Below are 72089 nucleotides of genomic sequence, written 5' to 3' on the forward strand. Positions count from 1 at the left end.
CTCTGCCCGTAGGAATGCCTTTGAAGTACTCCTTATATGCAATGTATCTACTGTATGTCTTCAGTCTTTTCAAGCCCTGGCTTAGGCCACAAGTATCCAGTATCAATAAACTAGCTTCTTTGTATCTACATCGACTCGTTATTGAATCTGCAGACGACAGTGCTTTGCCTCAAACAAGCACTTGCCTAAGGGCTCCTGGTGAATTCATGGCAGAGAGAAGATTCAGAACTGGGATTATCCTGGGGAGTGGAGCTGGAGGGGGGAGGTTGGACCTCAGTGGTGCATAGTGCTATAGACTCCACCCTCCAAAGCAGTAATTTCCTCCAGTGAAACTGAAATCAGAGGAATATCTGTCATCTGGAGATAAAACTGTAATTCCAGGAGACCTCCAGGCCGCATCTGGAGGTTCCCAACCCTAACCACTGCCTTAGTTTTCTGGCACTCTTTAAAGGAAATTTACCAGTGTTCAGAGGTACATTGTCCTCGGTATCTTTTTTATTTTTTAAATAAAAAGAAACTGCACGTGCTCAGAGACACTCAGGTTGAATTGCCAGTCATTTCTGAAGACGAGAAAGGATAATTTCATGCCTGCTCATTATGTGATCACTTATTTTATTTTCACAATATTTATGTTTTGTTACCTAGCCAAGCTAGCAGCGGCACCCAAAAACGTTCATAGGACTGAACTAGAGAGCAGTGGTTGACTCCCGCCTAACACTGTGCAACGTCAGAAAAGCAGAGGGGAGCGATTGGCCGGCTTCTGAACCCCGGGTCCCACCGCGCAGGCGGGGCTGCCGTTCCACTCGCGCCAAAACAGTGGGCGAAAGAGCGTCGCAACTCCGCTCGGGAGGCAGGAAGGCGCGCAAGACGGATAGCGCATGCGTATCCCCTAGGCTTCTCCACCCCCTTTGCTTCCTCTTCTCTCAATGAGGAAAGGGGCAGCCTTTAACCCGGAAGTGGAGCCTCTGGTGGGGGGGGGGGAGAGAAGACGGAGGCGAGAGAGCTGAGGCGCGATGGCTGCTGCCTGCTTGCTGTGAGCCGGTCCTGATCTACCTCCCCTCTCCGCGGCCTTCCGCTCCGTCCCGCCATGGATCTCTCAGCCTTGGGGACCAGCCTCAGCTAAGGGATCCCCTCGTCCTTCCACGCCGACTGGCCTCTGCTCGCTTCTCGGCGGCGGCCTTTCCCTCGCTTCAAGCAGGAAAGGAAGGGCTTTTCCTGGTGCTCCGGGCCGTAGAAGCCCCGAGCTGCCTCCGAGGGCTTTTCTTTCTCTTTGGCCCAGGACGTGCGGGCTTGTGGGAGGCGGCGGCGGAGGAAGGACCTGTTTGTGCTTGGCAGGGAGGGAGGGAGGGGGCAAGCAAGGCTTTGACAGCGGGGGAGGTATAAGACCTTTAGGGCAACGCTGCGTAGTTTCTAGGAACTGGAGAACTAAAGCAGATTTGGGTGGGAAGGTTATGTCTGTTTAGGATTCCATCCAGGGGCAAGGTATGTCTGGAGAGTGACAGGTGCTTGGGGATAAAAGGTAGGGGGAGAGCGCTTATCTAAACCAAGCTGGTCCTGTATAGCTTACGCTAGGGGAAAGTTGCTTTTATTTTCTGCTAGGGTAGGTGATATTGTTCTAGGATGATGTGGGTTTTTTCCACATCCAGGTTAGGTGACAACTTTGAAACTGAAAGGAAGAAGGGCCTGGCAGCGTGAAGGAGGGACTTGAGCAGAAGCAGACAGCTGGGCAGAATTGGCCTTGTTTATGTGGCGGCAGGTCTTTTTTGAGGAAAAAAGTAACCAGGAGGCATCTTGGGCTTCTTTTAGATAACAGGCATCTTCAGTTTGTGTTGCCAGTTGAGGGGAAACAGGCTGCAACAGGTTGGTGTAGTTTCAGGTGAGTGACGGAGCTCATCTGAGATCAGCTGTGAAATCTTCTGGCTCTCCATCTCTCTTTGGTGCGGTTTCCCATCAAGCGTCTCTGATGCCCGAACAAGGTCCCAGAATGAACGGTTTCTCTCTGGGTGAGCTATGTTGGCTCTTTTGCTGTCCACCGTGCCCCAGCCGCATAGCTGCCAAGCTGGCTTTTCTGCCCCCAGAGCCCACGTACACTGTGATGCAACCAGAACAGCAGGAAGCTGGGACTGCTGCCGGGACACCAACAGGGAGTTGCAGCCTGCACTTGACTGAGCGGGCAGACTGGCAGTATTCCCAAAGGGAGCTGGATGCCGTGGAGGTCTTCTTCTCACGCACAGCCCGAGATAACAGACTGGGATGCATGTTTGTGCGTTGTGCTCCTTCCAGCCGGTATACACTGCTTTTCTCTCATGGCAACGCTGTGGATCTGGGCCAGATGTGTAGCTTCTACATTGGCCTAGGCTCTCGTATCAACTGCAATGTTTTCTCCTATGACTACTCTGGTTATGGAGTGAGCACTGGTAAACCATCTGAAAAGAACCTTTATGCAGACATCGATGCGGCTTGGCAGGCCCTCCGAACAAGGTAAAGGAAGGCTAAGTAATGGTGCCTGTGAAAATGAAGGAGGGTATTATTGCAGGTTTGGGGGCACTTTGATATCAGCGGTATTTGGCTTGGATGTTCTTAGTTTTTAAAAATTTGTGGTGATTTAGACACTCTGAGACCAAGATACAGGTGGAACTGTGCAGCTAGTTTATAGAATCATAGAGTTGGAAGGGACCTTCAGGATCATCTAGTCCAACCCCCTGCACAGTGCAGGAAATTCACACCATAAATTCACAGAATCTGCAGGAGAGCTCACCATCTCCTGGGGAAGCCTGTTCCACTGAGGTAACTGCTCTGTCAGGAAGTTCTTCCTAATTTTGAGCCGGAAACTCTTTCGATTTAATTTCAGTCTGTTGGTTCTGGTCCTGCCTTCTGGGGCCACAGAAAACAATTCTGTACCATCCTCTGTATGACAGCCCTTCAAGTACTTGAAGGTGGTAATCATATCACCTCTCAGCCACCTCCTCTCCAGGCTAAACATCCCCAGCTCCTTCAGCTTTTCCTCATAGGACTTGGTCTCCAGACCCCTCACCATCTTTGTTACCTTCCTCTGGACCTGTTCCAGCTTGTCTGTATCCTTCTTAAAATGTAGTGCCCAAAACTGAACACAATACTCCAGGTGAGATCTTACCAGAGTAAAGCGATACCATCACCTCACGTGATCTAGACACTATACTTCTTTTAATACAGCCCAATATTGCATTTGCCTTTTTAGCTACCACATCACACTGTTGACTCATGTTGAGCATATGGTCCCCTAAGACCCCTAGATCCTTTTCGCACATACTGTTGCCTAGACAAGTCTTCCCTATCCTATAACCATGCATTGTATTTTTCCTATCTAAATGCAGAACGTTACATTTATCCCTGTTAAAATTCATTTTATTGGGTTCAGTCCAGTTTTCCAGCCTGTCAAGATCATCTTGTATCCTGTTTTTGTCTTCTGCTTTATTTGCAACCTCTCCAAATTTAGTATCATCTGCAAATTTAATAAGCATTCCCTCGATTCCTTCATCCAAATCATTTATAAAGACGTTCTTTGCATCTAAGGGAATTTGCGTATTCTCTTCCTCCCTTCAGCTGCATGGCAAAATGGTTTGTGTTTTAATACTGTGGCTTTTAATTGTAAACCTTAAGCAGGACTCTGAAGAGATGGCATAGAAATATTCTAAATAAATAAATTTTAAAACTGAGGGATTTTTTTAAATAAATAAAACAGCTTGTGGTATTGCACTGGGGGTGGAGGTGCATTTCAAAGATGGGCATCACTGTCTTTCAGTATGTCCTAAAGTAGATCTTTGGATTCTGGTGGTCTGCTATTATGGTGAAGCAAAAATGGGAGATGAGGTAAAAATTGGGCGGGGACAATTCAAGGTGTGCTTAACCTGTTGTGTAGGAACAGGTAGTGAAACTTGTCGATATTTCCTCTAGTATAAATAGCCATGCATCATGGTTTCTGTGTATCCTTGGATAATGCATCCAAAGCATTCTTATATGGTTGTTTGCGCCTCAAGTGATTTTTCACTTGTCATTGCACAGTGGCAATGATTGGCAACTGGATTGTTCCATCCACACAGGAAAATCCAGCTGTAAATGACTGCTGTATCACAATGACTGCAAAAGATCTACGGAAGTGTGGATTCAGCTGCATGCTAAAACAGGTGGTATTGGCCAGGGTATGATGTGCCTACCAGGTTTGCCCTGTCTTCAGCTCTTCAACAGTGCAACACTGCTTTATGGTAATTTATATTGGTGTCGGAATTGATGCTTTAAACTTTTCAGAGTTTTTAATCTAATTGGTGGATGAAAAGGGAGGCGCCTTCATATAACATTCCTTAGTTACTGGTCTGTTTTTTACAGAGGTTCAAAGTTGAAATAAAATTTTATTGATGCATTTAAAGCAAGGAACTTTATGGCTTTTCAGTGCTTATGGGGCCTTGTATGGACTTTGGTTTCAGCCCTTGACCTATTGCAGTTTGGGTTTTGTGTGCCAAAGAAGTCATGACTGGGTGCAGCTTATGTGCCAGTGTCTGGTTCAGTAGATGATCTGTCCTTCACTAGCCACAAGTTGGTGCAGAGTGAACACCACTGAGCCGGCATCTTTCACATTTCTTTTTGGTTTCACAGTGTGTTGGCTATTCATTTGCAGCTAGAAATAATAGTGAAGGCTCGTTGATTTTATTCTGTCTTACACAGAAATATTAAACAGCTTCAGTTCATTTTGTTTGCTGCTCCAGTGATGCTGATTGTAATTTTTAACATCAAAATTCAAAGCATGAAGTCTCCTCTCCATCAAGCTGGGATGCTTTTAGACCCTTTGCTGCATATGGAAATGCAGAATGGTTCTTCACTTCTCTCATCCTTCCTCCACAACATAATTGTATGTGGACTCAGAATAGTCTGTATTTTTTCCCCTTTTGTCTGTGTGTGTCAGCACCTGGAAGTCATGTTGACCTCCATGACTGACCCTTAATATGGACCTAGAGGACATTCAGGAATATGGCTGAATAAGCCTGCCCCCACCTCGCAACTGCGTATTTCAAGGACAGTCTCCCATCCAAGTCCTAACAACAGTGGACCTTGCTTAGCTTCCAAGATCTGACAAGATTGGGCTTGCCTGAGCTATCCAGGTCAGGGTGGTATATGTTTCTAATGTTTCTGAGCCCACTTGTAGGGAGGGCAGGATAGAAATCCCGATAAATAAATGTTATATTAAGGGCACACTGAGTCAGTATATAGTGTTTCTTTAGAGTATCAGTTCTGATTGATTCTTGTGTGTTTAATGTTACATTGTATCCCTATTTCACATTAGAGAATCTTAAGAAAGAGCTGGGAAATTTCTGCTGATCCATGATCTGCTGGAATGCAACTGCATCAGCCTCAAATAAGTTTCCCCCCCATTGTCTGTGCTTGGTGAACACCAAGGAACATTAAACACCTGGTTTGTGCTCTTTTTACAATGCTCACTCTTTGGAACCTTTTCAGTGTTGTCTCCAACCTGGTGGAACTCCCTGCTGGATAACATCTGGCCCCTGTGGGACTTAATGCAGTTCCACAGCACCTGCAAGGTGAAAATAGTTTTAGAACAAATCACCAAACAGCATTTAGAAAGGATGGCTGTGACTACTAAGAGCCATCATGGGTTTCTCAAGAACAAGGCATGTCAGACTAACCTTATCTCTTTTTTGAGAAAGGTACTACCTTGCTGGATTGGGGAATGCTGTAAGCAGAATTTATCTTGATTTTATTAAGGCTTTTGATAAAGTTCCACATAATATGCTTGTTGACAAGTTGGTAAAATATAGTTTGGATCCTATTACTGTTAGGTGGATCTGTAACTATTTGACAGATCACACCCAAAGCGTGCTTGTGAATGATTCCTCATCCTCTTGAGGAGGAGGGACAAGTGGAGTGTCTCAAGGATCTCTCCTGGCATGTATATTGTTCTACATCTTTATCAGTGATTTGGATGAAGGAATAGAAGGAATGCTTATTGTATTTTGCAGATTATACTGAATAGGGAGGGTAGCAAATATGGTAGAAGACAATCAGGCTACAGGATAATCTTGACAAGCTGAAAAACTGGGCTAAAACAAATAAAATGAATTTTAACAGGGATGAATGTAAAGTCCTGCATTAAGGGATGAGGGAGACTTGTTTTAGCAGTAGTATGTGCGAAAAGGATCTAGGGATCTTAGTGGATCATATGCTGAACATGAGTCAACAGTGTGATGCGGTGGCTAAAAAGGCAAATTCAATTTTGGGCTGTATATGAAGTGATGGTATTGCTTTGTTCTGCTCTGGTTAGACCTCACCTGGAATATTGTGTTCAGTTTAGGGTACCACAGTTTAAGAAAGATATAGATAGTGGAGGGAAACAAAGACGGTGAGGGTTCTGGAGACAAAGTCCTATGAGGAAAGGCTAAAGGAGCTGGGTATGCTTGGCCTGGAGAGGAGACAACTCAGAGGTGATATGATCACCATCTTCAAGCACTTGAAGGCTGTCACATAGAGGATGTTGCGGAGTTATTTTCTGTTGCTCCAGGAGGTCGGATCAGAACCAGCAGGTTGAAATTAAATCAAAAGAATTTTTGGCTAAACATTAGGAAGAACGTCCTCACAGTGAGAGTGGTTCCTCGGGAGGTGGTGGGCTCTTCTTCAGAGGTTTTTTTAACAGAGGCTAGATGGCCATCTGACAGCAGTGCTGATTCTGTAAATTTAGGCAGATCATGAGAGGGATGGCAGGAAGGGTTGCATCAGTGCTTAGTTCTTACAGTCATTTCTTACATGCCTACTTAGAGCTGTTTGCCACATTGGGGTAAGGCAGCCATTTTTCTCCAGGCCAGTTTTTGCCAGGGATCCTGTAGGATTTTTTTTTTTTTGGTCATCTTCTGGGTGTGGAGCAGGTGCCACTGGGTGTGTGTGGAGGGTGCTCTTTTTGAATTTCCTGCATTGTGCAGGGGGTTGAAGACCCTGGAGGTCCCTTCCAACTCTGATTCTATAGGCTTATGGTTGATGACAGCAAGAGGGTCTACCCAGCCTGGTTTCATTCCTCTCTTTCCTTCTGTTAGGATTGGCTCCTGACAATGGGCCTGAATGCTATTGAAATGTTACTGATGCTTAAAGTGTGGTTGCATTTGTTTGATCAACTGAATATTCTCTGTCATATTTTCATTGCTTATGAATTTTGTTTCGGTTGTATTTTTCTTGCTTATGAGTCATTCACGTATTCATGTATTCATATACTGTTGTTTACCATCCTGAGCCCACAGTGTAGGAGAGGGCAGTTTAAAAATCAAATAAACCTACACACCCAGGGAACTCTTAATATATATTCATGTATCCACATACAATATTCATGTATTCATATATAGTAGTATAGACTGGTTTGTGTCATGAAATACAAGATATAAGACTTGTATTTCACCAACTGTTACATTCTATACTTAATTCTTCTGAGTAACTAACACAGACTGCCCCAAGTAAGGGGCCAAGAAGAGAGAAAGGTGACCCTGAGAGAGTTGCTGATTATCACATCTCCCTGGAAACAGAAGATGGAGACAAGGCAGAGTAGCTTTGGACTGGAATGTGCAACCTTGACTTACCCAAGTTTATGGACCTGAGAACTCTTTTAAATACATTTTGGCAGTGGAATTGCACACCCAGAATTCTGACTCGTAAGGTTGGGGCTGTTAGGTTATTTGTATGTATATTAGTTAAGTTTCATTTGACTTCAGTTTCACCAAGGAAAGGCTTCCTTGCCATAAGTGTTTGCTTTGCTGATTTATCTCAAATAAAGCTTCTGCTTTCATCCTGAGACGTTCCCTTGAATGATACTCAGAGCAAAACCTTACGCCTCCCCCTCGTGGGGGATAGGATTTAAAACTGATTTAGGACACCATCTAAAATAGAATTGAAATGGATATTTATTTAATCATTGCAATCTTATATTGTACCTTTGGTTTACTATTGTTCACCATCCTGAGCCCACAGTGTGGGAGAGGGCAGTTTAAAAATCAAATAAACTACACACCCAGGGAACTCTAAATTTTCCTCCCTTCTCAGGAAATGTGGGTGTCCTCTTTGGTGGTGAGGGAGCATTCTGTCATTACACTGTAGGTTTTGCTTTATGAAGTTCTTTTAAATTTGATGGAAGTTCATTGACGCAAACCACAAGAATGCAGAGTGGTTGAATTCTGAATAGAATTGGTGGACTTCAGTCATAAGAGACTACTAATTTCCATTCGAGTTTCAGAACACACAGTAATGAGGCAGCATAATCCATGCTAAACAACACTTGGTCCTAACCACAAATTAATGTTCAAGAGATTTTTTTAAAAAATGGGAGGACTTCATGGCCTGGTCTTTACTTTATATGTAGTGAGCGATGCACAGAGCAAAACAAAAACAAAAACTTTTTTCAGTGATCTGAGGATTCCCTCTGTTAGTATTTTGTCTTGCTGAAAGGATTAATATGCTGCATTGGCCACTTTCTTTGGTCACCTATGTTGACTGTATTGCCTGTAAGCAACCCAGCAGAGTAGTTTCTGCATATCAAAAAAGGAATGGATGGTGGTTCTTCTGTAGATCATTCCCAAGTAACACCAAGCAGGTGAATTAGTAAATTTCTGTGAATGTTTTTGGGGCTGCTTCCAGTGAATTGAATTCCAGTGTGCTATCATGCTTGTGTCAGGCCAGGACCAGGAGGACCCTGTTCTGCCATGAAAGCTTGCTGGGGCATTCTGTCTCAGCCTAAACTATCTCATAGGGCTCAGATGATGGGCAGAGCAATCCTGAGCCATGCCAGCACTGAGGTGGCCAGCTGCCACTCAGCTGTTGCCTCTCTAAGGGGATAGTTACATGACAGTGGAATGGGGGGAGGGAAGTGCCCCAGAATTGTTGTCAGTGGGATGCACTGCCATTTTTGCCAGGAGAATTTTGTGCCTGTTCTGGGGGGGCGTTCCCATGCTGAAGATGAATTTGGAGTTGACTGGCTGGCACCATGCCCCCTGACACACCCACATTTCTACTGACACTGGGCTGTCACTCTGCTGGTGTGCAACTACCTGGGTGCAAGTGCACTGCACAGTGCTGCTTGGGCTCTCCACTGGTGTAAATGCCTCTTATGCCAGCATTGGGGTCAGCTGGCTCCCTGTTATGATTTGTACCCCCTTAGGATTGCTCTGTTAAAATAGTAAGAAAAAAGACAATTTTAATCATTGATTGAAAGCTGGAAACTGTACTTTGGTGCCAATGAGAGCTGTGATGCCCCCTGACTCTGTTTTCTTTTTGTATTGTGCTGATGGCTTTTATGAAACACAAAACAGTAACCCAGAGAAGTTTGGTTGCGTCAGCACTCAGAACTTGTGCGAGCCAGGCACATGACAGGTTTGGGCCTTCAGATTACCCATAGGTACAGGCTTTCTTGATTGATAACCTCTTCCTGTGGCTACACAAGGAACAAGACCTCCCTTTTCTTTGGAAACTGAAACCCAGTTGCCTGTTCTCCAAAACAAAGAGTCTCCTTGGAGCAGAAATTGTTTCAGAAGAACATAAGTGGCATCATTTTTGTTTCCATCTAAAGTTTGCTACGTCCATCCCAGCAGGATGCTTGTCTGGGAACCTCCCAGTATTCTGTAGTTGGTCCTGTTCCTGTGACAGCCATTTTGTATTAACATACTACGCATTCTCAACCCTTCAAAAGTATCCACAGGTTAAACAATATCGGGGGATCCTGTTTTAAAACTATTTTTCCAACTTATATCTTGAGGAAATATGCATATTGCTACCTGGCTACTGTAAGGATTTTAAAAATCTGAATTTGCATCTAAGTAGTCTTAATACAACCTAGGACTATAATCCAGAACCTTTGACCAACATGAGTGCTGCAGAACTATGTGTTTAGAGACAAATTATAGGCCTGAATGACTTGGGTCTTAAGATAATTTAACTAGGGTTGAGGTAGAAATCTTGAGCAAAATAGATTTGGAAATAAATCTCATTGAACATTGGGGTTGGGCTGTAAATGTCCAAACCTCTCTAGAAGGAAGGGCTGATAGTTACTTGACAAAATAGTTTCTCTGTGCAGGGGAAGGTAAACCTCTACCATCTTTGGTTAATATAGTCAAACTGGGGTAGATCCAACCCTGTCCCATGATCCTCAGCAAAGGTTTTTTTGATGGTCAAAGGGAACCTCTCCTTTCTTTTTTCTCCTGCAGAAAAGCTGGTTTCATCCAACCCAAGATAATGTGGGATCTAATTACATTGCAGAGAAAGTAGCTGGCATAAAATAGAAAATTACCCAAATGGCCTCAATGGTTACGTTGTGATGTTGTTTCCCTGGACGCCAGCAGATGTGATGATTGAATCCCCACACCCAATGGAAGCCTCACAGTGAGAAATGCAGCCTATGGCTTCCTGTTGTTTATAGAGACATAAAACATTCTGCAAATTTAGAAACTATGGGGGGAATTCTGGGGAGGAAATTGAAAAATCTTTTTAACCTTAACATATTTTGCTGTTTTAACAATGTAAAGCAATGCATAATTTATGACAGTATATAAAATTTTGGCACATTGTGTAATATCTATATACTATTGAGCACATCTGTATAATATCTATATATTATCAGCTATGTGTGGTTGTGACCTGTGGGTGGCTAAATCTGTGGATCAGGGCCATACAGGCTAAACATCTTTCTGCACACTTGGGAGACTCCCCAACTGTACAGAAAAATCTGAAATCTAAACCTGATTTTTTTTAAAAAAAAATGTTTTTTTTTTAAATCTCCCCGAAACCAAAGGAGCAGGAGCACAGAGAACACTCTTCTTACCTTAGTGTGGTGGAACCTGGGAGCTGTGGAGGTGGCAAAGGAGCAGGAGCACAGAGAACACTCTTCTTACTTTAGTGTGGTGGAGCCTGGGAGCTGTGGAGGTGGCAAAGGAGCAAGAGCACAGAGAACACTCTTCTTACCTTAGTGTGCTGGAGCCTGGGAGCTGTGGAGGTGGCAAAGGAGCAAGAGCACAGAGAACACTCTTCTTACCTTAGTGTGCTGGAGCCTGGGAGCTGTGGAGGTGGCAAAGGAGCAAGAGCACAGAGAACACTCTTCTTACCTTAGTGTGCTGAAGCCTGGGAGCTGTGGAGGAGGCAAAGGAGCAAGAGCACAGAGAACACTCTTCTTACCTTAGTGTGGTGGAGCCTGGGAGCTGTGGAGGTGGCAAAGGAGCAAGAGCACAGAGAACACTCTTCTTACCTTAGTGTGGTGGAACCTGGGAGCTGTGGAGATGGCAAAGCAGCCCAGGCGCCATGCCAGGGAGTGACTACTGAAAAGCTCTGGAGCTGCAGTAGCGATGACATATAACACTGTAAACATTGAACTCTTTAGTAGTATATTATCATACACATAGCAAATTGAAGACATTTGTTATATTTAATCAAGAAATATACCCTTAAATACCATAAAAACAGTATATAGTATACAATGAAATAATTATTTAATGCTGGAGATACTTGCATAGTCATCATACTATGCACATACATTATTTGAGGGAGTCCTTGTCTTTTTAAGAAAAGCATTTTGTTCATTCTAAGAAAGAAAATATTTCACCGTAGTCCACGGTGGGGAAGGGAGTGTTGTCTTGGTTGCCTCAACAGCTATAGTCATTAACTTAATTCATAACTTAGAAATCAAATATTTGTGCCCATCACTCCTCATATATATAAAAAAGCAGCCTTTAACTTTGTTTTCTGGATGGTGATTTGGTTTTACAAAAGTAATGTAAACAAAACCATATCTTAAGGACCGTCCCCCCCATGTTCCCCCTGGAGAGCCTTGTGCTCTGCTGATCAACATCTACTGGTTGTCCCTGACCCAAAGGACATCCACTTAGCCTCAACCAGGGCCAGGGCTTTCTCTATCCTGGTCCCTGCTTGGTAGAACTGGCTCCCATCTGAGATTAGGGCCTTGTGGAATTTATTGCAGTTCTGCAGGGCCTGCAAAATGGAGCTGTTCTGCCAGGCTTTTGTTTGAGGTGCTGGACATCCAACTATTTGACCTCCCTGCCTAGAAGCAGCCTTGACCATCTGCACATATGAAGTCTTGATGTGATATAAGATGGAATAATTCCTGTTATCATCTGTAAAATTCATGGGATTTGAAATTAAGACTATTTCATCATCTGCTTCACTAAGACTATCTACTTCACCATCTTACATTGTTACTTTTTTGTTTGTTTTATCTGTTTTAATAACTATGTTGACCCAAAGGTGGCCAAATTGTGGCTCTTTCACACACATGTACACAGCACCAGTGGTCTGACCTAGCCTCAGATCGCAAAGCATGGAGGCACGCCATCCACCAGGCTGTCTCTTCTTTTGAGAACGCACGCATAGCTGGTCTTGAGGACAAAAGGAGATTGAGGAAGAATCGCACTGCTACAGCACCAACCCTAAATCAGACTTTTCCCTGCAGCCACTGTGGCCGGACCTGCCTGTCCCGCATTGGTCTTGTCAGCCACCAGCGAGCCTGCAGCAGACGTGGACTATTGCACCCCTCTTAAATCTTCGTTCGCGAAGCCAAGCCGAGAGAGAGAGACACAGCTCCTGGAGGTCAAGGAGGAACTTTATGCAGGCTTACTCACAAACTTGCTTAGCATTGGGACCTCAGTCAGCCTCTGAGCACTGACCCATAGGTAGGCGAATATTTATGCCATGTGTGAAGTGGGGAAGAAGGGGAAAAGAGGCAGGTTTGCAAGCTCTTCTCTACCGCAGAGATTGCCCAGAGACCTAGAGTGGAGAAAGAGAGCACAAAAGCTGAGGGAGCTACTGGAAGGTGAGAAGGAATTAAAGAGGGCAGTGCAGGGTTCCCCCCTTAGTTTCATAGGTCTTGTAGGTGCTGTATTTACTAATCTTAGTGTCAAGGCAGAGAGAGATTCATAATGATGCAACCAGTGGTCAGTGATTTATGTGGTACATGTGTGTTTCCTTCTCACACTGGTGCCAAAAAATAATTCCCTAACCATTCCCTATGCTGGGTTTATGGGGACTGTTATTCCCAGCTTCTGTTTTTTAAAATGTTCATGTTGTGAAGTGCATATATGTGTATATGTGTATTTTATCTTTCTGTTCAAAGAAAGTATTAAGAGTTTTAAGAAAGACATCTGACATTTATTCTGTGGGGCTCTTATGTTAAGCAAGTTCAGCTACCCTGTCTTGACCAGTTTTTATTATCACGTATTTTGATGTTACCCGGCCTAAGTCTATTTGGGAAGGGTGGGATGTAAATATGATAAATACATACATAATGTAGTTTTTAGCATGTTTATTTTACATTCACGTTTCATTTCTGATCAATTTTCTTTTTTGAAAAAAGGGCCCTTACAATCAAAAAAGAATGTTTAAAAAAATCATTGATTTTTATCCATACTGATGACAAGGTGTTCTTCCTACTTAAAGATTAATCAGTCTCAAGACAGTACTTTGAGAGAAGCTTGTGAACAAAATGAATCTGATAAATATTGCAGATGGTATGCCTGTGCGTATGCTTGTACTCATTTGTTTGTTTCAGACCAGAGCTGTCCAGGTGAGGCTGATAAGAGCATTTGTCAGCTTGTACAGGAGAAACTTCAGATTATTTACAAGGAAATGCCCTTTGTTGTCTGTTCTGTTCTGTAGCCAGCTCTCCCTGGGCTACTTTAATATATGGGTTATTTTACTTTTTCAGACTGGAGGGGCATTGTCTCCAAAGGAACTAGACTGCTATTCCTGGCTATGTGCTCTTTGTATCTGAGCTCCAAGATTACCTCCCTAATGCCTTGGTATTTAGCAACTCTGAGCTCTGTCATACTACTGTCTGTCTTGATCAGAAGATGCCAGTGTCCTGTTTAGGGCCTGGTGCAAACATAATGCCTGTGACCATGGTTGGGAGACTGGGAGCATGCTGTGGACTTGCTTTCCCACTTGGAACCCACATGTGGGGCAGAAAATTTCCCGTAGCAAAATACAGCATCAGAACACACACACACCCCAATACTGACTAGGGGTAGCTTTGACGTACAGTTAGGAAAATGTTGCCTGAAAAAAAATGATGTCTCAGGTTTTAGTCAGAGTCTGAGGGGATTAATTGTAACAGTGCCATGGACACTATATTGTTCAGGGTGGTGAGAACCAGAGAGGATTGTGAGGCACTCCAAAGGGATCTGTTGAGGCTGGGTGAGTGGGCGTCAACGTGGCAGATGAGGTTCAGTGTGGCCAAGTGCAAAGTAATGCACATTGGGGCAAAGAATCCCAGCTACAAATACAAGTTGATGGGTTGTGAACTGGCAGAGACTGACCAAGAGAGAGATCTTGGGGTCATGGTAGATAACTCACTGAAAATGTCAAGACAGTGTGCGATTGTAATAAAAAAGGCCAACGCCATGCTGGGAATTATTAGGAAGGGAACTGAAAACAAATCAGCCAGTATCATAATGCTTCTGTATAAATCGATGGTGCGGTCTCATTTGGATACTGTGTACAATTTTGGTCACTGCACCTCAAAAAGGATATTATGTCAAGCATGCGGGTTCAATGATGAGTCGAAGTTGATACAAACTTGATAGACCGATACTTTAGCTGAAGCCATTTCTTGAGAGTAATGAAACTGATACAATACTTTTAAGGCATATTTCAAAAGGATTCCAAGGGAGGGGGCTGCGGGGAAGCGTTCACACCTAAACTAGCAGACTGTCTACTTTCCCAGGATGTTTATCAGGACTTTGTCCTTGCTTTCACCAGATGTCTCATCCTCCCTCCAGAGGATATATGGGAAGGTGCTGATTACTTTGTTCCCTTCACACTACTCTTAATTAACAGCCATAAAGCGGGACAAGGAAAGGGGAAAGAATAACAAACAAATAGACTTGGATCCCCCATGACAATTCACAGATCAGATTTAGGTAGGACCCTAAAACAATCAATTGACAATAATATTCAACCATGCTTGACATATTATAGCATTGGAAAAAGTGCAGAAAAGGGCAACTAGAATGATTAAAGGTTTGGAACACTTTCCCTGTGAAGAAAAGTTAAAATGCTTGGGCCTCTTTAGCTTGGAGAAATGTTGACTGCGGGGTGACATGATAGAGGTTTACAAGATTATGCATGGGATGGAGGAAGTGGAGAAGTCCTTTTCTCCCTTTCTCACAATACAAGAACTCGTGGGCATTCAATGAAATTGCTGAGCAGACAGGTTAAAACGGATAGAAGGAAGTACTTCTTCACCCAAAGGGTGATTAACGTGTGGAATTCACTGCCACAGGAGCATAGCCAGCTTCAAGCATAGCCAGATTCAAGAGGGGGTTAGATAAAAATATGGAGCAGAGGTCCATCAGTGGCTATTAACCACAGTGTGTGTGTGTGTGTATTTTGGCCACTATGTGACACAGAGTGTTGGACTGGATGGGCCATTGGCCTGATCCAACATAGCTTCTCTTATGTTCTTATGATCTGCTGTGAACCAAGGCAGGAAAAAAATACAGTCAGAAATATTCATGTTATGCTGTGTATCTTGCACCAGAACTGGGGTTCAGAGGGGACTACCCAGTCAACTTGGCCAACTGTCAGCCCAATTTTATAGTATGACAGTCAAGCCACATTCCTGTTCACATGGTGGTGGAGGGTGGTGAATTTTTCAAGCCATATGACATCCTTGTATGGTTTGAGCTGGATCAGATTTATTACCATACTGGCTAGGTGGCGTAGGCATTGCCCATTTTTCATAATAAGAATCACACCTGGTGCTGGTAGGTGTTGCAGACAAGAATGTGACCATGCCGGTCTGCTCCTTCCCTAGGAGTGGTTTACTGAAATGAATATAAAATATAATGTGTGAGGCTTTGTAAATTGGTGTTTTTAAAAACCCTGAATGGCTGTTCTTTGACAAATCAGGTATTTTCCTTCTAGAACCAGCTTTGCAGATTCTTTTCCTTGTCATGGAACAGATTGGTTCTGCTTTCCCTTTGCATTAAATGGGCTTGGAGAAGTTGCTAAAACAACAGGCTTTAGCCCTGCCAAGGAACTGGTTCCAACAGGGTGAACTTTAATTTCCTCTCCTACAGGTAGAAGCTCTTTGCAGCTCATCTGTGATTACTTTTTTCTTTGAATAGAGCTAGAGATATTGTTCAGTCTGTGGGCAGTTTTGGAATTTTGGGAATGAGTAGTATGCCAAGCGAACACAAAACAGCTGTCTCACAGGGGCAGGACCAATCACAAAATATTGGGAGGTTGCAAGCCAAGCATCCTGCTATGATGGAAGTGGCACTCTTTAGGTCATCGGTGGGGAACCTTCATCCGAGGGCCGTATGCGGCCGTCGAGGTCACTTGGTGTGACCCTCGGGGATTGCTGGGCTGAACCAAGCCATGTGGCAGCCTCTCTGGGGCCTGGCTGGCCAGCCAGAATTGCTGCAGGGCCTGGAAAAGTTACTGTCACAGTTCCGTTTGCACTTGATTATCCCAGATGGTGTGGCCTAATATGCTAATGAGTGTGTGACCTAATATGCTAATATCAGGGGATGTGGTCTAATATGCTACTGAGTTCCTGCTGGGCTTTTTGTACAAAAAAGCCCTGGACCTAGGCATTTGCCTAGGGAGGCGGGCCAGGTGTATGTGTGTATGCCAGATTCGACTCTCCCCACATGACTTCAAATAGAAAAACAATTATTTGCATTAATTTTGCTGGCCTGAATCATTCTCCCTTGGCAGAGCACTGTTTTTTATGTTGATAATTTTTTATGGCCCGCGAATCATGTTATAAATATCTATATGGCCCTTGGCAGAAAAAAGGTTCCCCACCCCTGCTTTAGGTAGAAACAAAAATTATGCCCCCTGTGCTGTTCTGAAACACCTCCTGCTCCAAGGAGACTCTTTCTTCTGGAGAATAGTTTCAGTGCTTTGCACTGCAGAATTTGTGGTATATAACAGGTTTGTGGTACAGCCCTATGCTTTGACATTTCAGTTATGGTTCTCAAAAGAACAGCACTTCATATACTGTATTCAGCTAGAAATATGTAGCTTTATCATGAGTACAGTTCTTTAAGCTGCAAGAGATCCACATGCTTGTTGACTCTTGTTCCTCAGATATTGGGAAGCTCATACCTAGGCAACCTGAAGTCTGGCAGTTTGCTGGAATGGATGACTTGGTGATCTCTGCATCCGGTTTCAAATGCCTAAATGCCCCTAGGATTGTAATTCCAGATCACAGCCAAGTCAACTTGACAGTGTTGTGTTTTTTGAGGACAGCTTTAAACAGAGCTCTATGTAGCTCACTAGGAAGCAGTAGGAAATGCTGTAAATAACTGTGCTTGTCACAGATAGCTATCAGTCACTTTAAAAATGAACAGGTGGTCTTGGAATTGGGCATGACAGCAACTTCAGAAATTGCTATGACCAAGGGCAGTTTGTGAGTATAAAGGCTTACAGTGATTGTCAGGAAAGAAAATGTAAAAATTTATTCCTAATCATATGCCGCAGCTTGCCACTTAACAATTCAGAGACATTAACTTGCTACTTCCACCCCAGTATTTGGGAGTAAACTGAATCTGGCCAAACTCCCTTGTTTTGGTGCTCCTGAGAACTGCAAAAATAGGTGGAATGTTAAGTGTTCCTGAGCATCTGCAATCATGTGAACTACATTGGGCTTGGTGGCTTCCAAGTTGTTCAGGTCTTTGGTAATCTGTTTGTGATACCCTGATAATTTAGCCAGGTTCTGTATAAATTATCAACTTAGATTTCCATATTATGGAATAATTTGGTAGGGATGCAAAAGTTACTACCTCTAAGCCATAGGAACAATTAGGCTCTAAGTCCACATAGATAGCAGTGGCCAGCAGGGAGTTGGTGTTGAGCATTTGCAACAGAGCATTGCAGGTGACAGCACCTGCACAACACAGGGGCATTTTGTCTGTGAGTTAAAATTCTGCTATACGAAAGCTGTGCCGTGTACCGGTGAGAGCATCAGGCTAAGATTGGACCTCCATTCAGGCTTCATGGCTCAGATTACTGGAATGCGTTATTATTATTAGCACCAAACTGTTTTTAAAATGTTTTAATTATTTTATTATAAGATTTTAATTTGTTAATGTTTAACCTGTAAATGTTTTTGCTGCTGTGAGCTGCCCTGAGCCTGCTTCGGCGAGGAGGGCGGGATATAAATCCAATAAAATAAATAAATAATTTGTGAGCTAATCATTCTATCCTCTGAACCTTATAGGGGTTGTTATGAGAATAAAACAGAGGCAAAGAGTTTGCTGGGTTGAGCTCCTTGGAGGAAGAGTAGAGCCATGGAGGGAAATGAGAGAGCACAGCAGTCACAATCAGCTACAGTAAATGTGACCTACTTCCTCATATTAAAGGGAATTTATCTATGACCATTATATCTGGTTATCAGCACTGGTGAATCAGCAGTAATGATCTTATTGTGTGTGCTGTGTGTTTCTTGGAAGCATATTGCATAGTCCAAAAAGACTGTGCACTTACATGCACAGTGATGTGCATTTTAAAAAATGTATTGCATGTTTGTTATGTTTTTATTGTAATATGCTTAACTGTGGACATCACCACTGGCCCCCAATCTAACTTTTGTCACAGGCTTGTGCAGATAAACAGGGCTTCTTTAGAGACAGGTAGGACAAAATTGGCAAAACTGTTGATATGGCCCTTTTGAGAAGTCAGTAAAGTCTCAGAAAATTGCAAATTCCTTGGAGCAAAACCCTGTCCCTCCCTTGTCAGTATTGGTTTTAAAGCCCTGGAATGGATAGCCAAGGCTAGCCTGATCTTGTCAGATCTCAGAGGCTAAGCAGGGTCAGCTTGGCTAGTATTTGGCAACCTCCGAGGAATACCAGGGCTGTGATACAGAGGCAGGGAATAGCAAACCACATGTGAAACGTCTCTTACCTTAAAAACGAGTCTAGCTCACTACTTTGTGCACAATGCTAAAAGCTAGAATTTCTGGCTGCCAGACAATCTTAGGATCTCCTGGCTATACTACACACAATGCCATATGATAATAAGAATAAGCAATGGGAATAAGGAACACAACTAGGCAAACAAAGGAGAACCCCACAATGCAAATATACAGGCTTACAAATTTTGACTAGCTTGTCTGTATGTACCATTGTGTCATTTTACTACATGAGCAATCTGAAGGAAGAAGAAAAAAAAGTTTCTTGCAGTTTACAAAAATGACCTACCAAAAATTGATTGTGAGGTTGTTCTCTGTGGGGGACTTCTTGTTTACAATTCTGAATAAGCATAACAAAGCATAGCCCTGATGGGCAAAATGGACACATTGATGCCAACAGTATATGTTTTGAGAAACATCTTTCTATATTTTAAAATGTGGTAGATACTGTTCCCTGGAGGATAGGGAAGAGGCTTTTTCTGTGGTTGATATCTGTTGGGGGCGTATTCCCCAGAGATTTGCTTCTTTATATGGATGTTGTCCACTGGTCCAGAAAAAAAGTATATAATGGTATGCAGTTCAGCTCCAGTGAATTAATAATGTGTCGGTTTGTAAAGGGAGTCCTCAGTGGCCTGCAAACACTGCTTCGATCTCTTAACATGCCTTGCAGCAGAGCGGCTTAATTCAATGCAGCTAACTCAGTGCAAGTAACTTTACTGCATGCTTTGTGGTTTCCTAAATGAAGCCAACAGTATAAGCAAATGGTGTTTATTTCCTCACTGTGCTTCTATAAGTGAAGCTGTTGCATTATAGAAGTAGCATGGTGTGACTTGGTGGTTAAAATGTGCACACTGTAAAACCTTGAGCTCAGTTTAGGAGAACAGTTACTCTGATGACCCTCAATATACTGTTATTTTGGTGGAAGGAGGGGAAATGTCATTTATGTCAGAAAGTAGCCAAAACAGGAACATGGCCTGCTCTTAGAATAGTATAACTAAGAATGAGTTTCTATATTTAATGTTCTTCCTAATTGTTTAAAGTGCTTCTCAAGTATCAGTAATCCTGACAAGACTCCTATAAGTGGACTGCTGTTCCCTATATCATGCAGGAGCTCTGCGACAGAGTAGCCACTCTGTGATATCTTCTGCCTGAGGTTTGCTACTTGCAACAACGTGTTGGAATTGCTGCCTGTTTCTGCTTTGGTGATATTTACTTATCTGTGGTTTCATCATTCCCCCATGGCATTGCTGTGTGGCATTTCTGCTGCTCACCTAGCTAGTCTTAAAGGGTACTCTGTGTGTTCTGCACAGGGCTCTGCAAGAGTCAAGTGGAAGAAGGTATGAACACATCCTGTTCATCCTATACTTCTTTGAAACTGAACCAGTGAAGAAGAAACTCCTTTGTCAGCAATCGTTGTGCCAGGGTTTCCTTGGGTAGCAGAATAAACAGGTTTCTGATGCCTTGGCAGGGTGGGGGGTGGTTTCTCATCTCAGCGGGTTGCTAGTGGCACTAAGGTGGATGTGTTTTTTTTCCCTTTTCTAACATACAAGTAATTCTTTAGCTGCTCAAACCATATCCCTTGTTCCTTAATGCTTTGAAAAGGTGTGGTTGTACCCAGCTATTCAGCTCCGTGTTAACTTCCTAAATAAGCAAGCTAGTGTAAACATGTATGTTATGCTAACTCTCATTAAGCAAATAAGTAGGGATCAGAAACAGTGTGCCAAGTTCCATTTAAAAGTACTGATGCAGAAACAGTCAGATTCCTCACTTCTGGTTCTTTACTGGCTTTGCAGCATGGAATCTGCAGATTTATGCTGTGCTTTCATTGCAAGAGAAGCGGCCTGCTTAGTCATACCAATTTTTGCTCCTGGCTGATCCGCCACAGTAGGTTTTTTCAGTTTTTGTTCCAGGTCTGATTGTGATTGCCCTCTGTCTCAGAACACTTCCAGGTTTCTGCTGAGCATACACCATGTGCCACTGTTAATCCCTCTGCCTCTGCTTCATCAGATGTGAAGTTTGTATGTCCACTCTGCCTCTTCATTTTCTCATGGTTTCCAGGTCAGCAGCAGTAGGACTCCAAATCAGTACAGTTGTGGGTTTGGATTTTCAGGTATAAAGGGTTTGCAGCTTGCCCAACCCCATGGAAAAGCTTACTGTTGGAGCGCAAGCTGCTGAAAAGTTCTGACCTGTATGCTTGATTCAGTTTTATAGATGTATATATGGATGAGAGTTGTCATAAGGCTTTATGGGTTTCATTTCCCTTTTTGGTAAAGCAAGAAGCATTTGAATCATTATTTTCCTTGTGATATACAGATTTGACTGACCAGCTATAGTTTTGTGTCCACTTTCTCCTTGGATTCATGAGGAACTCTGAAAAACATAGACACTTAGTTGCAGTTGTCCTGCATGGTTCCTAATGATATGTAGAGTGAAGTCAAAGCATCTGATGCCTCATGATGAAAGGGAGATGTGTTCTGGCAATGGAGGTGCTCTGGTTGTCTAATGACCTCTGTGTTTGTTCCATCTCTGGAACCAGGAGAGTCTAGTAAAAAAGTTCCAGCAACCTTCTGCCATGTTATTTCTATTAGCTCAAGTGACACAGCAGCTTGAAAGCATACAGTTGGGATTCAGATAAGGGGTTAGGTTTCCCAAAAAAATTGAATAAATTTGATTGCATTATATTGGAATCTGACAGAAAAATGATCTCTAGATGTTATACTTGGCTATTAGAAATGAAGATGCAAGAGGAAAATGTAAAGGAGAGCTGGATTAAATGGTTACAAGAATTTGGCTACACTATTGAATTAGATAATTGGGAGAAAATATGGAAAGAAAATAATAAATTGTCTAAATCCTCTTTATTAAAAGAAAATTTGTACAAAATGGTTTACCGCTGGTACTATACCCCCGAAAGACTCTCTAAAGCATTTCCAAATAGCTCGGATAAGTGCTGGAAGTGCACAAAAGTAAAGGGTTCGTTATATCACTTGTGGTGGAAATGTGATTATGCGAAAAAATATTGGGTACAAATATCCATCTGGTGCCAAAAGATGTTAAAAATAAGTATTCCTCATGTACCAGAACTATATTTATTAAATATTTGTCCAATCACATCACCCAAGAAAATAAAAAGGCTGTTACTGCATATTATAACTATAGCTAGGATATTGTATGCTAAGTACTGGAAAAAGCCGCAAACGCCAAACAAGAATGAATTTCTGTCCAAATTAATGGAAGCAGCTGAAATGGATATGTTAACTTGCAGATTGAAAGGAGGAAATGTGGAAGAATGTAAAGAGACTTGGAACCCGATGTATTTGTGGGCTAAAACATTAGGATTTGAAACGATATGAAATTTTGAAAGTCATAGTCTTTTATTGACTCAATCGCTCCATTAGGTGTTGTATGTTAGTAGGTTGATGTTGATGTTGATATGCAAATGTATTTATTTTGGTATGTAAGGTGTATTATTATGTTAAGTGTTTAAATGTTCAATAATAAAAAGTAACTTGTTAACAAGGGGGGAAAAAAAGCATACAGTTGGGATTGACAACCCAGAAACCCTGGGAACACATGAAACAGCCTTATACAGAAACAAAAAAAAGTCAGTATTTTCTACTTGGGCTGACAGCAGCTCCAGGATCTCAGGCTGCGGTTTTTCCTATTACCTACTATCTGATTCTTAACTGGACATGCCAGGGATTGAACCTGGGACTTTCTGCATGCCAAGGAGATGCTCTACCACTGAACTATGGCCCCTCCTGTTGGTGTGAGGAAGGGCCTTGGTCCATCAGTCCCCTCTTCAGTCTGGCTGTCTAGTAAAAACCGGTTGTTGATTAGGGTATAGATGCACAAGTGTTGTTTTCCAAGAGGAGGATGTGACTAAAGGCTCATTTAGAAGTACCGTAGTTGGTGTTTCATAAGTCTATTGGATGTGGACCAGCAACGAGTCTTGAAGGTCTATGACCTCATGGTCACATTGATCTCCTTGACAAAGAGCATTGGCTGAAGCACATCTAAAGGAGGTTCCTGATACTTCTGCAGGCACTTCAGATGATGTGCGGAAAAACACATTGTTTATGACTGGAACATTCACACAAAGAAATCATCCTGTTGAATGTAATGCTGTTTATTTTTAGAGCTGGACTTTTCAGCATGGTTGTATGTATACTTGTGGATGTTGGCATATGTACGTTTTTCCCCTCCATGTTTGAGTATGCTGAACGACATCAGCCAATTGTGAAAGCAGCTTGATCCAAAAAGTGTGACTATTCTGCCCAAGGTGTTAAGCCTGTGATTAAAATTTATATATTAAAATATTATATTACCCCTCCCCCCATTTTGTTGTGGTTCAGGGCATTTCCAGTTCCAAATACTAAAAATATACGGGGTTCTGGGACAAATGGTAGACATTATATCAGTCAGATTAGGGAGACAAATTCTGTATAAGCCACAGATTTTGCCATAAAATTGTGTAGCTGACACGCCTAAAAATCTTTGACCAGTAGTTTTACCTCAGCCAGTTTTGTCTTTGCTTAAAGCAAACAAAAAAAAAGCGCCCAAATTATTGACTAGCTGATAAAAGTATGAGACCTACCAATCAAATAGAGATATTTCCAAATTAGATTTGTTATAGTTGCAGGTTGTGCAGAAAAAAGGAACTTCTAGCAAAATGTAAGAGTACTTAATTTCACAGGTTTTTGTGGTTTACTCACCTTGTGCCTAGTGGCCCTGTGGCATAGAGTGGTAAAGCTGCAGTACTGCAGTCTGAACTCTCTGCTTACGACCTGAGTTTGATTCCGGTGGAAGCTGGATTCAGGTAGCTGGCCCAAGGTTGACTCAGCCTTCCATCCTTCCAAGGTTGGTAAAATGAGTACCCAGATTGCTGGTGGGAAAGTGTAGATGACTGGGGAAGGCAATGGCAAACCACTCCGTAAAAAGTCTGCTGTGAAAACGTCATGATGCTATGTCACCCCAGAGTCCGAAACGACTGGTGCTTGCACAGGGAACTTTTCCTTTTCCATCTTGTGCCTATTATGTATCCTTTTAAATGTAACAAATACATGCTTAATAAACTTAGAAAAACTACAGAATTCAGTAGTAAAATCCAGCACCCCCCACTCCGCAAGAAAATGCCAGCAGCTGAAACTGTTAAAAGCCCTTGCAGCTAAAATGCTCTTAGAGCACCTCCTTAAAAACAACTAAAGAAGGCGTGCCTCCTTCCCCTTTCTATGTGAGAGAGTCACTACAGGAAATGAATGGGCTCTGGTAGATGTCAAGTGGATGAACAGCCAGGAGGTAGCAACCAAAAGATCATGCTTGGTAAAAGGGGAGATGTCTGGGCCTTCAGAGATGTGGCTTCTAGGAAATGTGTTGTGTTTACAGGTAGAAAGGAAGTACAGCAGATAGCTTGCTAGTGGAAGCCATGCCCTGTTTTGTTTCATACTTCTTGTTTGGAGGGTAATAGGGACTCAGAATTTCCTCCTCTCTGGCCAGTCTGTTTAAATGCATTATTTTAGTGAAGAAAAAAGCACGTTCCCTTTTATCAACATGTATATTAGGTTGCTCCAGCTTACACTTCAAGCTCTGAATCTTTCTGCTGTGTTTTTTCCTCTCCTTCCAGTTTGTGCTCCATCCTGTTTTTTTTGGGACTCTCTTAAAGGGATGTTCTTTGCAGGAGCAACTTGGTTGTGTACCCATAAACTTAAACCTGGATGTTCCATTTAGTCACATGGCTATCCTTGGAGACAAAAACTCTTTTCATTCATGGGAGGATATTTTGGGAGCTGCTTTTCAACTTGCCTTGAAACTGCAGCATGCTTTCTAAGGCAGACCACCAGGAAGCTGGCAGGGACAGAAATGATCTACTTGAAGATGATATTGTGGTCCACATATTTCTGTTTGAAAAGTATTTTTTAAGGTTTCCTTTTCAGTGCTATAAAACATTTGGGATGTCAATTACTGCCCCCCCAACCCAGTATTATTGATAAACTATTAATTTGTCCAGTCGGCACTGAGCATGACAGACATGGATAGCCCTGACTTGGATGACCTAGGCTGGCTTGATCTTGTCATACCTCAGAAGCTAAGCAGGATCAGCCCTGGTTAGTACTTAATTGAAAGACCACCAAAGAAGTCCAGGGTTGCTACGCAGAGGCAGGAAGGGCAAACCACCTTTTTTCATCTCTTGCCTTAAAAACCCTACAAGGTCTCTATGAGTCAGCTGCAGTTTGACAGCACTTTCCACTACTGTATGTATATGGTGAAATGCAGTGTGTCACAAACAGTATCATGACTGTAACCTTATAAAATGAATGGTTATTCTAATTTTACAAGGAGGAAATCTGTAGCAAGCATAGTTGCTTGCCCAAAACTATCTAATGTAGTAGCATTCCTGATTCCTGGTACTTGTATGCCAGAAAAACTTTTCAAAAATACAGAATTCATTAAAAAAAATACAGAATTAATTTCTTAATGCAAATCATCAGGTAGTACTGGCTCTGCATACACATCTGTTTACTGCAGTTTGTTCCAAAAATCTGACATCACTTTGTACTCATGTGGTTCACTCTCAACCTCTTCTATCTTCTCTCAAGCTTTCTTGGCCTTCCCTCTTTTGCCTACCCCTGTTAATGTACTCTTCATTAGCCTTATATCCTGCTTCATCCCATGGGTTGAGGGTGGCATGCTTTCTTCAAATGTGTTGCTGTCCTCAAGTGGGCAGCCATGTTGGTCTGAAGCAACAGAACAAAGGCGGGTGGGAGCTTTCAGAATTTCCCTCACCAGCCATGCTGCTGAAATCCATTTCAAAATTAGTTCTGTTTATCTTGACTTCTCTGTAAATTCCACTGCCAACTGCCTGTTGAAGCTACTTGTTAAGAACTACTCACCCTCCTACAGAACTTCCAGGCTAGACCCCCCCCCCCCCCCGGCCAAGAGTCCTTTAGCTCTTGCCCTTTGACTTGCGCCAAAGGCTCAAATCTCTGGCGAGGAGGAGCCTTGCAATTTAAAGGCTCAAGCTGCTGCTGGGTGACTTTGGGTCATATTTCTCTCAAGAGGAGTTCTCTCAGAGCTCTCTCAGCCTAACCTACCCCACTGTTGTGGGGAGAGGAAGGGAAGGAGATTGTAAGCTGCTCTGAGACACCAAGTGACTTTTGGTGATGCAGTCAGGTATTCAAGGCAGGGAGACATCCAGAGGTGGTTTGCCATTATGTGCCTCCAAGTCACAACCATGGTAGTCATTCCTTGGAAGTTTCCCATCCAAATACTTGCCAGGGTTGACCCTGCTTAGTTTCTGAGATCTGATGAGATTGGGCTAGCCTGGGCTATCCAGGTCAGGTCTCTTATGCCTACCTTTAAATGCATTTCTAGGAATGTGGTTATATGTTAAACTTGTTGATGCAATGACGTAGCCCACAGTTCATAGTCCTAATGTGGATACAAGAGTCGCAATGACAGGCCATGTTGGAAGGCAAACACTAGAGTCTTCCACCCCTATTTAAGCAGGCTGGGAAGTTTTACAGGTTCTTATGCAGAGCCGTGGCAAGCTAGCTGGAGTACAGAGCATTTAGAAGATCAGTGAAATTGACAGCTTTTACTTGCAAAACTGTGAACATCCAAAGTCATGTTTAGAAAATAATTTTTTTGTCCATTTCTTGCCAAAGCATGATTTTCTTTTTAAAGTAACAACCACTTTTTTCTCCCTAAAGTAACAACTGCTGTTTTCTTCCTTTGCATCACTTTGCAGATATGGTGTCAGTCCTGAGAACATAATTCTGTATGGACAGAGTATTGGGACAGTTCCTACTGTGGACCTGGCATCCCGCTACGAGTGTGCAGCTGTGATCCTTCATTCACCGTTGATGTCTGGCTTACGGGTAGCTTTTCCAGACACTAGGAAAACATACTGCTTTGATGCTTTCCCCAGGTATGTGCAGAATTTGCTCAAAGGGAATTATGGCACACTTATAATGCTTAGATTTGTATGTCTTTTTTAAAAAAACAAAGCAAATTGTGAGTATGCTTATTTAACCAAGCCTAGCTAGTGGTTTTGTGTGTATATATACATCGAACTAGATAAACCAAACAGTGATACTTTCTATCATTCTCTCTGCTTAGGTATCTTCCTCCTTTAAATGCAATCCCAAAGTATGGTGGTCTCTTTTAAAGGAGAGGGTCCATAGCCAAGTGGTATGCTTTGTACACAGAAAGTCCCAAGTCTCTGCTGCCTCTAATAAAAGGGAATTCAGGTAGCAGAGCTTGGAAAAAACTTTCTGTATCTGAGTGAGACCTTGGAAAACCACTTCTAATCAGAGTAGATGGATCAGCTATGATGCAGTGTTGGTGTTCCATACGCTGTTTAGCTTGAACTCATATCTAATTGTGTCTGGATATGATGGTGAGCTCTGTAAAATCAAAGAGCTTCAGTGTTCCCTATGTAGCATGCTTTTTTTTTTAAAGAGATCACTTTTTAAAATACTGCAGAACATCTGGCTACAGCCAATAAACAGTAAGAAAAATACTATCGTAAAAGTAATGAAATAATTGGATAACATCCAATGCTACAAAATATTTTTTAAAAACCCCAAAAACTCACCAAAATGGAACTTTGTTTCTTCACCTATGGCTGAAAACCTTTGACTAAAAACTCAAGAGTTGCAAGCTATATGGATTTGATTATTTAAATAGAAAATACACAACAACTATTGCCACTGTTTTGAAGCTCCTATTCTTCCTCTCTCAGTCTATTTAAATAGTCTATTTAATCTATATTTGCTCACAACTTTGGAAGCATGGTGATAATTGACCTGCTGTATGAATGGAGCCAATGAAGAAGAAGATGATTTTGGATTTATATCCCGCCCTATACTCTGAATCTCAGAGTCTCTGAGCGGTCACAATCTCCTCTACCTTCCCCCCCCCCACAACAAACACCCTGTGAGGTAGGTGGGACTAAGAGTGCTTTCATAGCAGCTGCCCGTTCAAGGACAGCTTCCATGAAAGCTATGGCTGACCCAAGGCAAGTGGAGGAGAGGAGACTCAAACCCGGTTCTCCCAGATAAGAGTCCGCGCACTTATCCACTACACCAAACTGGCTCTGAATAAGCCTTCTCTCGCCTCCTGACTGGGTATTTCAAGGACAGCCTCCCATCCAAGTACTAACCACAGTTGACTCTGCTTAGCTTCCGAGATCTGACGAGATTGGGCTTGCCTGAGCTATCCAGGTCAGGACAAAAGCAGGGATTCTTAAAGTGTTAGTTTCTGGATAAGTGTTAGTTTCTGCTCTCTGCGTAAAATGAAAATTTGGGCAGCACAGGTAATCAGATGTTACCCTTCTTGATGCTGGAAGATCAAATTCTAAGATGGGGAACCAGACAGAGGTGAAATTGGCAGGGAGATAATGTCTATCAAAGTGTGTAAGATTATCCATGGGCTTGGCCATGATATATAAATCTCGCAGCTGCTTATGCCAATGTGGAAGAATGAAGAGTGTGAATGTTGATACAGTAGGGTAGAGTAGACTGGGAAAAATCTCTTGACAGGCTTGACAGGCTTTGTTTACCACAAAAGCCACTTGTGGTATGCATCTGATAAGAAGATTATTTTGCTGGAATGCCTTTAACAAAGAATTTGATTGCATGTTTTTAAAAATTATTTGTTAATAGTAGCATTGTTTAATACTTAAAAACAGATACAACATAATGAGATTGCTGGCCAGGGTGCTCAGCTGTTTTCCTTTTCTCGTTGCTTGAGGGAGTGCTGATAAAGTAGAGTTGGAGAATGGCAATTGGGTGAACTCTGGGTAGGGGGCAGCAAGATGGTTACAAACTTCTGCTTAAAATTTTTTGACTCTTGGAACACTAATGTTAGCACAATCAACTTGGGATTGTTGTCCATGTGGCACATCCCTTATGAGAGGTGATGGGTTTAAAAATGTCTGTTCTTTCTTCTATTCTCTGTTAGCAGTTTATTGAAGTTTTGTAAACAATACAGTAAACCACAACAAAATTATATGGTACTAGTAGTAGAGCTGTAAAAGGCAAAAGGAGTACATACAAGATCCACATATTGGTATAAAACAACACATTTGTAAATAGGTTGAGGCAAATGACATAATAGACAGTACATAATTTTTACCACAAACATAGATTGTCGATAACTCTAGCAATTTCATGCTGGAAGATCAAATATTCTAAGATGGGGAACCAGACAGAGGTGAAATTGGCAGGGAGAGAAGGTCTGTCAAAGTGTGTAAGATTATCCATGAGCTTGGCCAATATATATAAATCCTGCAGCTGCTTATGCCAGTGTGGAAGAATGGGTATCATTGTCAGTTTCCAATTAGCGGCAATGACAGTCTTAAGCAGCAAAAAATAAGAAAGAGACCCTTTCTTTGTTAGAAAAACAACAATTCCTCGAAGCCCATCCATTTGAAGATAGGTTTCCCAGTGTAATAGGAATGTCAATATATGTAATAGATTTATCTGTTTTAGTACTGAGTCCTAAAAGGAAATAATTTTGGGCCAATAGATTGAGCAGTGTAGGTAGTCCCCATTAATAATAATAATAATAATAATAATAAATTTTATTTATATCCCACCCTCCCCACCTCGGCAGGCTCAGGGCGGCTAGCAACATTAAATGCCTGTTCTTTCTCACAAAATAACTCTGTTAACAGAGAACTCATTTGCTTATATTTTAATATTAGAGAATATAGAATATTTTCCAATATCACAAAAGTTAGGAAGTACCCTAACATAATTGCAAAAGATTTCTTGGCCCCGGCATTTGTAAAATACCCGCTGAAATGAGCACCCATGTTTTTTAGTTACTGGAATTGTAGTTAAAAATTCTAAATCATTCTTAAAGGGGGTTTCTGGTGGGAAGCAGAATAGGAGCTAGTGAAGTGCTGCTGTCAAACTCAGTAATTTCCCCATCCCCTTCCATCTGAAAAAAATTACCAGTGCTTTGAGCAACGTTGTTGCATATTCAGTCCCTGCTCCCTCCCTCCATTTATTCACCAGTTGCTAGCACAGATGAATGAAACGGACAAACTATGGATGAAAGCTACCAGGGCAGGGACCAGTGGAACAGAGGCCGTGTAATGTCCCTCTTTGCTGTCTGCTTTCTCCAGAGCTGCTGCTTCTTGCTGATCACACAAATATGCTTTGTATGCTAAGCAGGAAAATGCAGCCCTTTTTGATATTTGCACAAATTTCTCTCCTTGTGGTTCACTGCAGGTGACATGGCGATCTTTTGTGCTTGCTGATGCTGGGATTCCATCAGCATGTAGCCACTGTAGGTTTTTCTAGCTGCAGAGCAGCATGGCCAGGAATACCAAGTAAGGCTCATGTGCTCTTCAAGCGCTGTCTCCTCACAAGGCAAAGTGGCTGAGCTGGCGGTGGAATGCCTTCCAAAATATTTTTGCAAGCTACAAATACTGAAATGCCTGACTTGGGAACAAATGGCACTTAGTATGCAAGAGGTTCATTGGAGAGGCTTCCCCACTGCTCCCTGCCAGCACAGACTGACAGCCCAGGCTTTATATAAAAGACCTATAAATAGATAACTTAGTGTGAGTGTTGTGCTGATTGGGAATAAGGCACATTTAGCAAGATGTGGACAGCAGCCATTAGGATGTATTTGCCTTAAATAATCCAGTGACAGTAGGGAGCACCATATTCCACTTTTAATACTTATATCCTGCTTTTCAACATTCGTGTTCAAAGGGACTTACAAATAAAAGTCTTTAACCAGTCTAGCAGCAGTTAGGTGCACAGTCTGGTAGAGCAAAACCAAGCTTTTAGGTAAAATTTTGAACCAAGGCCATGAGAAAATTATTTTCTCATGCTTTTGGTCTGAATTTCACCTGAATGGAGTCTCAGTAACAATATGAACACCAAGTGAGCATGGCTGTGGAAGGGGTGTTCCCATGCCAGGAACTTGTTTAATGTAAGAGCCATATAGAATACATGTCAGATGTTTGAGAGAGGAAGGAAGGAAGGAAAATAGATGGGGAGGGAGAGGTTAAAAAAACAACTTTAAATACCTTTGCCAGTCTGCTGGCTCATTTGGCAAAATAATTTAAAGAGAGAAATGCCTTCTCCAAGGCAGTTGACAAGGCAGTGGGGACTTGCTGGCTGGGGCTGATGGGAGTTGTACACAAAAAACATCTGGAGAGCCACTTTTCCCCACCCCTGTTTTGGAGGCTTGCATTCCACAAGACATGGCTCTTCTTATGTGGTTTTCGCCTTGACTGATTTTCCTCATTCCATTGGAAGGATAAAAAATGAGAAGGGCATGCTGTAATGAGAAGGGCACTGAGCACTTGGGGAAAGATGGTGAATAAAACCTCTTCCAGGAGAGGTTGCTCAGTCTTTATCCTGCTGGATCCCAGCACTGACTAGCACAAGAGCCTGAGAGTACTAGGGGTTAACAGCTGAGGGGCTGAGTTTTGTCCCAATCTCTGTGCTGTCCTCACTTTGGCACATCACAGGGCACAGGGGGGTGCCAGCCATGGGGTGCCACCTCATCTTTCCATTTTGCCCGAATGGCATCATAGAATGCAGTGATTCCTGTTCTGTGGCTGTATGTTGTCAGTGATAGTTGGATAACATCCTGTTTAGGAACCTTGTCCATTATTGCAGATAATCTCAAGAGCATATGCCAGAATCCCCCTCCCAGTACTTTGAAGATCCACAAGTGTATCTTATGACTGAACTAACATGGTTGCTTCTCTTCTGTCTTTGTTTTTTGTTCACATCCTCAGCATTGACAAGATTTCTAAGGTGTCCTCTCCTGTGTTGGTGATTCATGGTACTGAAGATGAAGTAATAGATTTCTCACATGGCCTGGCAATGTACGAGCGATGTCCTCGGGCGGTGGAACCCCTCTGGGTGGAAGGAGCAGGCCACAATGACATAGAGCTTTACGCACAGTATCTAGAACGGCTAAAACAGTTCATATCTCATGAACTTCCCAACTCTTGAGGAATCCCACTTAGTCTTTCTTTTTTTCTTTTCCTTTTCTTTCTCTCTTTTTGTTTTACCTCAGTTAACTGTGAATGGAAGAACTTAACCTGTTTTTTGCACATACATTAACTGGATTAGCTGTAGAAGCTTTATACTATGAAGAAATGCCCTATCATGAGGGTGAATGAGGTGCAAGTCTGAATTTTTTATAACAGAAAACAATTCTAACAGTCACTACTGTAATCTTCATATTTTTAAAACCTTCATTACCCTGGAAGAGTTGGATTGGTGAAGGAGAAGCTAATGGAATAGGAAGATACTAAATCTAGTGCAGTTCACATACTTACTCCCTCCTCCCTCCTTCCAACTTCAAGTCACTTAATTCCTGTAACTTTTTTCTTTAAAACCTTCCCACTCTTTTGAAAGTGAACAGTCTGGGGCTACAGTCTAAGAACATTCTACATGTAAAGTTTTTGGCTGTGCTATTGTAACTGGAAAGGGGGGGGGGGGGTTGGTGGTGTTTTCTCGTGATTTTTTTTTTAATCTTACTGACCTTCCTGAGTAAGTTATAATTAACTGACTTCCTAGGGAACATGCCTCCTTTCTAAATGGGTTTGGTTCTGAAACAAGCCTCACATCAATTTTGTGGATATTTGCAAGCTGAAATATTCTTTTAAAAATAAGTAAAATGGCTAAATACTTTAATTCTTTATACCTAAAAAAAATAAATGTGTAAATTTACTAAATCTGTTATTCAGATAATATTTGCAGCCTGAATAACTGCAATCTTAGGCATTTCCTTATGTAAAGCATTCCTTGTAGAGGTTTTTAAAAATATTGTACATAAGTGAATTTACATTATGCATAAAACTCTTGATTGATAGTTTAAATTTCAGTCTAGTTACCAATAAATTCTGGTTTGTATATGATTGAATACATTTTGTTACAATGAGTTTTTATTCCCTGCATTATTTTGCTATCAAAAATTTTATAAGGTTTCCAGGACAATTTTTTTTAAAATTACACATTTGTTTTTGATGAATTTATGTAAAACTGTCATTGAAACTGATCCTGTTGGGGTTTTTTTGGGGGGGAGGGGGAGGGGTGGAAATTTTATTCTGACACTGAAATTGCACAGAATATGCAAGATACTAAAAATCATTACACTAAGGGCCGCAAGATTCCCCCCCTCCCAGATCTGACAGTCTTAAATGTACTGTATGCCTCTGATGTAAAAAGATGGATCGCGATTGATTATGGTTTGTGTATCTGTTGGCAGAATGCAACAGTGATTGTAATGGAATAAAGGTTGCATGGAACAGAGAACATTGTCTCTTGTTTGGTCTTGTTCCAAGGATGAAAAGGTACCTGTATGCAGTAAAGCCCTATTGTTGTCCTGAAAAGGATGGAGTGAAGAACCAGCCTTTCATTTGGGCAGTATTATGCTACCACATTGGACATAGGCAGAGTGCTTGGGTATATGCTGGATTTGGGCCTACGGCTTATGTCCAAATCCCCACTTGGCATTGCTCATTGGTAGATCTTTTGGTCTCCACACAGAATGTCAGAGGAATGGGCCCTGGCATCTCCAAATTTGGGTAGCAGGGCTGCCAAAGCAGACATTTCTGGTTTAAGGAGGACTGATGGACTGACTGACTATAAGCCACAAATTTTACTGACTAGCTTTGGGTAAGCTCTCACCACAGTGGCCTCTCTACTTTATTTATTGTAGAACTCTTTCACATCAGCTGGTTCACCAGGGAATCCTGACTGGTTGCAAGCCTATTAATTCTCAATGCTGCTGTGTGAAAGCTAGAAAACACCCATTATTCCTTGGTCTGTGCACCTTGCAGGAGTAATTGGTAATGGTGAGCTAACGATCTTACAGGACGCTTCTCCATTATTACTGTCTGCCAAACTCAGGATTCTGTGGAACCTACATGGAACATCACCTTCCAAACTTATCTATGATCATTTTATGTGGGTTAGTCAGATGAACCCCACCTCAGTGTCAAGGGGTGGGGACTGTATATCCAGATGTTAACCTACAGTGGTGGTGGAAAGCGGTGTCAAGTTGCAGATGACTTATGGTGACTCTGTAGGAGTTTCAAGGCAATACCTATAGTAGTATAGTACTAAAACAGAAGCCTTTATCTTTTGAAGTGTGTGATGCAATTGTTTGGTTTTGCTGACTGGTGACTCAACCTGGGACTTGTTTTTTGATGATGGGAATGTGATTAACTCTCATTGGTGCCAGTATGCCTATCCCCTCTGATTTCTTAGAAGAGCAAATTCAAAATAATTACCATTATGTTCAAGTTTCATTTCAGTGCCTGGAACACGAGGTGAAAAGGGTGTTTTATCAATTCTGTGGATCAAATGAGCAGACCAGATGTGGAGATGGAGAAGGTTAGCAAGAAGAATAATTGCAGATTTATACCCCGCCCTTCTCTGAATCCGACTCAGAGCAGCTTACAATCTCCTTTATCTTCTCCCCCCACAACAGACACCCTGTGAGGTGGATGGGGCTGAGAGGCAGCTGCCCTTTCAAGGACAACCTCTGCAATAGCTATGGCTAACCCAAGGCCATTCCAGCAGGTGTAAGTGGAGGAGTGGGAAATCAAACCCAGTTCTCCCAGATAAGAGTCTGCACATTTAACCACTACACCAGACTGGCTCTCAAGATCATTTATACAATTATGTAGGGGAGAGTGGATGGAGACTCTCTCCCTCTCCCAAAATACTAGAACTCAGGGACACCTGCTAAAGTTGGTGGGCAATAGATTTGGGATGAACAAAAGGACGTATTTCTTTATTGAGTGATTAAAATGTGGAATTCACTGCCAGAGGATGTAGTGTTGCATAGACCGCTTTAAAAGATTAGACAGATTCACATAAGATAGGTGGCTAACCGGCCACAGTGACTAAAGGGAACTTCAACATTCAGAGACAGAAAGCCTAAATACTCAGTGGTAGGAGTTAACATTGGCCTCTATGACCTGTCATTGATCCTTCATAGTAATCAGTTGGCCACTGGGTGAGACAGAATATTGGATCGGATGAACCATTCTTCTTCCATACAGGTAAAGGTAGTCCCCAGTAATTGAATCATTACTGACCCATGGGGTGACATCACATCACCTTATTTCAGAGTAACTGGATGTAATAAATGGTTACATTATGGAAGGAAATGACTAATTGGCAAGTCAAAATGGGTGTAACAAACATACCAGAGTAGTAAGGAAAAGTATTTAATGAATTGAGAGCCAGCCAGTTAGGGGGGTAGGGGGGCTTTAAATGTAGTGCAACTCTGTCTTCAGTCCAAGTCTATTAAAATATGGTTGGGGGGGGGGGCGAGCATCGCAAGCTAATGGCAGACGCGGAATAAGCGAGCTCTGTATACCTCCTTCCCCTTTCAATGAATAAATCGACTCTATAAACTCCAATGACAACTAAAGCAAAAGGAAAACCGGTGCGACAAAAAAGAAACAGATCTTGGTAAGAAAAGCTGCGGTTTCAGACTACTTTCCGCCAGAAAACCTAAACAAGGTTAGTGGCCCGATCTCCTGTTCTCCGATCACGTGCAAAATGGCGCTCAGCCCTGTCCCCTCTCACCTCAATCAGCCAACTTCCCCAGCGACTCCCGGGTATGCAGAAGATGGCCCAATCAGTCATAGAGACCTGGACCTTTTACGCCTTGACATACACAAGTACTTCAAAGAAACTATAGCTGAGCATATCGGTCCTCTAAAAGCACAGGTGCAAGAATTAACTGAGGATCTTGCAACTACCGCCAAAATAGCGGAACAATCAGCGGAGTTGGGGATGTCCATCAAAAAAGACTTGGTCAATATCAAAAGCAATGAAAACAAGCCTCAGGATAGAATCTTAATTTTGGAGAATAAATGGAGAGCTTTAAACCTGAAGCTACGTGGGATTGATGAAGGGGCTGAGGATAAAAGTGATTTGCTATTGTTTATTGCGGGCTGGCTGCAAGAAAAGTTTTCGTTCCAAGGCAACATGGCGAATAAGAGTGCAGAGGTTGGGGTCTAGAAAATCGCTGCGAAGCAACTTTACTAGAGACATTTTAGTGCAATTTTCCAATCCTAGAATTAAGGAAATGATTTTGCAAAAGGCAAGACAGAGTGATGCTTTAATGTATAATGGGAAAAGGGTATTATTTCTTCTGGACTTATCTCCTGAAGCACTAGAGAAAAGACGCAATTTGAGGATCATTACGAATAAACTGCATACAAACAACTTGAGAGTCCGTTGGAGCCCAACGTCCGAGATTTTGCTCTATAAAAATGGCGTCTTACATAGAGTTTATGATGCGTAGTCAGGGATCCAATTAATGGCCGCCTTATCACTCAAGCTCACTCCGGAAGAGAAGGACGACTTGCGGAAGATGTTTCCGGCGTCGGGAGACCAAGCACCCGATGAAGACGGAGCTGTTTAGTCGTTGTCTTCCTCATCTTACTTTCGTTCCATGTTACTGTTCCCGGGCTTTGTTTGACTGTCGGGAGCCTGGTAAAGAGCTTCTTCGAGTTTAAAATTAGGCAGTAAATCAATGTGCAGGGGGGTCGGAAGGGGCTTTGACGGTAGAGCACTGACTTTAGTTTTGACATTGGCAAGCCCCCCCTTCTTTTTCTTTTCTTTCCTAGCTTGCTGTTTATGCCCCGCCTATACTGTTATTGTTAATAGTTAGTGCATAGTATTTAAACAACGTTACCCAATATAATGAACTGTTGTGGGGATTTTTTTTGCTTGTTTTTTTGTCTTTTTCTCTCTTTAGGTGACTACTCTTTTTGAATGGAAGCTTATTTCTAGCTTATTCAGTAAGAGGCTCTTGGCTGGTATATGAACTAAAAAATCTTTATTTGAGATTGATCTTTATTTCTTTCAAGGAAAAATGAAATTTTTAGCATGTCATTAAATGCAGACTTAATCAATTTTTTGCTTTTATAATATTTAAGTAACTAGTTAGAGAGTGAATGTGTGTGTGTGTATGTATATGTGTGTGTATGAGTGTATGTGTATATATATATATTTATTTATTATTTGTTTGTTTGTTTTGTTTTATTTTATTTTTTCAAAAAGAGAAGGAAAATCCCCAAACAGATGTAAGCCTGTATTGTTATAATGTCTCAATTGAAGCAAGAGGATAATTCACTATTATTTGTTGAAAATGACTCATAGTTCTTTAAGCTTAAAATCAAAATTTTACTATTTTTAGAGGTTTGTCTTTTTGTCTTAGGTCTCACATCCCAAAACTTAGTAATGAATTGATATCGTGTAGAGTGAATTGTTAAGACTATTTATTTATTTATTTTTACATATATATGTGGGGGGGGGGGGGAAAGAGAGAGAGAGGGAGGGAGGGGGAAGGGTGGGGGGACAAGGATGGGGAAGAGGGGGTTTAAGTGCTTAATTAAATTCTACGTAGTTTAACATGGGCTAGAGATTTGATCCATGATGCAGCTTCAATCCTCGAGCCCATACAAATTTTTTCAAAGGTTCTTTGGATTTAAAGCAACCAATTTGGTTAAGTATGAGTTGTTTTTTTTAAATTATAAAAAAAATGAACAAAAATGGATAAAAATAAACAAAAAATGAGAGAGAGAAAGGGAAAGGAGATATAAGGAAACTGGAGAATTGTTATAGTATTTTGGATGTTAGAGGCAGCATAATACCTGCAATTTGAGGTAAACAATGACTCTGTATTTGTTTATGTTGCATACACTTACTTATCACTGCCTTTAAGAAGCCTTTATGTTACAAGGGTGAGAGTACTGATAGCTACTATTGTTGTTGTCAATGTTTGATGGAGTTTGTTACTTAATGATTATATTGGGGAGGGAGGGGGAGTTTGGATTTTAATTAACTCCTTGAAGGTTATTTGCGCCCTCCTGGGAGAAGTGTAGAAGTTTCAAAATAGGGAAACCTAAGAGTGTTTTCCCTGACGTCTTTGTTTAAAAGAGGTTTCGAAATGTTACCTGAATTAGGATTTTCAATAAATTAGTTTAGTCACAGTTTACCTTTCTATAAGCTATTTTGGAAAGGTAAAGTTCGTTTTGTCTTTTTATTTTCCTTTTCCTTTGTGGTGCTTGTTTTGGTTTTTACTTTAAAAAAAACTATATATAAATATATCGTTTTGTAATTTCTCCATTTTGATTTAATCCTTTGTCAATTTAATTTGTGTTAGTTTTTGAGGGACATTACAGTAGGTCGCTCCGAGGTACCACAGTCAAATCTTAGGTAGTTGGTGCATCTTAATCTTTTATCAGCCTAACCATGTCTAGGGATATTAAAGTTCTTACCTGGAACTGCAGAGGTTTTAAAAACCCTATAAAAAGGGCTCGCATTTCTAATTTTCTGGCCGAAGAGAGACCTCAAATAGTTTGTCTTCAGGAAACCCATGCAAAAAAGCAAACTTCTTCCTTATTACGTTCCAGATGGTTTAACCAAATTTTCCAAGCCACAGGGACTTCAAAAGCGCGGGGAGTGGCAATCCTAATTTCTAAAACTGTGTCCTTCAGTGAGCAAGATACGAAAGCTGACCCCAAAGGCAGATTTGTATTTGTCAAAGGTATTCTAAATGGCAATCCATTAACAATCGCATCTATTGCGGACGATGCAATTTTCTATTTAACTAAACCCTTTCAGTCAATTAGCTCATTACTCCATCAAATCAAAAAGTTCAGTGTGGTATCCGGATTTACTATAAATTATACAAAATCTGAATTGTACCCTATAGTTCTGTTGCCAACCTCCAGACAGAAATTAACAAACGCTTTTCCTTTTAAATGGGTACAAAAGTCTTTTAGACACTTGGGAATTCAGATACCATTGAATTTACAAGACCTTTATTCTGTAAATTATAAGCCTCTTGATAGCTCTATAAAATCAAACATGGAACAATGGGGTAAAATTAATCTAACCTTGCTGGAAAAAATAGATATGATTAAAACCTTTGTACTTCCTAGATATTTATTCCTATTCTATAACTTACCATGTTATATCCCTTCTAAAGAATTCAAGGATAAACAAAACCTTATTTCTAAATTTTTATGGTCACATAAAAAACCTAGATTTCAATTTAAGTTAATGACTAGACCAACAAAACAGGGTGGGTTAGGCTTGCCTAATTTAGAGGCTTACTATTTGGCCGCTAACTTAAAAAATATATTATGGTATGCAATGAAGGACTGTGATAAAGCTTGGGTGAATATTGAAGCATCCTATTTATTAGGGGACCAACTGTGGGAAGCCATCTGGAATACTCCAAATGATAGGCACTTCATTTCCAAGGACAATCCTTATTTAACCCTAACATTAAAGATATGGGACAAATACAAAAAAACTCTAATACCATCTATTTCACCGATGGCAAGCTTCCTAGGACAATCCTGGTTTAAACCAGGTCGGGGTACATATGATTTTAAAATCTGGAGGGAGGCTGGTATACATCAGTTTCAAGACATTATTAAAAACAAACGAATGTTGACTAAAACGCAACTAGAAACCCAATATAACATAAATATACCATGGTTTCAATACCAGCAACTTCATTATGTCCTACACAATCCTAGGATCATAGATATAATAGATAGACCGTTAACACCATATGAAAACCTGTTAAAAAGAAGTCCCAAACAGGCTAGAACTTTTTCAACTATTTATAATCTTCTTAATTTTAAAAGTTGGTCCGAAATTACTAGTCAACAAAAGGCTTGGGAAAAGGATTGTGGTATACCATTTACTTTAGAACAATGGCAGACTATATGGGAACCCCCTCTCTATAATACTTTTTAAAATTAAAACTTCAGAATTATAAACTCTTCTCAAGGTGGTATCTGACGCCTAAGAAGCTATTTCTGTCACATATAAAACCCAACCCTGAATGCTGGAAACACTGTAGGCAGGAAGGGTCCTTTTTACATTGCTGGTGGCTGTGCCCGGAAATTAATAATTTTTGGAAGGAGATTAAAAAAACAGTAGACAATATTGTTGAGGGTAATATTCCTTTTACCCCAGAGTCAATCCTTCTGAACTACTGGCCAAATTTAAAACTTTCTTCAGTAAAGAAGGAGTTGGCAGCTTTATTACTCATGGCGGCCAAGCTTTTGATAGCGCAACATTGGAAGAGTGATGTGTCTCCTAATAAACAACAATGGATGTCCAAAGTATGGGAAATAGCAGCATTAGATAAACTAGCTATCTAGTGAATGATTTACCACAGAAAGACAACAATTTTATTGAAAAATGGTTCCCATTTTTAAATTATATTAGCTTGGATGATGAATTTGAAAAATGCATTCCAAAAAAATACATAACCTTCTCATACTACTAAATTTCTTCTTAATTTGGAAAAAAAGATAGGATACATTGTGAAATAATATACTTGAAACATGGATGGTAAATGCTTAGATATGTATTAACAGAAGACTGTAAGAGTACTCTTTATGTTGTTTTAGTATTTATCTGTGTTATTGTTTATTATGTTTAATGTCTAGGAATATTTTGTTTAGAAAAATTAATAAAAATTTAAGTGTGAAAAAAAAAAAACAATCGCATCTATTTATTCACCAAACAGTGGCCAACTGGAATTCCTGGAGGAAACCTTTTCTGATCTGATAGATTTCAAGCAAGGAGAACTTATCATCGGAGGTGACCTTAATTACATTGTTGATTCAGCTCTGGACAAGTCGGGTCGTACAGGGACTAAGCGCAGTTCTCCCAAGAAGTCAGGTTTACATGGTCTTTTACTTTCCTTTAACTTGGTAGACATCTGGAGGACACTAAACCAAGGAGCAAGAGACTATACCTTTTTTTCTCACGTCCATAATTCCTATTCCAGAATTGATTATATTTTAATTTCCCCTAATATTTTAAAATTTGTTCACAGTGCAAACATAGGCTCTAGAACTATCTCCGACCATTCTTGGGTGTCTGGGGTGTTGACTTTTGTAGATTCTGATAACAAAGGTCCAACTTGGTCTTTAAACAAACTCCTTCTGTCTAAGGAAAGTGTTTGTGAGAAAGTTAGAAAATCAATTCAGGACTACTTTTTATATAATGGAAACTGCGGAGTTTTGCAACATCTGATTTGGGATGCATTTAAAGCTGTGCTCAGAGGGAATATAATTTCCATTGCTGCGGCATGCCACAAGAACAGATGTAAAGCTATTTTGGAGCAACAACTTAAGATTGCCGAATTGGAAAAGAAACACATGAAATACGGGGGGGGGGGGGGGAATATTTAAAAAAACTTTCACTTGAAAGAAACAAATTAGAACTGATTGAAACCTCAGACATACAAAAAAAATTGTTGTATCTGAAACAGAAATTTGTTACTAAAACTTCGAAATCTCTCAGATTTTTAAAGTTTAGGTTACACCAACAGTGCGCAACTACAATAATTCATTCTATACGTTCATCCCAAGGAGAGGTTTACGTCACTCCTAAGGATATCACTGGTGCGTTTCAGGAATACTACTCCTCCCTCTACTCGTCCTCTGTTGATAGTATAGTAGATTTTAAAACATTTTTAAAAACACTAATTTTGACAGAAAATTAACTAAAGAGCATGCTGACTTTGTAGACAGACCGATTTCGGAATCGGAAGTTCTGGAGGCATTATCCTCTATAAAAAACAATAAGGCAACGGGGAAAGACGGGTTCCCAGTGGAATTTTATAAAAAGTTCAGTTCTGATGTGTTACAACCTCTTCTAAAAACTTGCAACCTCGCTATGAAAACTGGTGTCCTTCCGGATTCATGGAAGGATTCCAAAATGATAGTGATACACAAAGAAGGCAAGGATAAACAAAACCCCAAATCCTACAGACCGATTTCAATTCTGAATCATGATTTCAAAATTTTTTCAACTATTCTGGCCCGTAGATTAAATAAAATTATTTGCTCCTACGTACACTCTGATCAGGCAGGATTCATTCCTGGACGTTCTATCTCAGACAATATTAGGAGAACTCTTAATCTAATACATTTTGTCAAGACAGCTAAAATACCTTCCTTAATTCTTTCTTTGGACGCAGAAAAAGCGTTTGATATGCTAGAAATCAATTATTTAAAAGCTGTTTTAAACTACATGGGATTTGGCCCAAATTTTTTAAATTCCATTTCGGCTATCTACAAAGATCCTAAAACACAATTAACTATTAATAATCATAGATCGGATGAAATTCATTTATCAAGTGGTACACGTCAAGGTTGTCCGCTTTCTCCAATTTTGTTTGCCATCTCGTTGGAACCTCTGGCCCACTTAATACGGTCGGATCCTGATATTGACAGCATTATGGTAAGAGGTACCTCCCATAAAATTAGTCTTTTTGCTGACGACACTGTTTTTTATCTGAGCAACACATTGAATTCGTTAACCAAATTAATGAAGACTTTAACATCATTTAAAGAATTCGCAGGCTTTACCATTAACATGTCTAAATCAGAGATTTATCCGATTCACGTTCCTCCAGATGTCTACCAACAATTAGAATTTTCTTTTCCGTTTAAATGGGTTACTAAATCATGGCGCCATCTAGGCATCTATATACCTTTGGACCAATCTAAGTTATTTGAAGCAAATTATAAACAACTTTTTATAACCACCAGAACTAATTGGGCTAAGCTTCAGCTTTCGTTCTACCTAAGTTTCTTTTTTTATTCCAAAATCTTCCTATTCCTATAACAAGTAGTGATATGAAATCTTGGCAAAAATGCTTCTCCCTTTTCATATGGAATAACAAGAGAACAAGGATTTCGTACCAAGTTCTGTCTAAACCTACGGTTAAGGGTGGGTTGGCTGCACCAATATTGAACAGCTACTATGTGGCAGCCCAACTTTGCAATGTTTTACTTTATGCCAGAAAGGAATGTCAGATACCATGGATCCAAATTGAATCTGCGAGTATATACCCTGTACGTCTAAATGAATTCCTTTGGAATACTAAAGCTGAAAGGAGTAAAATATTGTTGAATAATCCTTTTTTGCGCTGCACCTTAGAGATCTGGGATAAATATAGAAATCTTGTGGTCCAGCCCTCCACTCCAGTAATGGCCTTTTTGGGTCAGTACTGGTTTCTTCCAGGAATTTCTTTTTTTTTTTCTTGCAAATAGATAACTTTTATTTACAAGAAAGAAAAAACCACATAACATTACAAAATAACAACATAACATAACAACATAACAAGCAACAAAGTAACATAAACAACATAAATACCAAACACGATCCCACCTATCAACAAACACATTCTCACTCCCCAATCATACAAGGAGCATTTGGGGTCCATCAATTTACAAACTCTATTACTCCATATCTAATCCAAATCTAATCCTTTACCTTTCACCCAAAGATAAACTGGATTCCAAGTCTCATTACATTTTTTCATATTACCCTCTTGTAGTCTTGTGGTCAGCGTATCCATCTCTGCGGCTTCTAATAATTTTGCAATAAATTCCTCCCTGAATTCTTTGATAAATTCCTCCCTGTTTGGTATTATGGTCGTCTTCCAATATTTAGCATAAAGTATTCTTGCTATAGTAACTATATGCAATAATACCTTGCTGGTGGTCTTAGGAAGGATGTTTCTACAAATACCTAAGAGGTACAAAACCTTTCTCTTTGTCATTTTGATATTTAGACTTAACTTGACATTGCAGCCACCAGTCTAATTTACTAATTTCTTCCAATTTCAAATTATTTTGGTTATCTAATAAGTTTTCATACGCATTATGACTTTCCCACCTAAACAGATTCGGGTGTGTGGACGCTTCTATAGGCGATAACCATAAAGGAGTATATGTATACTTGCTCCTGATCTCAAGCCACACTCTAAATAAAGATTTTCTTATTTCATGCCTTAGAAAAAGACTACCTTTAGATGGGTTTTGGTACCAAAGATAGTTATGCCAGCCTCTCTCTAGTCCTGCTCCTTCGATGACCAGCAACCGTTTGTTCCCTAAAGTAAGCCAATCTCTAAGCCATACAATACAGCATGCTTTGTGATATAAGTTCCAGTCTGGAAATGAAAAACCTCCTCTAGATTTGCAATCTTGTAACACTTTGAGCTTAATTCTGGGCTTCTTGCCCTGCCATATGAATTCCGCGATCATTTTATTAAGTTGGTGAAAAAATATCTTTGACAAAATAATTGGGGCCATCTGAAAGAGGAACAAAATTCTGGGTAGGATGTTCATTTTAATCTTTGCAACTCTGCCCAAGAGCGAAATTTGTAGACCCGTCCATCTGTTTAAATCGGAGCGGATTTCTTTTAATATTTTTTCATAATTATCACGGTAGAGATCTTTTAAGTCATTTGTAAATTGGATTCCTAAATATCTTATTTTCTTTTCACATTTAAAGCCAGATTTTATTTCTAATTGTAGAATTTGTTCTTTATTCAGGTTTTTTGTCAGGAATTTGGTTTTTTGCATGTTAACTTTAAAGCCAGATACTTCACTGTATTGTTTTAATCTTTCCTTCAATTGATCTATCGATGACATTGGGTCTTCCAATATACATAGTAGATCATCCGCAAAGGCTTGTATCTTGAATTCCTCACTTTTGATTTTGGTACCTTTAATCCTGTTGTCGTCTCTTATTTTTTTTGTTAAGAATTCTAAAGTTGCGATAAAGAGCAGTGGAGATAATGGACATCCTTGTCTAGTACCTTGTTCTATTTCAATTAGTTCCATTCTGGTTCCATTAAAATTAACTCTTGCATTCTGTTGGCTAAATTTATCCCTGCAACCCATTGCTACTAATGATTTTAAAATAAAATTCCAATTAACTCTGTCAAATGCTTTTTCAGCATCAATCATTATCCCAGCAAACTGTTTCTCTGGGTGCTCTTTGTAGTGCTCCATCAGATTTGATAATAATCTCACATTTTGTCTCATTAACCTCCCTGGTACAAACCCAGTTTGATCTTCATGTATGACTGATGTAATTACCTTCTTGAGTCTGTTTGCCAGGATTGTCGCAAAAATTTTGTAATCGCTGTTTAATAGTGAAATGGGTCTGTAATTTTTGATGTCAACAGGGTCAGTTCCTTCTTTATGTATTAAAGAAATAAGCGCTTCTGTCAGAACTTGGATGAACTTCAGAAGAGTCCAATACTTGTTGCAAGTTAGGAATCTTGATTAGAAGAACTACAGTACTATAGTAACGAAATAACAGTAATGGCGATTCTGGGCAGTTGGTTACATTTTATGCCCACAGCAAAGCATAATAAAACAATAATTCACACGGGTCCCAAGCGGTTGTCTCTCCTTCCCAGCCTTCGTTATCAGCAAAGGAGGATGCCCCCCTATTGTGAAGGCCAAACGGCTCGGCTTCAAAGGGCACCTGTGGATGTTAAGCAGAGACTCTCTGCCGCCTGTCTTACTGCCCTAAATATTTGGCATAGCAGAGAGGCCCGGGTCAATGACCGCTGTCAGCTTTCTAAGTTACAACATGGAGGCAGTTTGGCTAAGCAAAGAAATCACAGTTACAAGTTCTGACAGCTTCTTGCCAAGAGGCCGGGATCTCATTAAATTCTTGAATTTCCTCTATTACATTCTTGTATGGAATTAGAAAAATTTCTTCAAAGGTTTTGAAAAATTCAATAGGAAGCCCATCTGGGCCCGGTGCTTTATTCTGTTTTTGATATTTTATTGCTTCAGCAATTTCGTGTAGCGTAATCGATTTTCCTAAGTTCTCTCGTTCTTTAGATATCCGGTTAATATTAACACTTCCTATATAGTCTTCTTGCCTTTGATCTGGGATTTCCTGTCTTTTATATAGTCTTTGATAGAATTCTTGGATAATTATTTTCATCTGGTTATTTTGTGTTACTTCTTCTTTCTTTTCATTTTCCAAAGACCTTATGATCTTTTTTTCTCTCTCTTTCTTCAGTTTGTAAGCCAGCCATCTACTGATTTTATTCGCATTTTCAAAGTGGCTTTGTTTTGCCCACTTCAAGTTCTTCTCCACCTCTTCTGTAAGCAGTAGGTTCAGTTGATGTTGGATAGCTAGAATCTTAAATCTCTTTCGTGTTCTTCTTCTTTTGTTGTTTCTCTTGCTCCTTCAATTTAACTACAAGTTCACTATACGATTTCATACGTTCTCTCTTCCTCCTGGCCGTGTATTGTATTGCGATTCCCCTGAAGAATGCTTTAAATGCATCCCAGATTAAATGCATCTTGGTACCTTTGTTAAGATTATGATAAAAAAATTCTTTTATTTCTTTCTTTGCTTTTTCTACAAACTTCAATTCTTTCAATATTTGTAAGTTAAGAGTCCAACGGAAATTTTTCTGTGTTTTTAACAGGTTTATCTGAATTGGATTGTGGTCTGCAAAAGTTCTGGGTAATATGTCCGCTTGGTTAAGGGACAAGATCAAGTCTGCTGATAGCCAACACATATCGATCCTTGACCAACATTTATGTGCTGGGGAATAGTGCGTGTAATCCTTCGTTTGCGAGTTTTTGGTCCTCCATGCATCCACCAAGTTAAGTTCGTCAGCCATTTTCAAAAAGGTTTTAGGGAGAGTGCTACGAAGTTTTTCTTCTTTTTTTCCCCCTCAAACTTTTTATCTTTTTCTAACTCAAATACTGCATTATAGTCGCCAATAATGCAACAATTTTTCGAATCAAATTCCATTAATTTTTCATGTAACGTCTTGTAAAATCTTTCCAAATTCTCGTTCGGTGCATAGATATTCCCCACAATCATTTTGTCACCATTAAGTTCTAATTGAATAATTATTATTCTTCCCAACTTATCAGAATATAGACAGTTCAATTTAATATGTTTCTGCACATAAATAGCGACTCCTTTTTTCTTTTTCTCTGGGTCTGACGATTGGTACAATGTACCCAGTTTGCTGTTTTGTAAGTATTTAACGTCATCTTCCTTAATATGAGTTTCCTGTAGACAAATTATTTGAGAGTCTATTTTTTTCAATTGCTGAAAAATCCTTTTCCTTCTTCCTGGTTCATTTAAACCGTTAACATTAATTGAAATTATTTGTAATCCCGTCTTTGAATTCATTTTGATGGTTCAATACTATCTGGAGTTTTCCTTGAGTTCTTTTTCGATTGTAATCTTGTTTTAACTCCTCCTGGAATCTTCTGGAGGTCTTCTTTATTTGTTTTCTTCAATGTTTCTCCTTCTTCTGGTTCTTCTCCCGTTTCTGTTTCTGATTCACCATTACTTGAATCAACAAATTTTTCCCAGAAGTCTTCCAGCTTATCAATAGAGGTTATATTATATCTTCTAGTCTGATATAAGAAGAATATCCCCTCCGGGACTAGCCATTTGAATTGTATAGAGTGTTTCAGTAGCCAAAATGTGAGTTTGCGGTATTTAAATCTCCGTTGTCTTATTCTCTGAGCACCTTAATACTTACATCCTTCCACTTTAGTTCGCATTCCCTTGCTTTCTTCAAAAATTTTTCACATGTTGTTGTACGGGTAAATTTAACTTGGACTTCCCTTGGTAGATTAAATTTTCTCGTGTAGTTGGAAGAAACTCTTTTGGCCCAATCAATGTCTCCTTTTCCTTCTTCTAGTAGGTCTTCTTCATCTATAATTAATATATCTAGAATTTTGTTCATTATATCCTCCTCTTTTTCTTCCGGAATATTTTGGAAATGCAGTATATATGCGGCCTTCTCCATTTCCAATTTTATTATTCTTTCGTCTAAATCTGTCATAGACGCTTTGTTCTCCCGCGCCAAATTAGTTGTTTCCTTCTCCTTTTCTTCTATTTTTTCTACCTTGGCAGATAGGTTATGTATTTGCTGTGTATTAACTAATAGTTGTTTTTTAAAGTCTTCTACTTGTTTGTTGGTTTTTTCTATTTGACCCATCAAGTCGACTTTCATAGTCTCCAAAGCTTCCTGATTTTGTTTAAATCCTTCTGTTACAATTTGTTGTAGTTTCTCCAGCGCGTCTTGGTTAACAGATACTGAGGTTATTTTCCCCCCACCCCCTGGGGGGGGGGTACCTTGACCAAACTTCTTCACCTTGGCTTCCATTTCTAACTAGAATTAACAGTTCCTTTCTCAATTTCCTGTTCCTTTTTATAAATTGCCCTCTTGTGGCTTCAAATATTCTTTTCTCCAAACAGTTCAGACAGTTCTCACCAAACTATTAAGTTTATAATGTCATAGGTCTATAAGTACCAGTGTTACCAAATTCCCAAATATTGTTTATAATATCTTATTCAATAATCTAATAATTGCTCACCCATTAATACCTAAAAAAACCATTTCATTTTATCCATACTTAAGACAATTCAACTAATTAATATACCTAAATCAATTCAAAAAAATACTTAAATCAATTCATTAAGTTCATTAAGTTATCAATTACTTATCTAACCCAATAACTACTACTATTACAAACAAGAAATTCATTTTAACATCATTAATCACTTCTATTTTAAAAAAAGGAAAAAACCACCCCTTCACCACTTATTTATTTTATTTATTTATTTATCTAAGATTTATATCCCGCCCTTCCCACTAGGTGGCTCAGGGCGGTATAAATATTAATATTTATACTATTATTGTATCAATCTTAACTATTCCCTCCTACCAACAGTAAACAGCAGTTAAATATTAAATAATGTTATTTAAAATTCTTACAGTTCTTGCACAATATCTAATATGGCCACGTGGGTTAGCTGCTTTCTTAGCCCCACACTGAATACTGTCCAACCTTAAACAGACACTGTCCAACTCAGTCCAACCTTCTCTCTTCACCGTCTTTTCTTCTTTCTCCTACTGCCGCCTTCTTTCTTCCTTCTTCCAACTATCTCCTTCCTCTGCTTCTACTATGCTTCTACTATGTCTGATGTCTCTCTCACATTGCTGTTAAACTGTTCATAAGCCCATCTTCGGCGGGGAAACAGCCGCAGTGCAGTCACCACTAAAAACTGTTTCCTCACCCGTATGCAAAATTATATCCAAAGCTCTTCGTCCTTCTTCTTTTATTTTTCAACTTCTTCCCCTAGACAATTCTCTGTTTTCTCTATTTCTCCAAGTTTAATGAGTTCGTACAGTCTTTACTCTATTTTATCTTCTTACTGTCTGGAGACGAGATTCCCCCTCTTCCGCTTTCCTAGCCGCTTAAGCCGCCATTAAACCTCGTCGTCTTCCAGCCTCCGCGCCATCCGCTTCAACCCCGTCTCTTTCACTTTCAATTCTCTCTTTTTCCTTTCCTTCCAAATCTTAATTCCCCTTTCTTTCACCAATTCTGACCTTACAAACTATTTTCCTCTCTCAGTTCCTCTGCTTTCCCTCTTTTCATCTAGCTCCCGCTCGGCCCAAACACTCACCGGTCTTCATATGGTCACCGTGCGTCTCTGCCGGCTGCTGTCCGCTTCTCTCCAGACTTTCCAAGCTCCACGGGCTTCGGCTTCGGCTTACAGCTTTGTTTTGGAAGGTTAATCTTCCCAATTATACACCTCTCCAGCCTCTCCTTCTCTTGCTCTCCGTCGAATGCCACTATCCAAGGCACGAAGCATTCTGTTGTCAGCGCCGCACCGGAGCTCTATACTGCCCACAGTTCTTTTTCTCAAGCCGCTCTTTGTCTCTGCGTCCACGCCTCTGTCTCTGCCTGCGTCGCAGTTTCCTAGTTCTATAGGACCATACCTTTTTATATTTGAGTCCAGGTATGTTTCTGTTGGAATCAATTTTCTGCTTTCTATTTCTTCTTGTTGGGAGTCTCTTACGGAGATTCTCGCTCACCCCGTCTGCTCCTTATCTGGTGGCCCGGTTAGGCACCGAAGTGTTGGAGGGCATCGGCCAAAGGGACAGAATGGGGCTGAAAGAAGAGCCTCCGCTTCTCTTCCAGTCCCCAAAAAGCTCCCCGGACTAAGAGGTGTCCCCTGACACCTCTTAGGAGACACTTTCCCAAGGAAAGGTCTCTCAATTGCCCACCAAAACAGAACTTCCCCCCAGAGCTCGGGAGATTCGTTCTGCTTCACCACGCCATTACACCGGAAGTTCCTTCCTCCAGGAATTTCTAAGGGGAGCTTTGGAATTTGGCGACAGCAGAATATCCTTAGGATTTCAGATGTTAGTTACAAAGGCCAAATGCTTACTCGTGATCAATTGGAATCTAAATTTAGAATCAAAATTCCTTGGTATGAATACTACCAACTCTATGATATATTAAATAAAGTAATTCCTGTCATGATACCCGAAAGTCACTTAAATACTTTTTTTTTTATAATTTAAATTTTTATTATAAACAATTTAATAACATTCCAACAGAAACAACACACCCCAACATGGGGTCCAAAACATAGCCTTGCATGTACCGTCACATTCGGTATTATTAGCTAGGTTTTACAGAGAAAACTTCTCACAGAGTGCAAATACATCAAGTCAGAAACCAATGAGTTATATCCAATTCCATGTTAATAGATCATAAAATTCACATATTTTGCCGGCAGTTTCCCGAATATAGTGTCAGAGCTGTTCACATGCTCAAGGAAATCAAACCACTTTTGTAAAAATCAATCTCCCGCTTTAGTATTGTCTAGCATAGAAATAGCAGTTGTCAGCTTATCCTGTATCAAGACATCCCACACCTTTTTGCACCAGTTCTGGAGTGGAGGGCTAACAGGTTTCCAGTATGAGGCAATAGTTATTTTACCTGCTAGCAGGAGTAACGCCACTAATTCTTGTTTTAAAGTTGAAAGGTCCTGCTGAGGCCATAGGTTTAACAGAACTACTGCAGATGTGCAAAGAATACTAACCCCTATTATTTTTTATATTATTTCCAGGATAGACTTCCAGAATTTATATATCTTCGGACAATCCCACCAGCAGTGGATAAATGAACCTGGTAGCCCACACCCCTTCCAGCACAAAGGGTCAGCCTTCACCCCGGCCTTAAAGAGTTTCAGAGGAGTCGCATACCACCTTGAAAAATCTTATAGTTTTGGAGTCGAAAGTAAAGAGATTTGGATTTAAATAAAGGTGATATCCAAAGCTGATTCCATTAGTCATCATTAATTGAGATTGAACAGTCTTTTTGCCAGTTATTTTGCTGAGTAGCTGGGCTTTTCCATGTTTTTTGGTTTAAAAGAGTATAGATCATAGAGATAACGCCTTTTATGGAGGTGTTACCTTTACTGATTAGCTTCTCAACTGGGTTTAGTGGTCTATTATGCATTACGATGGGTATTACTTGGTGTAATGCATGGTGGATTTGTAAGTACTGGAACCACGGGATAGTGATTTTAAATTTATTTTCCAGTTGGGAGTGAGAGCACAATTTTCCATTCATTGTAATATCAGTTAGTTTGAAAATATTCTTCTCCCTCCAGGCTCTAAATTGGGTCTTGTCTTTCCCCGGGGGGAACCAGGATTGACCAAGGAACGCCATAACCGGAGATGACGCTGGTGATATGGTATTACTCCATTGGTCCCAAAGTTGTAGGGTAAATTTTAGAAATGGGTTTGAAATTGTATACTCCCTTCTGTCTGCTCTCGGGGACCAGATAAACTCGTGCAAATGTAAACTGGGTATATTTGCCTTTTCAATTTGGACCCACACAGGTTGGGAGTGTGGCGATGCATATAAGACAATGACTCTCAGTTGTGCGGCCAGAAAGTACTTATCCACTAATGGGGCTGCCAGACCTCCCAGATTATATGGCTTACACAGTAGTGATCGAGCAATTCTAGGTTTCTGGTGGTTCCAGAGGAAAGCTGACCACTGTGATTGCCATTTGGAGAGCTCCTTCTTGGGGACTGGAATTGGTAGGTTTTGAAATAAGAACAACAAACGTGGTAGAAGGAAAGATTTAAGGAGATCAATTTTTTCTAATAAGGAGAAGTTGAATTTGGACCATGCAGATAAGGAAGAGGTCATAGAGCTGGATAAGGGGCCATAGTTGACTTGGAATAGATCTTCTAGTTTCAATGGGATTTGGATGCCCAGATATCTCCGTGACTTAGATACCCATTTGAAAGGTTGGGAAGATTTTATTAATGACTGGAGGTTTGCAGGAATGTTGATAGGATAGATTTCTGATTTAGTGAAATTTATAGAGAACCCAGAGTGTTTACCAAATTCGTCCAGGTTTGCTTTGAGATGACGCAACGAGGTGAGGGGGTTGGTTAAGTAGAACACCATATCATCTGCGAAGAGGCTTGTTTTATATTCAGACTCATCAACTTGAATGCCTGAGATTTCTGGGGAGGTTCTAGTAAGGTGGGCAAAAGGCTCTACCGAGAGAGCAAACAATAACGGGGACAGGGGACAACCCTGTCTGGTACCTCTACATAAATAGAGTTCCTCTGATCTAAAGGAGTTGGTAAGTATCTGAGTCGATGGGGCACTGTATATCGCAGATATAGCTTTACGGAAGCTTGGGCCAAAGTTCATAAATTGCAGTAGGGTCTTTAGATAATCAACCTCCACTTTGTCAAACGCCTTCTCAGCATCTAGCGAGAGGATCAAGGAGGGGGATGGGGACAGCTTCGCCTGGTGGATCAAATTTAAGGTTTTGCGAATATTGTCCGTGATGGAACGGCCTGGCATAAAGCCAGCTTGGTCAGGATGAATGTAATACGTGATGATTTTTTTTAACCGTTCCGCTAACATGGAGGAAAAAATTTTGAAATCGTGATTTAAAACTGAGATGGGGCGATAGGATGCGGGATTAAGCTTGTCCTTGCCTTGTTTAGGAATGAGAATCGTTCGTGACTCCAACCAACTAGAGGGCAGCTGACCGTCCCTCAAGACTGTGTTACAAGTCTCTAGTAGTGGATTTAATAATGAAGATTTAAATAGTTTATAAAATTCCGACGGGAAACCGTCCCTGCCAGTGGCTTTGTTGTTTTTAATTTTGGAAAGGGCCGCAGCTAACTCTGTCAAATTGAACGGCCTATCTAAGAAATCTGCATGTTCCGTTGAGAGGGTTGAGTTGAAATTAATTGATCTTAAATAATTTTCAATGTTCTGACAATTAGGTTTTCCAGATTCATAAAGCTTTTTATAGTAGTCAAGAAAGGCTCTTGAAATTTCCTTAGAGGATGAGTGGAGGATTCCCTTAGCGTCTCGTATGGCATGGATAGAGTTTATGGGATTTTTTGGGCGATGCGGAATTTCAGATATCTAATTGATTTTGAAGGTTTTTTTTTTTTTTACTTTAAATTTTTTATTAATTTTTCAACCAAAACCAACAATCAAATACACACTCAACAACAAATACTTACAATGATATACGTACATTATAGTCATGGCATAAATATCATTCATGTTAAGTAGAGCGCCTCTAAACCCTTTGATTGTTTTCCACTGTTACACATTTCACCCATGTTTATAGTACATTATCATTCAATAAATAACTTATAATTTGTAATATAAAAGAATCTTCAATAATATGAAAAATTAATATACTTTTTTGGAATATATTTTTCAAAATCTTCTTCTAAATTTATATAGTTAAAGAAAGGAAACCATTTCTCAATAAAGTTATTGTTCTTCTGTTGTATGTCTAATACTCTTATTTGTATAGCTAATTTATCTAGAGCTGCTACTTCCCACACTTTGGTCAACCATTGCTGTTTGTTAGGGGACACATCTCGTTTCCAATATTGGGCAATCAAGAGCTTTGCTGCCATCAACAAAAGAGTTGCTAATTCTTTCTTCAACTGAGAAAGTTTTATATTAGGCCAGTAATTTAAAAGAAAGGATTCTGGTGTAAAGGGAATGTCTCCCTCTATGATGTTGTCTACTATGGGTTTAATTTCCCCCCAAAATTTATTGATTTCCGGGCACAGCCACCAACAATGCAGAAATGACCCTTCCTGCTTACAGTTCTTCCAGCATTCAGGAGTAGGCTTTATATGTGCTAAAAAAAGCTTTTTAGGTGTCAAATACCACCTTGAAAAAAGTTTATAGTTTTGGAGTTTTAAATTTAATGAGTATGTGGTATAAAGTGGGGATTCCCAAATGGTCTGCCATTGTTCTAAAGTAAATAATATACCACAGTCTTTCTCCCAGGCCTTCTGCTGACTTGTGGTTCCAGACCAATCCTTAACACTAAGCAAGTTATAAATAGTTGATGTTAGAGATTTAGCTTGTTTTGGGTTCTTTCTCAACAAGTTTTCGAAAATTGTTAATGGCCTATCGATTATTTCCACAATTCTGGGGTTATGTAAAATAAAGTGTAGCTGTTGATATTGGAACCATGGGATTAATATTTTATACTGAGCTTCCAATTGTGTTTTTGTCAGCATTTGTTTATTCTTGATGATGTCTTGAAATTGGTATATACCAGCATCTCTCCAGACTCTAAAGTCCCTAGTTTCACGGCCTGATTTAAACCATGCTTGTCCTAAGAAGCTTGCCATCGGTGAGATGGATGGTATTAGAGTTTTTTTATGTTTATCCCAGATTTTCAAAGTCAGGGATAAATATGGATTATCATCAGCAATAAATCGTCTATCTTTTGGTGTGTTCCAGATAGCTTCCCATAAGTGGTCCCCTAGTACATAGGATGCCTCAATTTTTACCCAGTCTTTGTCGCAGTCTTTCACTGCGTACCACAATATATTTTTTAAATTTGCAGCTAAGTAGTAGGCCTCCAAATTTGGCAAACTTAAACCCCCCTGTTTTGTTGGCCTCGTCATTAACTTAAACTGAAATCTTGGTCTTTTATGCGACCATAAGAATTTAGAAATGAGATTTTGTCTATCTCTAAATTCTTTGGGTGAAATATCACAAGGTAAATTATAAAATAAAAATAAATATTTAGGCAAAACAAAAGTTTTAATCATATCAATTTTTTCTAACAAGGTTAAATTAAGTTTATTCCATTGTTCTAAGTGTGTCTTAATAGTGCTATCTAGTACTTTATAGTTAACTGTGTGAAGGTCCTGTAGATTCAATGGTATTTGTATACCCAGATGTCGAATAGATTTTTGGACCCATTTGAAAGGGAAGGCATTTAATAATTCTGATTTAGAACTTGGGGACAGACAAATAGGGTAAAGTTCAGATTTTGTATAGTTGATATTAAAACCCGATACCATGCTAAATTTTTGTATATGGTGAAGTAATGAAGTAATCGATTGAAGTGGATTAGTAAGATAAAACACTGCATCGTCTGCAAACAAACTTAATTTATATTCCTCTTTTCCTATTGGGATACCTCTTATTGATACCTCATTCCGTACAGCAAAAGCCAATGGTTCTATAGAAAGAGCAAATAAAATGGGAGACAATGGGCACCCTTGCCTTGTACCCCTATGTAAATCAAAATCCTGTGATCTATAATTATTCACGTAAATTTGTGCTTTTGGATTAGCATATAGTGCTTCAATGGAGGCTAGAAATTTTGGGCCAAAGCCCATATGCTGTAATAAAGTAAGTAAATAAGGGACCTCCAGATTTTGAAGTTTTTGTTACATACCTATGCTTAAGGTATAGGGATGACTTCTGTATGGAGGAAGACTCCAGAAGTTCTAATTGCTTTCTAGCTTGGTCTAGTTTTCTTAAGGTTTTTTTCCCCTCATAGTTTTGGTGTCTATGTTGGAGTTCTGCAATGTGTAAATTTAAGTCTATTATGGTTTTTTTACGAGCTTTGTTACAAGCAGATGCAATAGATATAAGATTGCCTCTCATAACCGCTTTGAAGGCGTCCCATACGACCGTTTGAGGGGCCCCGCAGTTGGTGTTAAACTCAAAGTACGTCTGGATTTGTTGTTCTATCTTCAGACGTGTCTGTTCGTTGGACAATAGTAGCTTATTTAGAGACCAATTAGGACCCTTTCCATCAGAGTCCTGGGCTGATACTTCACATTCCACCAATGAATGGTCGGAAATATTCCTAATATCATAGTCTACATAAGTAATACTGTTGATTAAAGACTGGGATATGAGTATAAAGTCAATTCTTGAATAGGAGTTATGCACTGGCGAGAAGAACGAGTAGTCTCTAGCTTTGGGGTGTAGATTACGCCACATGTCTACTAAGTTAAAATTGTTAAGGATCGCGCTCAGCTTTGAGGGAGGGGTCTGACCCCTTACAGCTCTATAGTGGTTTGATTTATCTAATAAAGGGTCAGCCACCATATTAAGGTCTCCACCAATTAGCACATTGGCTTCTTGGAAGTTTTGCAATTCTAGAAACGTACTTTCAAGGAAATCATTCTGTCCATAATTAGGGGCGTATATTGAGGCAATTGTAGTAGGTATCCCGTCTAATATGCCTTTGATGAAAAGGAATCTACCCTTTGGGTCATGTTTGGTTTGAGAGCAGGCAAAAGGAGTATTTTTAGAAATAAGGATAGCTACCCCTCTAGCTTTGGAGGTACCTGGAGCCTGGAATGATTGAACAAACCACCGTGATTTGAGGACGTTGATATGTTTCTCCTTGATGTGAGTTTCCTGCAAACACACAATATTGAGTTTTTTCTTTTCCTAATAATTAGAAATACGTTTGCGTTTTATAGGGTTTTGGAACCCCCTGCAATTCCAAGAGGCTATTTTGATGTGAACGGCCATGTAGCAAAACTAAACTTACCCGGGACCAAATGCCCAGGTATTAAACAACAATTAATAAGCAACTAAACTTCAACTAACCCTGGACCCCCCTTCAATTCTGGAGGAGAGAGGTGTATATTACTAAGTAGAAAAGTGTCTAAATTTACTCTCTCCTCTTTCACTAGGTTCAATGACACTGCCCCCTAAACTTAGAGGCAACCGCGTAGAGGGCCAACTAAAAAGGTCACTACCCAACTTTTTGTAACTGGTGCAAACAAACACAACCACCCCACTTCAGGGTAAAAGTTTCACCACCCCCTGTACTAGGAGGACAAGGGAGAAGTACACAGTGTACTCCCTTAAAGTGAAACTGTTTAGCTTATGTAGGGGAACAATAATCAATGTTGAAGAGGTACACACTATCTGCATTACAACTCCATCACCACCCCCCTATGGCTACACATAAGAGTATATATCCAGGCTTCTTAAGTATTGCAGTAATATCAGGAACAACAAGCCTTGTGGCACAGCATCCAATATGGTCTTCCAAGAGAAGATAGGCATTTAGGACTTCTAGAAACTTCCAAGGGTGCAGGGCATACAACTTTAAGGTTTAGAATATTAGCTGGTGTATTATTATAAAAACCCAATATAGCTAAATATCATTCATCCACACATACTCACATTCTCCCAGACCAACTCTGTATTAGGCTATACTATACATAGTTCTTACTAATTAATTACAAATCAAGAAATAGTTCATTGATGCAATCAAACCCATAAGATTTCGTTGGTTAAAATTACTAGACTTATTAGTATATTCCCTCGGTTGCCCTTTAATTTAGCTCTCTTTTTTTTTTAATATATATGTATACTTTAAGCCTCTGTCCCTGTCTGCAGCATTTTTCCAAACAAACATTCTCTCCTTAATTCCATTCTCTCCCCCCACCCCATACCTATACCCCCATTAAACACATACACTCAGCTCTCTTACTTCCCCCTTTCATCCCCCCGCATCCATTCCGCCCTCCCATACATACCGCCACCCGGCTCCAGCACCACAAACCCACACTCAAAAACGTTCACACTTCTCGCCCCCATCCAAACTAAGACCCCATTCTCTCTCACCCCCATACACGCCCTTCTTACACCCAACACCAGTGGAGCAGAAATAAACTTCAGATAAGACTCAGGTATAGCTATCATAGAAGCATCAGACCATGAAAGGAGCCATACGACCTCACAATGGCGCCGCTGTGACGTCTTCGCTAAAAGGAGCATTAGCGTTCATGGCGCGAAGAGCAATCAGGCAACGCAAACAAACTCAACACAGGAGGAAAGTTAAAACTATTCAGGATCCAGAAGGTTGGTTTTCTCCGATAACGTCTTCTTTAGCTAGGGCTTCTTCTTCGGCAGGAGATAGTTTGATGGCTAGAGAGTTCAGCATTTCTTTTCCGGTCTCGATGTTATACGCCTTGTATAGCGCACCATTTTAAAAACTAGAATGTCAGATGAAGGACTCCATCTGAAACGTATATTCACATTATGGAGTTTAGAGACAAAGGGCTTGAGTGTCCTCCGTTTCGCCAAGGCTTCAGGGGTAAATCCAGGAGGGTCAATACTGTTTTGCCTTTAAAAGAGAGTGCTCCGTGAAGCCTCACTTCTCTTAAGATCATGTCTCTGGTTTTTGGAAAAACAAAAGACATTAGGATATCTCGTGGCCTCCCGTGCTTTGCTGCCGCCATTGCACCAAGTCTTTGGGCCTTCGCGATCGCGATTGAAGTCCCCTCCTCCATTTTTAATGCCTTTGCCAGCCATTTATTCATAAATATGGACAGTTCTGAGTCTCTTTCCTCCCCCTCTTCTATTCCTCTAAACTTGAGGTTAGCTGCCCTATAGCGATTTTCCAGTAGTGCAATCCTGTTTTCAAGTTGGGACTCGTACTTTTTCATTGTTTTAATGTCCTCTTTTAGCCCCACCGCGGCCTCTGCCGATTGCTCCGCCAGTTTGGCAGTGACTGTTAGCTCTTCTGAGAGTTCTTGCACTCGGGATTGAATAGGTTTTAAGAAATTGTCCAGATATTCTGTGAAGAATCGATGTATATCGGTCTTTAGGCCCTCTAGGTCCCGTTTACATAGGGGAGCTTCCTCATCTTCATGATCCGATCCCGGAGAGGGGGGGGTGCTAGCGGCCATCTTTGATGCCGATCTAGTGAGGGGGAAACTGACCTTTTCCGATGTTTCTGGTTTAAAGAAGTCAGCGACAGATTTTCCTCCTTTGGAAGTCGATTTCTTTTTGCTTTTTGTTTGTTGTCCCATCAGGAGGGCTTCAGCAATGAAGTCTGGAGCTGTTAAAAGTCCGACATCAAGGGGGTAGCTCGGGAGCTACTTCAGAACACGTCCGCCATGAGCCAGCGACGCTCCGCCCCCCCAATTAAATACTTTTGAAAAATTAATTATTAAAGAAAACACATTAATGAGAGGTGTGATTTCAAAATTATATAATTTATTAAACCAAAAATATTGGGCGTCGGCTTCATCACAACAAAACACTTGGAGCAAAGACTGCTCTATTAATCTATCAGAAGATCAGCAGTCCACGATCTGGATGTCTCCAATCTGTAAATCCCGATGCACAAATTTTAAACTGCAACAATTTAAATTATCTTCAAGATGGTATTTGACTCCTCTCTCCCTAAGCCATACGAGTAAAAGTTATAATCCTCTTTGTTGGAAAGGTTGTGGTGAAGTTGGATCTTTTTTCCATTGTTGGTGGACTTGCCAAAAAATTCAAGCCTTTTGGAATACCTTGATAAGCAAAATTGAGATCATTGTTAATGAAACCATTCCGCGGACACCAGAATCCATTTTACTCAACTATTGGCCAACCAATAAGTACTCCAAACAAAAAAAGGAACTCATTTCCCTTTTGATTTTAGCAGGTAAAACATTGTTGGCAATGTTTTGGAAGGTGGCAAAAATCCCCTCAATAACTCAGTGGTTCCAAAACGTGTGGGAAATGATCATACCGGATAAAATAGCTTCTCAACTTATCCTTAGTGAGAATCCTAAGGCAGGAGACTTTTTTGTGGAAAAGTGGTTTATTTTTTTTTTATCACGTAAATGCTAACGCGTCAAAAAAGAACAAAATGCCAAAGAAATACCTAAATTTTGTATTGAGGTATGTTTGCTACCACTAACGATTAGCCTGGGTATTTTGGCTGTGGTCCTTGGAGTAGCTGAAAGTAATACAATTGACCCCACCCCCTCTCCCTTTTTTCTTTTTTCTTTTTTTTCTGTTAGAGTGTGGGTATGTGTGAGTGAATTCTGGATTAATATTATATTTTGATGTCTAAAGTATTGCAATATTGTATTTTTTATACAAAAATATTTTCTTGTTAATAAAAAATAAAGAATTTTGAGTTTAAAAAAAAATATGGTTGGAGATTTGAGAGAGGAGAAAGTGATCTTCCTGCAGACAAGAATTGTGTATAACCTAAGACAGACAGGGGTCCAGTGGCCCTTAAAAGACTTAACCAGCCTTCTGGCATTTAAGTTTTTCTGAGCTGCCTGGAGCCCCTTCATCAGATCAGAGCAGACCCCTACTGTCAAGTCAGCAGATTCAATAACGAGTCAATGTAGATACAAAGAAACTAGTTTATTGATACTGGTTACTTGCGGCCTTGGCCAGAGCTTGAAAAGACTAAAGACCGTATGATAGATACATTGCATATAAGGAGCACTTCAAAGGGATTCCTACGGGCCGGGGAATCTAGCAAAGGGAACATTCACACATAGATGTTACCAATACATTCTCATGTTGATTAGAGGCCCGTGGCCTTGGTACTCTCAGGCTTCCTGTCTCCCCCGAACCTGAGCTGAGAAGGTTCAGATAAGACTTTTCACACATCACCATTTCAAAGCAGGGACATTTTCTACGGAAGGGAGGGGAGAACAGGGGAGAGTTAGCTAGCAGCATTTGGTTACACTTTGGTTCTACCCAGCATGCTCTTTGAGTGAGCCAGAGTTAAAGCCAGACTTGACATACTGCCCCCCTAAGCCGCTTCTACCGCCCTGTTGGAACATTTTTGATGGAACTTCTTGATCAAATCGGGGGCCAATATATCTTTTTCTGCCACCCATTCATTTTCGCTGGAGTGGAAGTGCTTCCACTTTATCAGATAATACAGGCCCCCCTTTTAACTCTAGAGTCCAGGATTTCTTGGACTTCGTGGTGGTTCTGGTTCCCAATCAAGACGGGCTGTGGGGCTGGTGCTCCAGGGTGCCAGACCGAAGTCCCGGGGTCTCGACAGAGTAAGCTGCAATGAAATACAGGATGCACTCTACTAAACATTTTTGGCAGCTCTAGTTCCACCGATACTTGGTTTATCACCCTTGAAATTCTGAATGGCCCCAAGAACTTGTATGCTAGTTTCTTAGAGGGTTGGCTAAGCGGCAGGTTCTTAGTGGATACAAATACTGAATCCCCTACTTTGAAGTCCCAGGCTGGGACATGTGACTTGTCATACTGTTTTTTGTAAGTTTCTTTAGCCGCTTCTAAGTTTACTTGGATTGCTTTCCAACTCTCGCTTGGCCCTCGCCACCACTGTTCAAATGGGGTCGATTCCAGGGAGGGATCCCCCCCAGGCAGGAGTGGCATGGGTTTTCCCTCGTATCCGTGGATGGTGGAGAAAGTGGAAGCCTTGGTGGAACTATGCAGGCTGTTATTGTACCCGTATTCAGCAAAGGGGAGTAGATCCACCCAGTCGGACTGCCGGTGGTTAATGAAACAACATAAATATTGTTCCAGAAGCCTGTTTACGCATTCCATCTGTCCGTCCGTCTGGGGGTGGTAGGCGAAACTCAACCCTTGCTCCATCCCGGCTAGTTTACAAAACTCCCGCCAGAAGTTGGCAACGAACTGTGGGCTGTGGTTGCTAATGACCTTGTCAGGAAACGAGTGAAGCCGGACCACGTGATTGAAAAAGAGTGGGGCCAGCTTCTTTGCGGTGGGTAGTTGGGCGAGGGGGATGAAGTGGGCTTGTTTGGAAAACGTGTCCACTACTACCAATATCACCGTTTTCCCATGAGAGGGCGGTAGCTCCACAATAAAATCTATTGACACCACTGACCAAGGGTGCTTGGCCGTCTCCAGGGGTTTCAATAGCTCCGGAGCTTTACCACCCCTTCTTTTGGCCATGATACAGATGGGGCAGGAGGCTATGAATTCTGATATGTCCTTTTTGAGAGACGGCCACCAAAATTGTCTGCTGATTAAATGGAGCGTCTTAATGTAGCCGAAATGCCCTGCCAGTTTGTTAGAGTGGCAAAACTGCAGCACCTCCGCTCTCAAACTCTTTGAGATGTAGAGCTTTTCCCCTTTATACCACAACCCGTCCTCCCTTTTCTGAATGTCTCCGGGGTGGTCGTCCCCCTCCTCAGTTCCCATGGCCAGTTTCCCTGTGCCTAATTCACCCAGGTCCCTCCTTTTCTGCGACCGTGTAGTTACCACGGCTGCGACTTGTGAGGGGGAAACTAAGGAGTCTACCACTTCCTCCCGCTGGCTCTCGTGTTGCGGGAGGTGGGATAGAGCGTCCGCTAAGAAGTTTTTCGCCCCCGGAATGTGTCTCAAGGTGAAGTCGAACTTGGAGAAAAATCCCGCCCACCTGATTTGCTTTTCGCTTAGCTTCCTCTTGCCCGTAAGGGCTTTGAGGTTTTTGTGGACAGTCCAGATTTCAAACAGCACCTTTGCTCCCTCCATCCAGGACCGCCACGTTTTCAAAGCAAAAGTTACAGCGAAAGCTTCCTTGTCCCACACTGACCAGTTCCTCTGCTCGGCTGAGAATTTTCTGGAGATATAGGTGCAAGGTTTTAGTCGCCCTTCCCCATCCCTTTGCATGAGTTTGGTTCCGACGGCCACACCGGAAGCGTCGCATTGCACAATGAAGGGGCGCTGTTCATCGGGGTGGCTCAGGACCGGCTCACTTGTGAACAGGTGTTTTAGTTTGTCGAAGGCCATTTGGCACTTTGGGCTCCAATTCAGACGGGCTCCCGGGCGTTTCGCCTCTGGCCCCTTCCCCTTGGTTTTTAGCAACTCCGTTAGGGGGAGGGCAATCTGGGCGAACCCCTCTATGAAGGTCATATAGAAATTTGCGAATCCGAGGAAGGATTGGAGCTGTCTACGTGTCCTCGGGGGAGCCCACTCTAGCACCGCCTGCACTTTGGCCGGGTCCATCGCCAACCCCTCTCCCAACACCCTGAACCCCAAGTAATCCAGTCCTATGGAATTCACATTTAGACAGTTTGGCATACAGTTGGTGGCTCATCAGTGTGCTTAGCACCTCTCTCACTAATTTCACGTGAGATTGCTTGTCTTGCGAGTAAATAATGATATCATCCAGGTACACCCCCCCCCCCAAACAGGAACTTTCTGAGTACATCATTTATAAAGTTCATGAACACCCCCAGGGCCCCCTGTAGTCCGAAGGGCATGACCAGGTATTCAAATTGTCCCATAGGCGTGTTAAACGCAGTCTTCCACTCGTCCCCCTCCTTGATGCGGACTCGGAAGTACGCGTCTCTCAAGTCCAGTTTGGTAAAAATCTTGCCCTCGGACACTGTGCTCAACAAGTCCCGGATTAGGGGAATGGGGTAGGCGTTGCTTGTCGAAATCGCATTAATCCCACGAAAGTCTGTGCAAAGCCTAAGCGAGCCATCCTTCTTCTTCCTAAACAATACCGGGGCCACGTGGGGGGCGGTTGCCAGTCGGATGAATCTTCTCTCCAAATTCAGGTCTAGGAATTTGCGGAGCTCCTTCTTCTCCGCCCAGCCCATGGGGTATAATTTGGCTCTGGGTAGTTTCCCCTAGGATTAGCTCTATGGTACAGTCGGTGTTCCGGTGGTGGTGGGGGGGGTTAGCTGGTTTGCCCCCTAAACACCCCCATCAGATCCCGATAGGCTCTCGGGACAGTGTGGGTCTCCTCCACCGACATGCAGGCCCTCTCTTTGGCCATGGGAGCCCTCGGCCCCCAAGCCGGGTCCCAAAGGTGCGTCTTGCATAGGGGGTCTATGAACCGGATATTTTTCAAAATGTCAAGTCGGCAGATTCAATAACGAGTCAATGTAGATAAAAAGAAACTAGTTTATTGATACTGGTTACTTGCGGCCTTGGCCAGAGCTTGAAAAGACTAAAGACCGTATGATAGATACATTGCATATAAGGAGCACTTCAAAGGGATTCCTACGGGCCGGGGAATCTAGCAAAGGGAACATTCACACATAGATGTTACCAATACATTCTCATGTTGATTAGAGGCCCGCGGCCTTGGTACTCTCAGGCTTCCTGTCTCCCCCGAGCCTGAGCTGAGAAGGTTCAGATAAGACTTTTCACACATCACCATTTCAAAGCAGGGACATTTTCTACGGAAGGGAGGGGAGAACAGGGGAGAGTTAGCTAGCAGCATTTGGTTACACTTTGGTTCTACCCAGCATGCTCTTTGAGTGAGCCAGAGTTAAAGCCAGACTTGACACCTACCTCCATCAGGGTGGTGCTTAGATAGGTGTGAGAGAGGCTGGACATCTTGTGGCAGTTAAGCAGGTTAACTCACTTGGTCCTGGATTAAAAAGCACACAAGTAGAGCTTGCCGAGGCAAAAAGCCGTCATTTATTTTTGATAAATTTATTTATCATTTATTTTTGACTTCTTGTGGCAGTTAAGCTGGTTAACTCACTTGGTGCTGGAGAGGATTAAAAAGCACATGAGTGGAGCTTGCCGGGGCAAAAAGCCGTCATTTATTTTTGATAAATTTATTTATCATTTATTTTTTACTTCTTGTGGTATTTGAGCTGGTGAACTCACGGTGCTGGTGAGGATTAAAAAGCACATGAGTGGAGCTTGCCGAGGCAAAAAAAGTCATTGATTTTTTTTCCCCTCTGGCTGCCAAGTCAAAAACAAATGATATATATATATATATATATATATATATATACCACTGTGTGACACAGAGTGTTGGACTGGATGGGCCATTGGCCTGATCCAACATGGCTTCTCTTATGTTCTTATGCTCCACTCCTGTGCTTTTTAATCCTCTCCAGGACCAAGTGAATTAACCAGTTTAACTGCCACAAGAAGTCAAAAATAAATGACAGATAAAACATCTGGCTGCCAATCTGCATGGCTGAAAGGGGGACGGGGAAAAAGCTCCGTCTTTGATGATTTAAAAGACACCCCCCCAACACACCCACCCCTCCCTCTGCGCCCTGCAGTCCCTTGAGGGTGGCGGCAGCGATGGCAGGCACTTTCCCTCCCTCCCCGCCCGCCCGCAGGGGCTTCTTTGCTGCAGCGCATGTGGAGCGCTTGGGAGACTCCCCCGCCCGCCCTGGACAAGAAAGGGCTGGCCCCTCCCCCCACGGGAGCTGGGGCTGGCGGCGCAAACCGAGGCGGCCTTGCCCCGCCGAGAGAGACCCCCGCGCTGCCGCCTGCTTCGGACTGGATGAGCAGTTGCCAGCGGGGGGGGAGGGGGGGCGGAGACACTCGGATCACGCAGCTTCTCTGGCAACCCCCCTCCCCGCTAAAGGCAAACAGCCCACAAGGGGAGGGGGTGCAAGGGTCGATTCCCGGCAGCTCTTGTAAGGCTGCCTCAGTTGCGCCGCTCGCGAGGAGATGACCCTTTGCAAGCGGGGGTGGCTCATGGGCCTTCCCACCATCCCTCGCCTCGTGCACAGGCTGGGCATCCGGGATGCTAGCCTGCTGCAGGCGCTCAGGGTCTCCGGTTGCCAGCTGCCTGGGAAGAAGCAGTCTTTTCCGAGGCTCCTGCGTTATTTTAACGGGGCGTGTTGCCAGGAGGGTGCTGTGTTTCACGCTAAGCCGCTCTTAAAGGGGCAAGACGCTATTCTCCAAGCTGCTGGCAAGAAGTACCGTGTAGCTCTTCTTTCTCCAACGTCCTGGTGGCTGGCTCCAGTGTCTACAGGTGAGGCCTGTAGTTCATCCCCTCCTCCAGGATTCTTTACGCACGACTTTCAACTGCTCTCAGCATTCAGAGCCAGTTTGGTGTAGTGGTTAAGTGCACCGACTCTTATCTGGGTAGAACCGAGTTTGATTCCCCACTCCACTTGCAGCTGCTGGAATGGCATTGGGTCAGTCAGCCATAGCTCTCGCAAGAGTTGTCCTTGAAAGGGCACTTCTGGGAGAGCTCTCTCAGCCCCACCTGCCTCACAGGTTGTCTGTTGTGGGGGGAAGGGAGATAAAGAAGATTGTAAGCCACTCTGGTTCAGAGAGAATGGCGGGGCATAAATCTGCCGTCTTTGATGCCTCCTAGAACAGGCACAGTTCTCATCAGTGTGTTTCTTTCTTTTCTTTAGAGCAGTGGCTCCCAACCTTTTTTGGCACCAGGGACCAGTTTAGCGGAAGACAGTTTTTCCACAGACTGGTAGTGGTGCTGGGATTTTTGCCACCCCTGGCTGCCCCACCCCATCCCTGCCCCCTATGGGAGGGTCTTTAAATGAGGGGTAGGTGAAGGTTGCTGCCACACTGCCCCTTCTGCCCACCTGAGACCCGGGAGGATGAAAGAGGTGGTGCTTCTGGGCAGGCAGAAGGGACAGCGGGGCTGTTCTGCCTCATTCCGAGGTTGCCTCCCCTGAAACTTCAGTGTGGCACCTCTGCCTCGCTCTGCAGCCCAGTTGCTAACAGGCCTCGAACTGGTTGCGGTCCACGGCCTAGAGCGTTAGATTATTTAATTTAGAGCTGTACATTTAATTTACACATCATTTGATTTAGGAGTTTTATACAACTGTAGAGTACAGACCCCATCTGTGTGTAGCTGGGGAGGGGTAAGGGGGCCTGTGGCTTTATGCACCTCCCCCACCCCCTTGTGCTTTTCTGTTCAAACTGAGATTGCAGCAGCAAGGGCACATTCACAAATGTGTTGCGCTAGTAAGGAGTCTATTAGTGGCTACTAGCCCTGGTGGCTAAAGGGAACCTCCATGTTCAGAGGCAGTAAATCTCTGAATATCCGTGTTAGGAGGCAACATCAGGGAAAGGCCTCTATACCCTGTCGCTGACCCTCCAGAGAAAGTGGTTGGCCATTATGATGCTGGATTAGATGGGCCACTGGCCAGATCCAGCAGGGCTCTTCTTGTTATTAGACCCTCCCTTGTCAGCGCTTTTGGGGTTTTCTCAGCTGAGCTTATTTCCCCAGTGTCTGGATATATGGAGGAAGGAGAGATGCTTAAAAGGCTAGAAAGAGGGTCGTTTACAGGGCCCAGTCCCTGTGGAAAAATGACATTTTAGGTCTGTATTTAACTGGAGGCAGGCGTTGGGCCTAGTCCCTTCCTCCTCCCCCCCCCCCCCCCCGTCTGGAAACAGCAATTCTGAGGAGGCCTCCTAGAGAGATAGGAAGCCTTTCAGGCTGGTGTGCCAGAAGGCTGCAGGAGGGGTAAACCAGTTCCTGGGTGGGAACTGCAATTTATATTGGAGATTTTGAGCGGGAAACCCTCAGTAGTTGGCAGTCAGTCAGTTGAGTTCAGACAGACTCAGGAAGGTATGGTATGGTCAGGCTTGCAACAATCTAAGTGAAGTGCCTGCCCTGCATGACATCCAGTCAGGGCACGTATTAGAACAGGGAGAGAAGGAGTGTTTTTCTCTACTATGAATTGTTTCCTCCATTCACCTTTTGAAATGCCTGTAAATAGTTATATAATGTAAATAAATATTTTGCTTGTTATAATCTTGAGTCCCTGTGTGCCACATAATTCCCCCGACCGTTTGGAACGCTAGGTGTGGGTTGGGGAATCCCTAGGGTGGAAGGAAGTGGTGAAATAGCTGGTTGCCAACTCTCCAGGGGAGCCCCAAAGTTCCAAGATAAGCCCTGAGCAGGGTTCCTAGTGAGTCCAGAGGGAGGGACAGTGCTGGCAGGGAATACCCTGAGGCAGCAAAGTGGAATGTCCCTTTCAGGTCAGCATACCGGGAAGGGCTGGGCAGGGCCGGGGCCAGCTAGCAGACGCAGGACAGTCCCCTTACTGGTTTTTTAATAGCTGATAAGAGAATGAGCAGGTTGGGATGTGGAAAATTGTTCTTGTGACAGCTTTCCTGGGTGCTAGCTACCACCTCACAGGAATTCTCCCCTCTGTATTACAATACAATTTACCATCTCTCTCACTGCACTGCACCAGGTTCCTAGGGAATTTAAAAAAAAATGGGAGAGAAAAACAGGTCTGAGGGCATCAGATTTTGCCCTGAGGATCATCTGCCCAGGGAAATCTGACAGACACAAGATAGTTTCTTTTCTAAAAGTGAACAATAACAACATTTATTTCAGAAAAACACACAACTTGAAGCAAATATGAACACTTAAGCAAGAGTTGTTGGAAGTTGGTTTTTACACACCACGTAGCTCAGGAAAACATCCTTTCAGACGGGTTTATGACATATTACCACAGCCACTCTGCTGCTATACACAAGGCCCAGCAGCTGGCCTACAGCCAGGTACCATCACACTTAGTTCCTTTGACAAGGAACCTTAATTAAATATCTTAATTCCAGTGGAATTGAAGTATTTTGTTCTGATTAGCTGCTGTGTCTCTGGGGCCATGCTTATCCAGTCACATTCATCAGTCAATGTAAAAGATAAGCATGTCAGTTCTCCTTGTAATTGACAATACTTAATATTTTTAATTGTAAAAAATGTGTGGTACCATTGAAGATGGAAAGTTTGTTCCAGAAAAAGTAAAGGATGCTTTTCAAAAATATTTTTATGAAATCATTTTTATACATAATAAGACTGAGTAGTGAGAACAAAAAAACAAATTTACAATGCACATAATCCAGAATAGCATGCTTCCTTAAACAGAGAACAAATGTATTATGAAGAAATAATGTATTTCCAAAGGTTTTTGTATATGCTGAGCAGGTGTGTACTGAGGAAATAAACAAACAAAGCCTCTTTTCTTTCTCTCATCGAAGCTCACAGTGCTCTTGAGCAGCAAAAGTAGTTATAACTTGAAGAATGAATGTACTGGGGGAAAACTGGCTACAGTTAAGGTAACTTAGGGGCTTTTATCACAAAGTAAAAAATTCAAAGCTGAGATTGAAAATCCAAAATGCCAAGCTAAAAAGGGGATAATAAAAAGAGTTCTGAGATTCTCTTCAAGTGGAGACTCAAGAAGGATATGAAAAGAAGTATTTTTCTTATCTAAAGGGCATGGATGGAGTTTTCAGAATACAGGATAGTCATAAATCTACCCTGGCAAGCCTGAGAAAGATTAGCATTTAGCCAAGCTAGACAGAAGGCCCTCACATATTGAGGGATAGTCAAATAAAATGCATATGATGGAATACATTTTGGATGGCGAATACCAAGGAAACTTCAGTGATGTGATTCTCTGATTTGGCTCATCCTTGTTGACAACTGAATTTGGTGTGGGAATTTTCTCATTAATGCAGTATTTTGATACCTGTGGCAGAATGGGCCAGCTCTGACCTTCAGGCCCTGTTTCGCCCTGCCCTCCCAAGATTTTCCCAACATCTGGGGAGGCTTTTCTCTCTCTCCAGCAACTCACCACCAGCACCTGACCATTGTAGGAATTGCCCACTGGGAGGATCAGCTTGCCTTCCAAGTTCTGAGGCCTTGCCTCTGTGCCTTCTGCTGCTCAGCACCTGGTCACCACAGGGACCATTTATTGCCTTGTGTGCCTGTGGAGAAATAGCCACTTGCCATCTGACTGCCTTTCCCTGGCACTCTTTCAAAATAGCATGTCTGAGATGGTGGATGTCTTAAGTGGTACAGAGAAATACTACCAGCATCAAAAGTTATAAAGTATTTATTAAAAAGAAAATGTTCACAAGCATACACCTAGTTTCTTTAAATGAAATGAAGGCCTTGGGCCATATGAACTGCATCCAAGGATACTAAAAGCGCTTGTGGATGTAATTTCTGAGCCTCTGGCTATTATTTTTCAGAATTCTTGGAGAATGGGTGAGGTGCCAGAAGGCTGGAGGTGGGTGAATGTTGTCCCCGTCTTCAAGAAGGGGAAAAAGGAAGATCCGGGTAACTACCGACCCATCAACTTGATGTCTATAACTGGAAAAGTTTTAGAACAAATAATCAGTCAGTCAGTCCTGGAACATTTAGAAAGGATGGCTGTGATTACTAAGGTTGAGGGAGCTGGATATGTTTAGCCTTGAGAGGCTAAACATTTGAGTAATGATATGATCACCATCTGTAAGGTTCTGCCAGTTATGAACTCTACAAATCCGTGCTCATGTGAGTAACTTTCTGCTTGAAAGGCATTGCCATGAGTTACCTAATAGGCAAAGGTGTTATATACAGCAAAAAGCTCGGGCTCACATTTCCCCACCTCCTGTGTCCATTTGTTTCCACAGAGGCTGCTGCTTTGAGGCATGAAGCATCTTCTGAGGCTTCCTACCACCAAGGTCACAGTGGCATTCTCAGACCAACTGGACGTGTTACTATAACAACCAAATAAGCAAGCTCATTAGAACAATTATATATGTATAACAAGGTCTCTGTCCTCCAACCCCTTCCTGTAGCCACTTAACAAGGTATAGTTACGTGCAAGCAGTAAAGATGGCCATGTGGCAGCAATGCTGATTCTGTAAATTAGGCCACTAACACAGACTCATGTGCATTTCAAACAAACTGTGATCACTGAAGGATGGCAGATAACCCCTGGTCAACATCTGCAGGTGGCCTTTGAAGCCAAGCCGAACAGGCCTTCACAGCGGGAAGCTATCCTCCCTCCTGATAACAATCCCTGGGAAGGAGACAGTCGTCTCCAAACCGTGTGAAAGATGGTTTTATTATTGCTTCTAGTATTGCTACAACAACCGCATAAAACTGTAACAAATGCCAGGCTTGGCATCAGTGTTATCTTGTACCTCGACCTCTGTAGTTCTCAATAAAGCCTATACTTTTGTAACGAGTTTGGGCCTCGATTGAAGTTTCTCCAGTTCTGACATTATAACACTGCACGCACTGGGGAGCCGGCTACCCAACGGAGGCTGAAGGGGGCCACCAGGAGATGGTACATAGGGCTGTACACCAGACGGAAGCCCGAGCTGGCCACGGTGGCGGAATTCCTCCAGGCGATGCTGCGACAGTACGGGGACCCCCTCCGAGAGGAGAAGGCCATCGAGGCCCTCCAATGGATCGAACAGGGGAACCGCACGACACGCGAGTACGCCACCGAGTTCATGACCCACTGTGCCGCGGTGAGGGGTTGGAGCGAGCTGATGAAGTGCGCGGCGTTCAAGAACGGGTTGAACGCAAACATACTCGACCGGTGCTACCATCAGGGGAGACCTGATACCCTGGTAGGATGGATCCAGCTGGCGGGCGAAGTAGAGACGAACCTGCAGCACGTCGGGATGCGCTGGCAACAGCAACTGGGGAAGAGAGCGGGAAGAGCGACCCCCGCAGCACCCAAAACCGAGGCCAAAAAGCCGCTAGCGGCCTCCACACCCACCGGGGGCGGCCGGAGGTGCTTCAGGTGCAGGGACCCGGGGCACCTGGCCGCCAACTGCCCAGTGAGAGCGCCCGCGGCCACCCCACCGCCCAAGTCATCCACCGTCACCCCGAAGAAAGGAGGGGGCCGCGCCAAGGAGCCCAGTCGGGGCGCCGTCGCCACATCCATGGCGATTGATGAGGAAACTATAACCATCGGCGAATCGAGCGAGGAGTCGTGGGAACCCGAGTCAACGGGAAATGACAGCGACCTGCTTTAATAGGTGCCGCAAAGCAGGTCCACGAAACGCCGGCACTGATGACGGTGAGAATTACCGGGGAACTTTTGTTTATGGCAGTGACCCTATTAAACCCCCACTTGAAACGTTTTATGCACACCCGCGCACTAATTGATTCGGGATGCACGAGGGACATCATGACCTTGCGCCTAGTAGAGGCCCTGGGGCTAACCAAATCCCCCCTACCCCGACCCATCCAATTCGAACAGATGGATGGGTCAACGATGAGAGGGGAGCCCTGCACCGAAGAAACGCAAGCGGTGCCAATGGGGACCGAGGACCACTGGGGGATAGAAGTGTTCGTAGTGGCCCCCTCGTCCTCGTTCGACCTAGTGGTGGGGGCGGGATGGTTAGTGAGACACCAACCAGACATACGGTGGGAAGCCCAAATAGTACGCTTCCCGGACTGGCGGTGTGAACACCATCACTGGCGAGCGGAGTGGGGGCCCAAGGCTCCGCCGCAAAACGAGCGGCTCTGCCTGACCGTAGAGGAGGTGAGATCGATCCCCAAGGAGTATCGGGATTTGAAAGGGGCTTTTAGTGAATGGGAAGCGGACGAGCTCCCCCCCCCCATCGCCCCACCGATTGTGCCATCGAGCTGATACCGGGGCAAGAGCTGCCAAAAGCGAAACTGTACTCAATGGGCTGGGCGGAGAAGGAAGAACTTAGAAAGTTCATAGACAAAAACTTGAAGCGGGGTTTCATCCGACCCGCCACAGCCCCCCACGCAGCCCCCGTGTTGTTTCGCAAGAAAAAGGATGGAAGTTTGAGACTTTGCACAGATTTTCACGGGATAAATGGGATTTCAATGTCCAATGCCTACCCGATCCCGCTGATAAAAGACTTACTGTGGCCGAGGGCAGGGTGTTCACAAAACTCGACCTGCGCGATGCGTACTTCCGGGTCCGC

General features: G+C 42.0%; 1 protein-coding gene across 1 annotated transcript; it reads left to right on the top strand.

Moving 5' to 3' along the window:
- Positions 1-925: 925 nt before the first annotated feature.
- ABHD17C (abhydrolase domain containing 17C, depalmitoylase) lies at positions 926-32919 on the top strand. Its single transcript, XM_060260274.1, has 3 exons — positions 926-2481; positions 26685-26864; positions 31707-32919. Exons 1-3 carry the CDS (start codon positions 1964-1966, stop codon positions 31924-31926), a joined length of 918 nt encoding a protein of 305 aa, XP_060116257.1. The 5' UTR covers positions 926-1963; the 3' UTR covers positions 31927-32919.
- The last annotated feature ends 39170 nt before the right edge of the window (positions 32920-72089 follow it).

This window comes from Heteronotia binoei, chromosome 19 (genome assembly GCF_032191835.1).
Source record: "Heteronotia binoei isolate CCM8104 ecotype False Entrance Well chromosome 19, APGP_CSIRO_Hbin_v1, whole genome shotgun sequence".
Taxonomy (NCBI): Eukaryota; Metazoa; Chordata; class Lepidosauria; order Squamata; family Gekkonidae; genus Heteronotia; species Heteronotia binoei.

Bases quoted from the DNA above. Each gene is read 5' to 3' on its own strand.
- ABHD17C (XM_060260274.1), top strand. From the start codon at position 1,964: ATGCCCGAACAAGGTCCCAGAATGAACGGTTTCTCTCTGGGTGAGCTA. The intron at 2,482-26,684 runs GTAAAGGAAGGC...ATCACTTTGCAG, and splicing joins TGGCAGGCCCTCCGAACAAG to ATATGGTGTCAGTCCTGAGA. The intron at 26,865-31,706 runs GTATGTGCAGAA...TCACATCCTCAG, and splicing joins TGCTTTGATGCTTTCCCCAG to CATTGACAAGATTTCTAAGG.